This window comes from Chiloscyllium plagiosum, chromosome 42, assembly GCF_004010195.1.
Source record: "Chiloscyllium plagiosum isolate BGI_BamShark_2017 chromosome 42, ASM401019v2, whole genome shotgun sequence".
NCBI classification, from domain to species: Eukaryota; Metazoa; Chordata; class Chondrichthyes; order Orectolobiformes; family Hemiscylliidae; genus Chiloscyllium; species Chiloscyllium plagiosum.
Window position 1 is genome coordinate 7,197,189 of NC_057751.1, and position 62,161 is coordinate 7,259,349.

Genomic DNA, 62,161 nt, shown 5'->3' on the forward strand with positions numbered 1-62,161 from the left:
GGATGTTGCCTGACCTGCTGCGCTTTTCCAGCAACACATTTTTCAGCTCTGATCTCCAGCATCTGCAGTCCTCACCTTCTCCTATTTACAAGCAATGCAAGCCATCAAAGTTGAGGCAGCAGGGGGAGAATAGGGAGAGCAAAAAGGGATTGAATCAACATGGAGTTGGATGGGGAAATAAAGCACAGTGCCCCCTATAGTGTTCACCGCGTTCCAAAGGCATCAAGAGCATAGACAGACACGGTGTGCAATGAACATAACTGTGGAATGGGGGGGGGGCTGTACTTTATTCATGTAATCTGCCATTTGTTACAGACTGCCCAAATTCTATCAGTGTGTTCAGGAATCGTTATTTCTCCTCCCCCTTCCACAATGCAACAAGCATCTCAGGTGCTGTCTTTCTGGTCAGATAATATCTGAGGCGCCAGCCTGTCCTCTCAAGTGAGCACCAAAGAACCTGCGACCTGTTCCACAGATGAGCCCTCAAGTCCTGGCCAATATTTATCTCTCAACTCGCATTCTCGAAACTGGCTATCCAGTCACGGTCACAGTCCTGTTCATGGAAACTTGCCGAGAACACATCGCTTCACACGAGTTGGCCTCAAAACCAAGATATTCAATTGGCTGTAAGGCAGTACTGGACACTCAAAGGTCAGGGGAAAAATAATGCAATTAAAATGCAGCCTTTTTTTTCAAAGGACCAAGTTCAAACAAGGTCCCTCCACCCCTGATTATCAGTCATGCCACTCCAAGTGCAAAGTCACCAGAAATCCAGAGTTAGCAACCCACACATCACATAAGATAATGTGTAATGAAAAAAATATACAGTGACTTCAAAGAGCAACAACATCTTGCAATTATGTACTTCATTTAAAACAGTAGAATATCTCTGGATGCTTCAAAGGAGCGGAATCTGAGTGACACACTTAAGGAGATATATGAGGACAGCTGACCAAAAGCATGGCCAACTTTGTAAATGTTAAGCAAGTCTTAAAGAAGGAGAGACAAAGGGAGGATAAAGGAATGAGAGAGGGAATTCTAAAGCTGAAGGCATCGCCACAGAGAATCACTGACGTAAACTTACTGTCTTGAGAACTCTGTTCCAAGACACATGAAAAAAATCTGCCTTCAAACTGTGGGAGTTGTTTCATCAAATGCATTGTACAGCGCAGTAGGTCATAGGTTCAGTCTTGCCTCCTCCTACGAAGGATTAGTGGTCACTAAAGTTCAGTTGACAAACAATCTCAGTGTCCACCTACTGGAAGCAAGTGGCAGAGTGGGGAATGACAAGACCCCCGTTCGAAATTCTTAACCAATGATCTCGACCATGCCAAGAATTGGGTTCAGTGCCTCGAACCAACGCTCAGCAAATTTGCCTTCTAGCATAAAGCGAGGGATCTTTGGTCAATGCACGGGATATTTAGCTGTCTGCCTCTGTATATCACACAAAGATAGGAGGAAAAGATAACAAAGGCTGCAAGTCAAATTAGGAGCACTGGCAGGTACGAGTCACACACCTCCTGCCCCATTATGAAGCACATTGCCAAAATGTCACTATTTTATTTCCAGCAGATGCTGGAAATCTAAAATAAAAATAAACATTGGAGATACCCAACAGGTCAGGCAGCATCTGTGCAGAGATGAAAAAAGGCATTCCTATTTCAAGACTCAAATACAAGCTGAAAATGACGCTGCCCGTTAAATCCACAAGTTACAATTGAAGCTCTCCTTTTCAAAAGACTTGCAAGGAATTTCAAGTCAAGTGCAAAGAGCAGTTTTATCACTGTAGGAACTTAGGCTTTTCTCAGCGACCCAACTTAAATTTGGAAATGTTGAGTTCTCGCCATTATCCTCCTCTCTGCCTTATTTTCCCTATTAATGAAAGGGTTCCAATGGTGGGGTACAATCCCTTTTGTTAATCATCAATCACCACATCCTCAATTTCATTACATCATCAATGGCATTCGAACTGAAAAAGGACCACACCTCCACTGCTTCTGCAAATGAACTGCAGTTGTACCAGTTCTTTTGCTAATTCAGGCTACTCTTCCACAAGTTGAGCGTGACCTACAATCGAGAAACTGTGTCACCCTCGATTGGTTTCCCGCCATCTCGATTTGACAGATTGATATCTCACTGCAGTTTAATGTCACGGCTTCAGGCCTTCAAAACACCAGATAAATCAATGTCCTGGATTCAGAAATGTGCCAAATGAAATCCTGCAACCCTCTCCTGCAGACAGGAAAATGCAAAGATGCAAATCTGAAAGAAACCCAAAGATACTTGTCAAGCCGTACATGCCTTGCAGAACAAAAATGGTACAGGTTGTGTGTTTTGGAAAGAATTTGGGCTAAATCTGAAGGATAAACATAGCTACCCTCTGCTACTATTGTAAACACCTAGTCAATTGTGTTGATTGATGTGGCCTTGGGTTTTATTTTTGGAAACCATAAAAGCAACAATCTGCATTTGTATGGAAGATATAGAATGTAGGGAAATAGATGGTGACATCTTGAAAGTTTTCCATATTATAGAGGAGGAAGTGTTGAATGTCTTGAAATGCATAAAAATAGCAAAGTCCCCAGGACCTGATCAGGTGTACCCTCGAACTCTGTGGGTAGCTAGGGAAATCATTGCTGGGCCCCCGCTGAGATATTTGTATCATCAATAGTCACAGGTGAGGTGCCAGAAAACTGGAGATTGGCGAACATGGTGCCACTATTTAAGAAAGATGGTAAGGACAAGCCAGGGAATTGTGGACAGATAAGCCTGACGTCGGTGGTGGGCAAGTTGTTGGAGGCAATCCTGAGGGACAGGATGTATTTGGAAAAATGAGGACTGATGAGGGATAGTCAACATGGTTTTGTGCGTGGGAAATGATGTCTCACAAATTTGATTTTTTTTTAAGAAGTAACAAAGAGGATTGATGAAGACAGAGCAGTAGACATGATCTGTATGGACTTCAGTGAGGCGTTCGACAAGGTTCCCCATGGGAGTCTGGTTAGCAAGGTTAGATCTCATGGAGAACTAGCCATTTGGATACAGAACTGGCTCAAAAGGTAAATGACAGAGGGTGATGGTGGGGGGTTGTTTTTCAGATTGGAGGCCTGTGGCCAATGGAGTGCCACAAGGATCGGTGCTGAGTCCACTACTTTTCGTCATTTATGTAAATGATTTGAATGTGAGCATTAGAGGTACAGTTAGTAAGTTTGCAGATGACACCAAATTGGAGGTATAGTGGACAGTGAAGAAGGTTGCCTCAGATTACAACGGGATCTTGATCAGATGGGCCAATGGGCTGAGTGGCGGCAGATGGAGTTTAATTTAGATAAATGCGAGGTGATGCATTTTGGGAAAGCAAATCTTAGCAGGACTTATACACTTAATGGTCAGGTCCTAGGGAGTGTTGCTGAACAAAGAGACCTTGGAGTGCAGGTTCATAGCTCCTTGAAAATAGAATCACAGATAGATAGGACAGTGAAGGATGTTGTGAAACTTGAAAGGGCTCAGAAAAATTTGTAAGATGTTGCCAGGGTTGGAGGATTTGAGCTATAGGGAGAGGCTGAATGGGCTGGGGCTGTTTTCCCTGGAGCATTGGAGGCTGAGGGGTGACCTTATGTAGGTTTATAAAATCATGAGGGACATGGATAAGGTAAACAGACAAAGTGTTTTCCCTGGGGTCGGGTAGTCCAGAACTGGAGATCCTAGGTTTAGGGCGAGAGGGGAACGATATAAAAGATACCAAAGGGGCAACTTTTTCACGCAAAGAGTGGTACGTGTAGGAATGAGCTGCCAGAGGAAGTGGTGGAGGCTAGTACAATTGCAACATTTAAAAGGCATCTGGATGGGAATGTGAATAGGAAGTGTTTGGAGGGATATGATTAGATTAGATTCCCTACAATGTGGCAACAGGCGCTTCGGCCCAACAAGTCCACACCGACCCTCCACCCAGACCCATTCCCCTACATTTACCCCTGACAAATGCACCTAACATAATGGGCAATTTAGCATGGCCAAGTCAACTAACTTGCACATCTTTGGACTGTAGGAGGAAACCAGAGCACCCGGAAGAAACCCACACAGGGAGAATGTGCAAACTCCACACAGACAGTTATCTGAGGCGGGAACTGAATCTGGGTTCCTGGCGCTGTGAGGCAGCAGTGCTAACCACTGAGCCACCATGCTGCCATGCTAGCAGGTGGGACTAGATTTGGTTGGCATATCTGGTCGGCATGGACAAGTTGGATCGAAGGGTCCACTTCCGTGCTGTACATCTATGTGGCAGCTTTCAAATAGGAAAACATTCCCAACTGTCTTTGCAGGAACCCTAAATTATAGAATTGTGAGGGCAGAGTCAGAAATGGAGATATGGGACTAAAAGTTAGGTCAACGAGGTGGATTTTAAGCAATGTCGTGAAGGTGAAGAAAGAGAGACAAAGAGAGAGCAGATGGGAGAGGTATTTCCAGAGATGAAGGCCTTGGATGACGGAAACACGCCACTAATGAAAATCAGGGATGCCCGAGAATTGGATGGGTGGAGGATATTATGGAAGATGGTGGAGCAATAGCATATTAAACTCAGGAGAAGCAATAGAACAAAATATGTGTGTGGATAACTGAAGGAAGATTCGTTGAATGTTTACTGCAGTCCATGCGACAGTCACGTTGTTGCCTTTTCATGCTGAACATAGAACTCATGTGACCCCTGCTCATATTTTCTGTTCCCCAGCTATGCTGCAAACGAGAGATCAAGTTGAAACCCCACATCTGTGCATCCCACACCAAGCACTGCATCTACTCCAGGTGACTGGAGATGATCATTTCTCATGAGGCCTTATGTAAAGATGTGCAGACCTTGGAGAGAATTTTTTTTCTTTATTCATTCACTGAGTGAGGGTGCCACTGGCTAAGCAGCGTTTATTGTCCATCCCTAATTGCCAAAAAGGCTGTGGGTCTCGAGTCACCTGTTGGTCAGGCCTGTCGGTGAGGATGGCAGTTTCCTTCCCAAAAGAACACTAGTAAACCAGATGGGTTTTTCCGACAATCGACAATGGACTCTGGTCATCATGAGACTCTTATATCCAGATTACTTTCTTCAAATTCAGAATCCACCCTCGGCTGTGGTGGGATTCAAACTGGGGCTCCCCAAATATGATCTGGCTCTCTGGATTAACAGTCCATCCATACCACTGTGCCATCACCTCCCCAAATCAATCATAGCTCACTGGACTATTGCTAGGATGATGCTTTGTCCTCCCAAAGAAAATAAGCAAAACTAGCCCGACATTCCATAGGGTTACGGATGTGAACACGAAAATATTTCAGTCATCCAAATGAGACAGGTGGAGGAACAGGTTCAAAGGGCCATATGACCCCCTGTTGCCCCTCTTTCTTGTTATGTTGAAAACAAATCACAGGTACTTGCACCATACTGTTAAATTGACAAACTGTAAAACGTGGCTTACCTGATGGTGGGGCAGCCAGTTGCTGTTGCCATCTGTCCTCAACGGGTTCTCTTCCATCCACGGTTTCGAAGCGAATGCCGGGCGGCCCCTGTTCAGTTTTGGAGGCACCATCATGTGACTGGAATAGGACCTCTTGGAGGAGCAGGAAGGAATGGAGTTTGAGATGCCCATTACTCCAGTTGACCTTCTCAGTCCCCTCCCGCAGTTATTGCTGACACTGCCCCAGCCGCCACTCCCTCCTCCGGTCGGCTGTTGGTGGCTGCCCCAGTTCAGAGCCCTGAAGGTCTGCTGCTGCTGCTGCAGGCTGTAGCTGTTCCTTTGGGAGGCGGAAGAGGTGGTGTTGGTGCCTTGGTGAGGGTGGTGTCCTAGAGGCGATCTCCTGTGCTGCTGCGCCAGCCCCATCTGCTGCACCGAGGGGAAAGTCCCTCCAAAGAGGGGCCCCAGGTGCACCATCTTGGGTAGCAACATGGCAGTTGGCAGGACTCCTTGCTGGAGTAGGCTTTCCTCACCGGCCTGGCTCGTGGACCATCCCAGAGCGTTGAGTGTCGAAGTGCTGCCTCCTTGCTCTTGCAGAACCAAGCCGGCCGGGGCAGGCGGGCAGTCGAGCTGGGAGGAGGAGGAGGTGGACCCATCGCCGCAATTGACCTCAGAACTTTTCAAGGACTCCAGGTTTTGCTCCAGATAGGGGCAGCAAACTGGTTGCCTTTTAGTGTCATTCTGGAGCATGTCTGGATTGGCAAAGGAAGGGTGGTGGGGGGGAGGAGGAAGGGGATGGGAGGGGGAGGTTTTTTTTTTGCCTTTCTCTCAACCCCCCCCCTCTCTGTCTCTCTCTTGCTTCAGGAGGGGGTGCAGAGGAAATAACAGTTGGCAGAAAGTCAGTGCAGTTCGTGGCGTGGGACGTCGATCTCAGCTTTGCCCTGCCCAGCGCAGCGATGTTGTTAACAGCTGAGTCGCCCCAGTCTCCCAACTAGAAAATGCACATCAAAGAGGGAAGGGGGTGGAAAAAGGGATGATAGATAAATAAATAAATAAATATATAAATAAATAAATCGAACGCGTCCGTACCAGCCAATGCAACGAAAACGAAAGCACAGACACACCGCCACAGAAAGGCGATCACCACCAGTTTTGTTTTTGTGTGTGTTACGTGAGTGCTTTTTTCTCTCCCCCCTTCCCACTGCCTCCTCCTCAGTTCCTCATCGATCGCGTCAAAATGGAATAAGCAAGATCACAAGATGATGTTTAATGACCTGCTCATCGCCTCTTTACTCCGGAACTGAAGCTCTGACACTCCGAAGCATTCTGGTTGCTCTGGATTTTTTCTGTCTGTGTGTGTGTGTGTGTTTTTTCCAGTCCTGCACCTGACCTGCGCAGGGCAATTTTGGCCCCAGTTTCCACTTTGCGGCAATAAGAGACACCCAATTCCGTCTTGTTTCTGACCCCACCTCCGAGCCCAGCCTTTCTCCCTCCCCTTTATAATTTCATTGCAATTTCTCCTTCACCCCACCTTTCCTTTCCTAAATGCTTTCCCGATTGGTGCTTTGAACCGAATGTTTTAAGAAACATAAATGGGTCGAGGGCGGATTATTTTTATTTTTTTGGGGGGGGGTGGTTTTGTTCCCCTGTCCAAATCCCACAGTCTCTCATGGGCTGGCAGCTGTCATTATTGTGAGTCGGGGGAGGTCTTTTTTTGCAAGGACGCGTGGAATCTGAAACATCTCGTCTCCCGAGCGTGCAGCGCAGGCCATTCGGCCCACTACACCGATGCTGCCGCGCCTTCCTCCACTCGCTGGAGTTGCTCCCATTTGCTCAGCAAAAGTGCAACTTTTTTGGCCGGTGTTGCGAACGCCAAGTGTAAGCAGAGGGTGCTGGAAATACTCAGCCCCCCCCTCCCCTGCGGTGCAGCCTGACCGGCTGAGCATTCCAAGTGTTTTCTGGCTTGTTCCCTTTCAACGTGACCTTCAGTCGATCTGTTGTTTTTGTTTCCCCCCCCCCCCTTCTTGCCTGCCCTCGCCTCGCCTCTTTGCAAAACTTTCTCCCTCAAATGCGTCATTCATTCACCTTAACCGCTCCCTGTTCCGCATTCTCAGAGCAGTTTGTCTTTATTTTTTGCAAAAAAACGAACAATTTGTGTTTATTTTTAGTTTCCCCCGACCCACTGTGTGACACAAGGCTACGTTCTATCATTTGTTGCAGTCATGCATTCACCTCTGGAAGATGCACAAAGTTGCAGTTTTGTTTTTGACACAAATAGCAACGTAAGGTGCTGGTGAAACGGACCCCCACCACACACACACCCGAACACCCATGCAAATTCTCAAGCAGAGTACAATGCAGGATTGGAGGAAAATGTGCGGAATCGTGCTGTCATGGCCTTCATTATTTCCTATAGATGGATGAATTTGGAAACTTGTAGTTTGCAGGTGGCAGTTGTGGTTAGATTACAATCGAGGTGTGATATGGAGTTGCAAACAATGCGGGTGTTGGGGCGGGGGAGAGGGTAAGAAAGCAAACCAGAGAAGGGAAGAAACGCAAGTGCCCCGATAGAATTTTTTAATGGCATTCACTCAAGGAGTGGCTATTGGGGGGTGGGATGCCAGGGTGATAATGTGCTAAAGGCAGGTCGATGACGTGCTGTCCAAGGTCCAACAGGTTGTCATCAACTAATTTGCGTGACCAGTGCCAGCAGTTTCCTGTCACATTTAAACATTGTCCCTCTGCTGCACCAGTGCAAGATAATGGTTGAATCCTAATGTTCCTGGCCTCGATTTTGATCTCCTCCCACTGTTCCACCTCCTCCTCTGAAACTATCCATGAGCTCCAATTCTTCCTTCGCGTTTGGTCACATTATTTTTACAAAAAAATACCCACAAATGAAGGTGAGCTGCTGAATTTTGAAAAGTGGTTGTCCTGCAGATTCTCTGGAACAAGAACTCCTCACTCCTACAACAGCTTCTGGGAGTTGTAGTGTTTGTGTGCTGACATAAGGGAAGTGACAGAAGCATTTTGCAAACTACAGCTCCCAGAATCCAGCTCTCCAACACCAGGGTTACCATGCAGTTCCCGAAATTAGTGTACGTAATCATTCCCAGCCTCCGCCTTATTTGGCACTCTGCCTTCTGAAGGACCATTGTGTTTTCTGCCTGCTGTTCAATGTGAAACACTGAGTTGAAAATGACAGCAAAGACAGTCTGCACAGAGTGAGACCGCCAATATTTGCAATATATTTGGAATTTTTTCATCCCACATTGGCCATTGTTCCTTGATTGGATGTCTCTCTTGAAGGGACTGACACTTGCTCATTTCTAAAAATCACACAACACCAGGTTATAGTCCAACAGGTTTAATTGGAAGCACAGCTCCGAAAGCTGGTGTTGTGTGATTTTTAACTTTGTACACCCCAGTCCAACACCGGCATTTCCAAATCATTGCTCATTTCTAGTTGCTTAGCCCCTTTTCTTACAATCAGCTGTATCTCTTCATGAAGACATATCCCTGTGTATCTAAGGTTGATAATCAATGTGAAATATTGTAGAAAAATTGCAAGACAAAATTCTACTATTTCATCAATTACAAATGTTGACACCATGCGAATCAAGGGCAAGATGTCTTACAAACCCACCCCCCCCCCAAAGATTCATATCAGTGTGTTTTGGAAGCTATTTCCACGTCGACAAGAAGTCTGGCTGTGACCATCTTTGCAAAAGCCCTGTCTGTGACTCTGCCTTAACTGTTCCGTAACTGCTGAAACCATCATCTTTGCCCTCACTCCTCCAAGACTTGATCATTCCAATGCACTCCTGGCCATGCTGCTATATTCTACACATAAAACCTTGTTGTCATCCAAGTTTCTGAAGGCTAACTCTGACAAAGTCCCATTGATTTTATTGGTCAGAGCATTGAGTATAGCAGTTCGAAAGTCATATTGCAGCTGTACAGGACATTGGTTAGACCCCATTTGGAATACTGCATTCAATTCTGGTCTCCCTGCTATGGGAAGGATGTTATGAAACTTGAAAGGATTCAGAAAATACTTACGAAGATGTTGCAGGGGTTGGAGGGTTTAAGGTATAGGGAGAGCTTGATTAGGCTGGGGTACTTTTCCCTGGAGCGTTGGAGGCCAAGGCTATTGATTTCTATCGATTTATAAAATCATGAGGGACATGGATAAGGTGAATAGCCAAGGTCTTTTTTCCCAGGATAGGGTGTCCAAAACTGGAGGGTATAGGTGAGATGGGAAAGATTTAAAAGAGACCTCAGGGACAACATTTTTGTGCTGAGGCTAGTGTTTGCAGATACATTCTATTTTGTTCTAAAAAGCACACGATCTGCTTGCAGTCAGTCCATGTGGCATTTTATAAATTATTACTTTGGAAATAGAACCAGTTTGACTCAAGTTTGGGATACAGACAGACTGTAACCTCACACCTTTAACACATTGTCTGAGTTGAGATGTCACTTTTTTTAATAGTGATAAAACCTTAAGCGGTCTCAGGAATGTGACTTGAAAGATATTCTGGGATTTACATATTAATCAATCGGAACCTACAAACCCATTCTAAGTGATTAAATACTTAACAGCAATCTAGATTTATTCAATACATTGCATCAGTTGAATGACACTTGGATTTTAAATGATAAATTCTATGTCCTATGATCCTGCCTCATTAGCTACCTGACGAAGGAGCAGTGCTCCAAAAGCTTGTACTTTCAAATAAACCTGTTGTACTGTAAACTGATATGTGATTTTTATCAGTGTATGGAATGAGCTGTCAGAGGAGGTGGTAGAGCTTGGTACAATTACAACATTTAAAAGGTATATGGATGGGCACATGAAGAGGAAGAGTTTAGCGGGGTCTAGATTAGTTTAGGATATCTGGTCGAGTTGGACCGAAGGGTCTTTTCCTGTGCTGTACATCTCTTTGACTCTCAGTGATGTTTGCTGCAAGAAGTAATGTTTACAGAGCAAAAGCGGAGTGGGCAAGTATCAAAGGAGCAGATTAAGAAGCTGACCTGCGCTGAGACCAGCAGCAGAAAGAAATCATGAACTATAATGTGATACAAGTCCAGGAAAGGAACAGTTTCATGAATCAGAATGGTGAATATTTGTTGTCTTTAAATCAAGTAACTCAGTTTGTGTTTAGCTCTCATTTTTTCTTAAAAGCCTTGTCAAATGTCAAGTTGATACAGTTTTTAAGCAGTTATCATAAACTATGAAGTACAGGGAGTATAGCATAATTAATTGAAAAAATATGATAATGCTAATATGTACAGATGTTGTGTTACTGAACATGAAGCGAATGCATCTTTAGGAAGTATTTGTAGCTCGAGCAGTTTCAAATCTAAGTTGAGGAGCCAGAGTGTGAGTTGGACATATCGAACAATATTAGAGAGGAGGAAGGCTACCTGGAACGTTGCAACAGGAGCCAGTCACACCGTTCAGACTTAGTAATTCAAAATTAAATTTCGAGTCTGATCAATGATTGGAGGGTGTGACTGCGGGTGAGGTTGGCATAGGGCCTCCAGGGATCATTTGAGGAGACTTGCCTTGGCAGTGCTACAACAGTTATAATTTTCCTGCATGCTGTGTGAACAAGCGAGAGGACTACAGGGAATATGGATAAACTTACCAGAGCATCATGATACAGGGAGCCATTTGAGCAAGGGGGGAGGGGAAGGAAATAGTAGAGGGACAGTGTAATTAGGGAGATAGATACTGTTCCCTGTTGGGTATGAACTTATGGGATTATGAAATGATCATATAGGATGATGAAGACATGGTTCCAAGATCAACATGGAGTCGCAGAGTCAGAGTCATATGCACAGAAACAGACTCTTTGGTCCAACCAGATTCTGGATCAGTGGTGCTGGAAGAGCACAGCAATTCAGGCAGCATCCAACGAGCAGCAAAATCGACGTTTCGGGCAAAAGCCCTTCATCAGGAATAAAGGCAGAGAGCCTGAAGCGTGGAGAGATAAGCTAGGGGAGGGTGGGGCGAGGGAGGGCGGAAGATGAGGTGTTCTTCCTCCAGGCGTCTGGTGGTGAGGGAGCGGCGGTGAAGGAGGCCCAGGACCTCCATGTCCTCGGCAGAGTGAGAGGGGGAGTTGAAATGTTGGGCCATGGGGCGGTTTGGTTGATTGGTGCGGGTGTCTCGGAGATGTTCCCTAAAGCGCTCTGCTAGGAGGCGCCCCAACCAGTTCATGCCGAACATAATCTGAAACTAAACTAGTCCCACCTGCCTGCTCTTGGCCCACATCCCTTCAAACCATCTCATTCATGTAATTATCCAATAATCTTTAAAATGTTGTAATTATACCCATATGCATCACTTTCTCAGGAAGTTCATTACACACACGAACCACCCTCTGTGTAAAAACATTGCCTCTCATGTCTTTATAAATCTCTCTCCTTTCACCTAAAAATGAGCCCCCGAGTCTTGAAATTCCCCTCCCAGGGAAAAGACAACTACCATAAATCCTATCTATACTCCTTATGATTTTATAAACCTCGATGAGGTGATCTCTCAACCTTATGCTCCAATGAGACAAATCCCAGCTGATCCAGCCTTTCTTTTTAACTCAAACCTACTATACCCAGCAACACGCTGGTAAATCTAATTAAGAGTATGGAACATTCTGAAAGGAGAGGCAAGAAAGGAACAGTGCTGAGGTAGTTTTGTGAGTATGAAAAGGAATAAGGTCAATCGCAAGAGATGATCTTGGATCCAAAGAGCTTCTAGAAAAGACTGGCCATAACCTGGTGAAATTTAGCATTCAGTTTGAGAGGAAGGAATTTGGATTGGAAACAACAGTGCTAACCTTAAATAAGGGTCATTACCAGAGCAGAATGAGGGCAGAGCTGGCTGGAGTAGATTGAGGCAGGAGTTTAGCTGCGAAGACAGTTGACGAATGTCGGCAGACTTTTAATAGTTTATGATAAATAACAAAAAAACATATCCCAGTGAGAAATAAGGATTCTTGGATGGGGATAAACTCACTCAAGATAGCATTTTAAAAAAAAAACAAAAAAAGAGGCAAAGATTACAGAAAAGCCAGAGGATTGTCAACTTTTTTTCTGAAATGACCAACATAAAAAGACAGAGAAAATAAAGTTTGAGGGTAAATTGGCAAGTATTCTCAAAATGGACTGTGTGAGTTTTCTGAAATCTGAAAAAATGGAAGTAAACATAGGCCCCTTCCAGAATGAAGCTGTGAAAAAAATAATGGGGAAGCAAAAAAAATGGCATAATGTCTAAATAACTACTCAGCAATGGTCTTGACAATAGAAGACACTAAAATGATTCCAAAAATATCAAAAAAAAATCAAGGACCAAACGTGGAGAGGAAATAAATATAATAACAATCAAAAAAGAAAAATTACTTGGGAAACTAAACTGATTAAAGGCTGATAAATGCCTTCGACCTGATAGTTTGCATCATGGGATATTAAAGTAATTCCTTATGGATATAGTTGATGCAAAGGCAGTAATCATCCAAGCAACCTTAGATGCTGGAAAAATCCCAGAGAATTGGAAAACTGCCAAGATAGCATCTGTATTCAAATAGGAAAACATGGAAACAATAGGTTATGTTAGTTCAGGTAGCTGAACATGTGTCATTGGTAAAGTATTAGAGTCTATCATAAAGGATGTAATCGCAGAGCATTTTGAAACACGTAATATCATCCAGTCAGGATACCCTTACGAAGGTGAAATCATGACTTACAAATTTACTGTAATTCTTTGAGGAGTTAAAAAGCAGAATAGGTAAAAGGCAACCAGTGCAAATTGAATATAATGTGGGAAAATGCACTTGGGCGTGATAAAAATAGGAGGTGAATAGTAATTAAATTGGGCAAGAATGTAGAAGCCACAGCATAACATTTTGGCCTCCTCATGCATTTCAGAAGGTAATAGACAAAGTCAACGGAATGTTGGCCTTCATTTCAAAGGAAATGGAATATAAAAATATGGATGTCTTGCTTAAAGATATACTAGGCACAACTCAGAGCATACTTAGAGTCATACTTATAATATTATGAACAGATTTGGTTCCTTTTTCTAAAGGAATATATTTGAGGTAATCTAGAGAGGGTTCATAAGACTAATTTTGGGCATGGATGAATTTTCTTTTGAGGCGGTTGACTGTATGCTTTGGCATTTAGAAGATTGCAAATTTTGGAAGAAACCTTACTGAAACATAAAATAGAGAAAGCGAGGACCACAGATGCTGGAGCTTAGAGTCGAGAGTGTGGTGCTCTGCCAGCACTACACTCTCGGCTCTGAAACTTGAAGTATTCTTAGGTAACTGAACAGAGTCAATCTGAAGATATTATTGGACCAGAGGGTATAATCTCAGATTATGGGATCATCCAATTATGATGGAAATGAGAAGGAATCACTTCTCTCAGAAGGGAGTGAATTCTCTCAGAAATTCTTGCCTGTCAAAGGCTGCAGAGGATATATTTTTAAATATGTTCAAGGCTGGCACAAACACCCAAACGCTGTGAGCTGCATTGCAAATATCAAGCTTTTGTTCCCTAGGCTTGCGAAGTGATTACTACACAAAGGTTGGCTTTGAGTGAAGACCGGATCCATCTCAGACAGAATGCCCAATGTATTTCAATGGCTTGCTGATAATTGGAAAGCAGGTACTTGGGCAAGATGCCAGCAGCCATCAAACCCTACCGTCATAGCTTGCATTCAGATGACATCTCCTGGTCTGCTGAAAGGAAAAAATTGGTATGTACGTGTGTGTGACATCTTTATCATGCCAAGGATACCATTCTTGAAAAATACTTAGTTCTGTCTTATTGTCTGTAAATGAACAGGCTGACCCTGAAATGCATAAATTTGAGTGACACTGCACTTCTGAACAGATTCCACCTTTGTCAACAATCTGTATTGCACAATGAGTCATTCAAAAGCAGAGAAGGTTCCAAATCTTACAGCTGGGCATGTGTGGGTGTGTGTTTTATAAGTCCTGAGGCGAAGAAAGCTTCTGTATTGTGTGGAGAGTCTGACATACCTACTGCTATGATGGTCTTACCTTGTAGTTTTAAACAACACACAAAAATTGCCCCACAGAGCCCTTAGAAAAGTGGTAGTTATAGAAAATTGGCAGGCTAATAAAGTGTCTTAGCTGGAAATGTGTTGCTGGAAAAGCACAGCAGGTCAGGCAGCATCCAGGGAACAGGAGAATCGACGTTTCGGGCATAAGCCCTTCTTCAGGAATGGAGAAAGTTTGTCCAGCAGGCTAAGATAAAAGGTAGGGAGGAGGGACTTGGGGGAGGGGCGTCGGAAATGTGATAGGTGGAAAGAGGTCAAGGTGAGGGTGATAGGTCAGACTGGGGTGGGGGCGGAGAGGTCGGGAAGAAGATTGCAGGTTAGGAAGGCGGTGCTGAATTCGATGGATTTGACTGAGACAAGAGGGGGGGAGGGGAAATGAGGAAACTGGTGAAACCCGAGTTCATCCCTTGTGGTTGGAGGATTCCTAGGCGGAAGATGAGGCGCTCTCCCCCCAACCGTCGTGTTGTTGTGGTCTGGCGATGGAGGAGCCCAAAGACCTGCATATCCTTGGTGGAGAGGGAGGGGGAATTGAAATGTTGAGCCACAGGGTGATTGGGTTGGTTGGTCGCAGGGGAAGGTGCGGGGAGTGGAGGTTGGGTTGGTGGGGGGTGTGGATCTGACGAGGGAGTCACGGTGGGAGTGGTCTTTACGGAATGCTGATAGGGGAGGGGAGGGAGATATATCCTTGGTGGTGGGGTCCGTTTGGAGGTAGCGGAAATGACGGCGGATGATACGCTGTACATGGAGATTGGTGGGGTGGTAGGTAAAGTGTCTTACCCCTGTCTTGGTTGGAAAAATTCGGAAATGGTGAGTGCTACTCAGTCAAGAGTCCTCTCTCTTGCCTCTGTCTTTGGTTCCATTGTGCCTCAAAATGAACGAGACAAGTTCATCATCCATCCAAGTGCAAAGCGCAACTTCAAGAACAGCAAAGAGGATTTGAGGAAGGAATGGGTGATGCCAAACACACTCAAGATGTGAAAAACCAAATGTTGTGTTTCTGCAATTGCGAACAGCTCTCTGCTGAACAAAGCAATGGGGAAATATTTGAAGATGAATCGATAAAGATCCACAAAAACAGCTGAAACTAATTTGAGACTGCCTTATTCAACACTTATTGAAAGATGCCCACGCAGAAATGCTAAACATCAACATCCTGACTCAAATTTGGAATAAGAACAGTACAGAATATCATTATAATAACCTCGAATTTGCATTTCAGCAGATTCTTGAGGCAAAGTCAGAGTATCCTGTATATTTAAGTCAGAAATACAAATTATTGAGAGTATGCATAAAAATAGAGCCACAGTAGAATATTAGTCATAGTCTTTTTGAAGGAGAATCCAAGCCGAGGAGTAAAGGTCAAATGGTACAATTTCTCAAAGCCAAGACCCTGCCACCTCTCAGAATAATCCTTTTAATACCTCTCAAAACCCACGTTCACATTCTAGTCAGTGTCTGGTTCTCTTACGGTGGAGTTAGATATGCACAACTTTGGACAGCAAAAGACAATTGGTTCTCTTTAGCCCGTCGTGCGAAGTTGCCTCCCCATCACACTCCAAGTCGTACACTGTTCCAAGGACATTTTCCAGCCTTTGGGGAGAAGTATAAAGAAATAGCTCCTCCTAAGAAATCGAAATTCATCCAGAAGATGCAATCAACATAACTCTGTTTTCTCAGCGGTTATCTCTGCACTAGCCAGAAATCTATCCAGTTCTTGCGTGAAGGAGTTGAGCCCTTTTGGTGCAGCTGCAGAAACCTGTTTCACAATTCCTGTCATTTCTGCAAAAAGAACCATCTCCTGAGCTCAGATCTCAGAAAGACTTATGAAATTCTAACAGGATGAAACAGGGTAGATGCAAGGAGTATGTTCTGATGGCATGTGCGCCCAGAACCAGGGGTCACAGTCTGAGGATTCTGGGTGGACCATTTAGGAAGGAGATGGTGAGCCTGTGGAATTCATGACGACAGGAAGTAGTTGCTGCCAAAACATTGAATGTATTCAGGAAGTGGCTAGATATAGCACTTGGGGCGAATGGGACCAAAGGTTGTGGGGAGAAAGCAGGATTAGGCAATTGATTTGGACAATCAGCCATGATAGTAATGAATAGTGGAGCAGGCTCAAAGGGTTGAATGGCCTCCTCCTGCTCCTATCTTCTGTGTTTCCATAGGACTTGATCCATCCTTCAATCCCTCACTGAAACAAAACTATTGGTCAGAAATGTAAAAGTTGCCACTACATATTGTGAAGATGCAACACTTAATGCACAGTACAAATTATAATCAATCTTACCTTAATCTCAGTTTGTAAGTATACAATTGTCTGCAAAACAAAACCTTCCAATTATGAGAGCTTAATTTAGGAGCCTGTACCTTCAAACGTGTTCAGGGGAGAAAACTGTCCTCTGGAAGAATCAATAAAATAGCAGCTGCTTTAAAATGTATGTCGCAGGTTAACAGCTAATTTCTTCTGATATCTCCCAATTATCAAGCCATGTTCACACACGACAGAAGAGTTGCCAGAGAGGAAGATATCTAAAGAACTAACCCTTAACAGGACACGAAACAGCAAGAATGAGGAAACACATTTCTAACAAATAAATGATAAATATGTCTGGCCAGACCATCTGTATTTGCGTAAAGAGTAAATGAACAGAAAAAAAAGTTGCTTCACAAGCAATTCAGTACTTCTGAAGTCTTGTCCCTGGTATGTTGTAGGAAAATGGCAGTCAATTTGCACACAACAAAGATTCCTCAAACAGCACTGCACTGCGATTAAAGCCAGACAATCTGATTCTTGTGATTTTGTTTGAGCAATAAATATTGGTCAATGGAATAATTCTCCACCCTTTTTCAAAATAGAACCATGGGACCTTTCATGTTCACCTGACATTGCCTGTTTTAACATGTCATTTGGAAGACAGCACCGAGATTTTTATGCTCAAAACTGTGATAGAAAAAGAGGGGTAGCAGAGAATGACTACTCCTTCGTAACTCTCAATCTTCAGCAAACAGTCTGTGCAAGAGGATAAAGGTGAACAAACAGATTTCTGATCACTTTTTATTGATGATCACGATAAGGCCCATTGATTTGCAATGAGTGAATTAGTTACATTAAATTTTGTTTTGTATGAGATTCCAATCCCTTTTTGTCACAATTATTTCGCATGATTCTTAGTTGAAAAACTGGAAAATTGCATTACAAGTTGCTCCTGAAATGCAGCATAACAACATGCAATTCTGACCAATCACTCTCTGCAGCTGTTTTAGGCTCCACCCAAGCCTTCACGTTCCTGAATTCCTTGAACTCCATCAGCATATCATATTCCTTTCTCTTGTGTTTGTCTAGCTCCTATGCAAATGCATCAGCACTATTCATCTCAACTACTCCCTCTGATAGCCTATTCCAGATTTTCGCACTCGGGCCAAACAACTTGCCCCTAAATTCCTATTCGTGATGACCTTACACTTGTGACCTCCACTTTCAGATTCATGTTAGATTTCTCTCCGCCCATCTGCTTCCTGACGTTTCAAAGTTTCTGCCTGTCAATGCAAAGCAAATTAATCATAGAATTTAAGGTTTGAGAGAGAGAGGGATGAAGGAAGAGAAGGGCAAATAGCACAGTCATATCAGGTGCAGATACAGGAATGGAGATGAAAAGAAAGAATGGATTCAGAGACAGAAAAAAAGGCACAAAAGCTAAGTTAAAAAAATCCATCTCAGCTTACCTTTTACTGTCTATGATTAGTGCATGTGTAACACTTACACACTATTCATTTACTCACAACCTCAGGCCGAAATGTGGAGAGCAAGTTAAACCAGCACACTACATTCGCCATCAGGATGAGAATCCCAAGTTTTTGGAAGTATGTTGAATTTTGGCTGAATGGCTGGATAAACAACACTGAATCATTGTGCAAGGCAGATGACCAAAATTTGGAGGTGCTGAATCTCTGCAGGTGCGGCCAAACACTGTTAGAAAATGTAATTTTCTCTCTGCGACATATATCAGTTTTGAAATGAAGTATAACTAAATGCAAAGAGGGTCTCATACCAGTTCGAGACTCCAGACTCAAGATAGAGTCATAGAGATGTCCAGCATGGAAACAGACCCTTTGGTCCAACCTGTCCATGCCGACCAGATATTCCAACCCCATCTAGTCCCACCTGCCAGCACCAACGTGCTGTTCCACTGTGGTTAAGCACTTAAGACTGGAATGTTTGAACTTTCAGCTTCATTTTCCATTTAAGACTAAGATCTGCAACACGTAGCTTTTAACCTTATTTTGTATGTTTTGCACTATACTATAATTACTGCTATGTTTATCTTTTAATTTTGTTCTTTCTTTCGACTTTGTTCTTAAGAGTCTGTACCTAGATACTTAAGCTGAAGATGGCACCATGTTTAGATTAGATTAGATTACTTACAGTGTGGAAACAGGCCCTTCGGCCCAGCAAGTCCACACCGACCCGCCGAAGCGTAACCCACCCAGACCCATTCTCTTACATTTACCTCTTCACCTATCACTACGGGCAATTTAGCATGGCCAATTCACCTAACCTGCACATTTTTTGGATTGTGGGAGGAAACCGGAGCACCCGGAGGAAACCCACGCAGACACGGGGAGAATGTGCAAACTCCACACAGAGAGTCGCCTGAGGCGGGAATTGAACCCGGGTCTCTGGCGCTGTGAAGCAGCAGTGCTAACCACTGTGCTACCGTGCCGCCCACGGTAATGTGTGGCAATCTTACACCCTTCTCATTGCACTCCTGTACTTTTGTATTACAGCACACATGACAAAAAAAACAAAATCAAATCAAATTACACATAATGTACATGATCTTGAAATCTCACTGCTGAAGTGACTTGTAATATGCTTTGTTTTCAGTCATTTACTTGAAGTATGCATTCTACACCCATTCCTTCCTGCTCTGACCCATTTCCTGTTACTCATGTTCTCATGAATCTCAGTCTGTCCCCTCTTCCTTCAGGTTAAAATCCATTGTGAACAGGAATAAGTCGATCTTTAGAATGGGAAGCAACAAATGATACGCCCAACGTTCACAAAGATATACACACGACTCATCATCAGTGAGAAGGGACACTGAACCAAAGAAGGAGCCATTGAAGATTTGGTTGAATAAGTGATTTCCTTTTTAAAAGAAAATGTGGACTTGAGAGGGTACAGAACCAGAAGGAGTATACAAGAAATTCCAGAGCCTGGAGCAAAGCCTATTTGAGGGCCTGACTGCTCATTTTGCAACGAGAGGGGAGAGAATTAAGAGCAAATTTGGAGGAAGACTATGAATCTCAACTACTGCAGATGCTTGAAAGCTGTCATATACACAGACAATGCTGGAGAAACTCAGCAGAGCTGGAGCATCTCTAGAGAGAAACAGAGTTAATTTTCAAGTCTGGTATGAACTCTCTTTCAAAACACAAAATAGAGGGCGTCTGGGGAGGAGAACATTTTTCATGAATTACAGAACTGCAAGAGGCAAGGCAAAGTTGGGGCTGAGCATGCAGTATAACAACAGGTATAAACTGAGGATTTTAAGCGCCAGTGAACAAAAGCAGGTCAAAAACGTGTGCAGTGGAATACATGCAGCAGCGGTTTAAAAGGGTTGAAAGGCTTTGGGGTGAATGGAGGTATTAAAGTCAAGGACAGATTTGTAAAGAGAGATTTCCAGTATGATCAGCTATCGTGCCATAAGGCCTTATCACTGATCGTGGGGCAAGGAGGAACAGATGTGGCAAAGATACAAACTGGGTTATGGAATTGAAGGAGGCTGTTCAGGTCTTGTGCGGTAGGCAATTACTTTTGTAAATCAGCTATTTAAATGCGACACTTTCGAGGAAATTCGAAGATGTGAACATCAGCCACAACATAAATAGGAGTCAGTGGACCATATTGAACAATGTGGTGTAAGTTGGGGATGCCTGAATGAGGTGACGACTCTGCTGAAGAACCCAGACTGAGGCTGGAGAAAATGAATGAGTGTTTGGTCTTAATCTTGTTCATTAGATGTCGTCAGCATATTTGGACAAATTCTGCTCAAATGTGCTTACACACCTTGTAGGAGTAAGGTAACTGGTCGCAGGAAACACCATATTCAAGATCAAGTTTTTCATTGATTAGTATGCAGCTGTGGTCACTTTCCATCAAGACCCCACTGAATAATTGACATTCGATTTCTTTTTTAATACAATAACATGGGGCTGAAGATCCCACAGGAGATTTAGGTAATTCTTTGCACAGGCAATTTTCAGGATGCAATAGAAAATGGTGGGAACTAACCTCAAATAAACTAATGGAATATTTCAGTTCCACCAGCTTTTGGAAATCAATATTCACAAATCAGTAGCTCACTGTCACACATAATCCAGAGGGCAAGTGGAACAATCCAGTCACAGAATAGCTCTGCTCACTTCAGCTTCTGGACTTTAGGATGAAAATGACAAAGCTACAAGGAAGGGATATTGTTTCACTGACATATCAGCAACAACTTGGTTTCATATATCACCTCTAACACTTGACATGGAGTGACAAAAGAAAAAATTAAGGTCCATGAGCATAAGCTTGGTGCAAGATGTAGGTTTTAACAAAATTCTTGAAGGAGAATAGTGAGGTGGAGATGCAGCGGTGGAAACACTATGAAGCTCAGGCAGTGAATTTCACAGTCTAGACCCTGGGCAGCTGAAAGCCCGGTCGCCACTGATGAGGCAATGAAAATCAAAGGGGTGAGAATTGGGAGGAGCTCAGGCAGGTTCAAGTTGCCAGATCTCACCTCTGTGTTATTTTCTCCATTTGCTTCCCCAGAGCAATTGCAACACACCTTCCATGTGCTGCCAAACTACCTGAATGTAGGGACATAAAGTAGGGGGCAGAACAAATAATATATGATGCTTTGTGATTTGCACTCCAGGCAACAAGTACCCCATTGCTCTTGCTTCACTCATCAACTCAGGGTGGCACAACCTCTGTAATATTTCTGTGTACTTGCACAGAAATAGCAACAGGAGAGAGAAAAAAGAAAAGCCTTGATGTCAAGACTTATTCATGTACATCATCAACACCAGAGGAAGAAACAGGCAACAATTCAGAGCTGGCATTTTTTTTTATTAAATTCAACTTACTGAGAATCCTCATTTTATTCCAAGTAGCTTTGCATAAATAGGCAATTTATTAGGGCTGCCACATCAGGGAAAAAAGCAAATTCCATTAAAAATAAATTATTTCCTGTGGGTTTAAAAAAAAAAGTAATCTACACTATCAACTTTTAAATATATATTTATAAAATTAAGTCACTTAATTTGATACACTTGTTTTAGCCACATGCAACGAGCTTAGAAAATTCTCTCTGTGGGACAGAAGCTTGTGATACTTCACTGAATGCCAAACTTAACTTTTCACTACATTTCTCTTCTTTCTTGTGGCCTGAAATATCACAGGATCTGACAGAAGAATTTTTAGATCACTTTAAAAGATGCCAACAATCTGATTTGCTTACAAGGTCGACAGAAATCACTTGAGATCCCATCCACATCTCTGATACTCTACGTCCATCCCTTTTACAATCTGCACAGTCTGGTGTATCATACAGACTTGAGATGGAGTGCTTTCTCCTGTCCAACAAATGCCATGAGAACATTGTTGAGTTTTCAAGTTCTCCCAGCCTTCAGACAGAAACTGTGCATCCTACAATCAGAGGAATCGTGTCCTGCCAAGCCATGGTGTCATACTTGCACAGGAACTTTCAAGCATGGTACTGCTCGGGACTGTGGCCTCTGGCAGAGATTTTCTGAGAGGAGTTTGAAATATCAGATAGACAAGCAGTGAGATTAAAGAACGTAATGCCAGTTAAAAATGAGCGTAGATATTCAGTCCATGTTTAAAAAGAAACCAGTGGGACCAGCTCTATGGGGGCTGGATTCCAGCTCAGCATTTTGCCATCTCTCAGTGTGGTGATGTCCCCAAAACGGATGATATCGAGTGCCAATTCCATGAGGCCTGAAGTGAAAACAGTCCATCTCAGTGCACACCTGCTCGAATCTCTGCAAATCACCATTTTAGTCACTCCCAGAATCCTCATAACCTGCCTGGAGTTCTTCCTGGTCATCGTCTCGCTCAGGATAGTTCAGAATCCGGCGGTTTGCTTGGATCAGATATTGCTGCTGTCTGAAGTAAACTTTTAGGGCCCCTTTGATGGCAATGAAGGCAATCCCGCCCTGATCAGAGGGGGGGGGGGGGAGAGAGAGAGAGAGAGAGACAGAGACAGAAAGTCAATCTTGATGCACAGCAAGATAGTTGCAAAGTGCTATGGATCCACAAAGCTGCTTCTCATAATGTTCAGCCTGACTCTCCTTGTTTCATAAGGCCATTCATCTATACAGCAGCAATTGGAATTTCACAATTCAGCAGAGAGCCATTTGTGCATTGGACGACTCTCTGAATGATCTCTCCGCATCCCATTATGCTGGCTTTCCCCACAGTTTTACTGTTTTCCCTTTTTTGTTGAATATTTTTCCACAGCACCTTAATATTTGGATTCTGCATTCTGTTACTGTCACTGATTCAGCAATTCAAGTCCTGACAATTTTCATCCAATCTCATCTTTCATTGTTGTATCGATAACCTCCCAATTAACAAGCCGCTCTTCAGTGAAAATTGTTCGCGTGCCCCTTTGTGTCCCTCATCAAAAACAACTTCCGGATTCCCTTCACCCCAATTCAAAATTCTTTGGTTGAAACCATCCTTTATCTTTGAGAATGTTTGAGCCCATGCAACATTAGTTTTCTCGCATTTGTTAAGAAAGAAACCCTTGACACAAGGATACAGAAATTCTTGAGAACTATTGATCTGTCTAACAGGTTTCACTTGGAATTATCCTCAAATCAACCTCAGATGAATTTACAGTGGTTCAGACTGAACATAAAATCTTGATTTTTCTGATTTTCTTTTCCCGTCCATGCATTGGCTCTGAATGCAACACAAGCCACTTGACCACAAACCTCTGATCTTGCCCCAAGTAGGCCTTTTGTGAGGAATTAACTATGACCATCAGCAGGATATTTGGCGCTGGGGAAATTACAAGCGATCCTAAGCTATGACATACCTGTTCCCTTTTGAGGAGACAGGAGACTATTGCAATGGGATTACACTCCAAGAGGTATAGAAATCTAACTGCCATTATCCAAAGGCTTAGCTGACAATATACCTGCTGACTTACACAGCCGCCCAAGAGAGATTACAACCAATGCAGAGTAGTTGGAAGGCATAATTTTGAATTGAGAAGAGAAAGATTGAGAAGGGATCCGAGGGGCAACTTTTTCACAAAAAAGGTGTTTCATAAACCAGAGAAAATGGTAGATGCAGGTACAGTTTCAAAATGTAAAAGACATTTGGATAGGGACATGAATGAGGAACATTCAGAAGGATATGGGCCAAATGGGACTAGTTTAGTTTGAGAAACTTGGTCAGCATGTTTCTGTGCTGTATGACTCATTAACAGGCTGATATTAAAATCTGCACAGTATGAAACTATATTCTCTCAACTTGAAAGGATATCACTGAAATGTATGAAGATTGTAAAGAGCTTGACAGGACAGGTTGTGAGAGGTTGGTTCATCCAGGTGGAAAAGGTTGTATAGGCCTTTGAGAAGAGCTTTCCACATTGACTGGGCATGAATTCTTCTATTAGACAACAAAGAAGCTGAGAGGTGAATGATGGCTCATCTACTTTTAGTGGTGCTGGATGAGGAAAGAATGGTAGACAGTAAGTGAAGGAACCAGGTATTCCCCTTCCATCAATACCATGAGGTCACTGGAATGGAAAATCCAGTGTGCTTCGCATTCAGCATCAGCTTAGGCAACATACTCAAGGTGGGCTTGAATGATGCATTCCTACAATAAAAGATACTACCCAAGTGACTTCTGTTTGCACTGAGAAAATGCAAAGCCTTAAAGTCAACCTCACTCAAGCTGACTAGTTAAAGCACTGGACGTTCCAGAACGACCAAAGACCAATGGTGCAAATGAAATCGAGTCCCGGCACAAGTCAGCGCATTTGGGAGAGCAAGGGAGAAAAATCGAGGGACGTGGTACATATACTCACCAAGATGGTTCGCTGGAGGTTGGAGTGAACACCACTGAATATCAGCTTGCCAACCATGCTGGAGATTGTGGGGAACACAAGGGCACCACACAAGATGCGGGAGACAGACATGTGGTCACTCTGATAGCTAGTCTCAGCTGGTACACGAGGAACGGGGCATCCAAAACCTGCACAATGTTCAAACGTCAACACAACCTGAATAACACATGAAATGAAGGAGCTGCACATACATCCAGTCAAACTGCTACTGCAGGGATGACTTCATTGTTCATTTCTCAAAGCAACTTGAAACAACTAAAAAATGACCTCTATCAGGTCCTGGCAGCATCGGTGGAGATAAAAACTGTGTCAAGGTTTGAACTTCAGTGACGCTTATTTCAGACATTAACTTTGTTTTCTCCTTACAGATGCTGTCAGCCCTGCTGAATTTCTCCAGCAATTTCTCTTTTTGCTTCAGATCTCTGGCATCCACAGTTCTTCATTTTATCTATCTATCAGGTCTTCTCCAGCATTTGGCGATCCATCATTTTGAGCAGTGCTGCTCAAACAAGAGAGAAGATGGACAATTTCAGCAAAAACTGGATATACAATGTGATTAGAAAGTGTCAAATGCAATTAAGAAACAGGGGTGATGGTGAGAAAAATGCAATGAGAACAAGAGACTGAAAGATTGAACAGTGTATGAGATCAATCAAAATACCGCGTGGTAAAAAAAACAGACAGTGAAACGAGACGGAGTTGTCTGAAACATCCCAAGGTTCTTCACAGAAGCACTGGCAAACACAATTTGCCCAAGGCCACTTAAGGAGATCAAAAAACGTCTGGAATAAAGAGGTCAATTTTAAGGAGGTTCGCAAAGGAGGAAGGAAAGGTTAGCAAAGCATAAAGAGTACATGAAAGCTGACAGCAGAGGCAGCAGTCGGCACTACCATCAATTGATTAAAATTTGAGGTCAAGCAACCAGGATTAGATCAATGCAGAGATATTGGAGGGGTGCACAACTGAAGGTACAAATATGAACATCTGACATACACCAGCCAAAACATTTTAATGCTAAATACATGATTAGAATGAACATTTTTCCATCCATGAGAAAGGAGTAACTAAAATAACCATGGTTGGAAGTTTGCTCGCTGAGTTGGCAGGTTCGTTTTCAGATGTTTTGTCATCATGCTAGGTAACATCATCAGTGAGCCTCCGGTGAGGTGCTGGTGTTGTGTCCCACTCTCCATTTATGTGTCTTCGTCTCTTAAGGTGGGTGACATCATTTTTGTTTTTTTTGTCAGAGGTTGGTAAATGGGGTCCAATTCGATGTATTTACTGATGATGACAAAACAAACCTGCCAGCTCAGCGAGCAAACTTGCAACCTGAACCTCAACCTGAGCTACAATTCTTCTTAAAAAAAATTAAATAACCATCTCAAATCTCTTGGCTTCCTGTCTATAGTGACAATTCAGTGATTAGTGATTAATGGGACCAGCCTGGAGTCTCACCTGGGAAAATGTTACTTAGAACTTGCAGCTTGCTGGAGTATTTGCGCCACATGCGAAGCACAAAGTCCTCCCACCTGATCATCTTGGCCAGAATAAGCATCACAGGAATGGTAGGAAGCCCCATCAGCAGGAACAGTGGGTCTGCCCGCTCCATTAAGTCCAAACCTTTCTTATGTCCAACAACCTACAGAGAGATCAAGACAGATCAAGTTACAGTGTTCTCCAAAACCCATCTGTTTGCGTCGAATTATATAGGATGTTTGGCGAAGAAACCAGAAATTCAGCCCAGGGACATCAGTCAAGCCTCCACTCATCTTTGCTCACTGAGATTCACCATCTATTCCCTTAAATGCTTACATAACATGCCCCCCCCCCACCCCAACAAATCTGAATTATTTGCTTAAACTATAATGTTGTGCGAGTTATGTTGTGTGAAAAGCACATATTTCTTTTGAACACTAGTCTCCAAAACCCAAAAAACTCATTGGCAAGATCAGTCCCTGGTTTCATGTGGCTGTCCCATGATGTGAGGTTCAGTAAATTGGGCTGATTTTCTTGTGAAATGACAATAACGAGAGGTGATCTACTGAAACAGAAATGATTCTCAAGGGGTTTGACAGGACAGACATCAAGGTCAGCAAAACTGAAGATAAGGGACAGTCTCTGCACAAGGGTCCAATCACTTAGGACTGACATGAGGAGAAATCATTTCATTAAAAACAGCTCTGAACTTCTGAAGTTCCTTAATGCAAAAGGGGTGGATGCTCCATTGTTGAAAACCTCTAAGGGCAGGATGGACACATTTTTGGTTATCAGGGAATCAAAGGGTTTGGGGAGTGAGTGGGAAAGTTGAAGCTGAAGAAGCTTCTCAAAGGCCATATGGTCAATCCTGTACATATTTAGTATGTTCTTGCACAAAGTAAATTGTTATGCTCACTGACATCCACTTAATGAAACCAACAGCCAAAGACAATGGAGTCTGCTGCTCTGCAAGACTCTCAAATACTTTGTTCTGTTTAATGCGATGTAATAACATGATAATCCGTAATTCGCTTTTCTCAATCTAGCAAGGAGTGCCAGCACTGATGAAGGGAATTTTCTGACTTCATCACCGAATGTAAGCACTTAAGAGCTCCCAGGCCACAAGCATCAGGGTTTGAGACATGGCCCAGCTCACCTCATATTGCTCCTTCTTCTCATGACAAATTACCCTGTTATTTAATTGAACTAAATTGACAATTTACTGCCATCTATTTTGTTGTGAGGCCTACCTCACAATTTTGAAATTTCCAAGTTTTGCTCCACTCAGTTACGTGATAGTGGAATTGTTCTCCCCTAAGGGTGAGGGTCAAGTGAAAGTCCCAGAGAATCTTACTGACTTCATTAATGAGTTCTCTATGAATCCAGCAGAATTGTGACCTGAGCAAGTCAATTCCATCGGTGAAATGGAAGTAACTGGCTGCTTCAGGAGTGTAACCAACCTATACAGGCAGGATGGGATATGCAGCTTTCTTGCTTCCAACTATGCTATGCGGTAAACAGCAAAACACACCTGTGAAGCTTGCCCACTGGAATCTGACCATAAACTGCTTGCACACAGTTGACGATGCAACATTCAAACCTTTTTCAAAATACAAGTAGAGCAGAAAACTGATATGCAATTACAAGACATGCAAACTACAATTGCAAACTGAATAGTTATATGATACTTCAACACCTCCAAGTGACAGAACTATCCAACGATAATTGTCACTGACTGTGTTTTTCCACAACTTAGGGTCACAGACTTGATCTGTTGTCCCTGTTGCAATATGGACCAGCTTGCTCACACAAGGGCTACCTTCAGCAAGTCACGGTCTGACTTAACAATTGAGACAAAGTGGCCAGTGAGTTAACAATTCTTGGCTCTGGAGAATAATCCACTTGATATGGGAAGGCCGACCTGCATGACAGTCACTGCTCCGTAAGTCACTGCCGACCAATAGACGGTCCCCACCACAATGCTGGCTGCTGCAAAGGGGCTGGCTTTGGACAGAATGCGGTCAACTTGATGCAAGGAGTAAACGACTGGACCTGAAGAATAAAATTACAAAAAACAACATGAAGACAAGTTATGCATAAAACTGCATCATACTCTGGTTTCTTTTCAGATATTAATCTGGTCATTAGGCTCCCAGTTTGGAAACTTTGCCGAGGCTTGAATAGCTCCTGGTGCTCGGTCAGGATCGAATAACTTTCCCTTCTTGTATTCATCTCTAGCTTATTCATACAACTGTGTTTGTTATCTTGTACTTTCTGGTACCTCCCCAGTCTCATTCTGCAAGCCGAAAGATACTTTCTGCCTTTGCACTTCATCTTGTTAAAGCGAGATTTAAGACTCAGCTTTTTAACCAAGTTTACCCCTATTAACATCTCCTCCTTTGGCTCACTGGCCAATGTCTTTGGACAATTCTTTAGGCATAAAGGATGAAGTAATGGTTAATTACCAAAATAGGAAGAAGAGTTCCTCCATTTCCTATTTTTGCCCGTCACGGTCAACAAATTCAGTGAGTACCAAGACTGACAGTTTCGATCAAACGTTTATGAACACAGTTTAGAGGTCATAGAGATGTACAGTATGGAGTCTTGAATCATTAAAAGATGAGGGCAGTAGACTGAATCACAATGATCCAGATGGAGACCTAATTGCTATCTTGAATTCTGTATGTATCAATTATGAGTGTTGTAATTCTTGTTCTGCAAAGTCGGTGCTAATACCAATGTAACCCTGTAAATTATAGGTAGTATAATTATAGTCGCTTAATGAACAAACTAAAGGGCTGATTAATGTTTAGTCGAAAGGACTTTTTTTGGAGATTGAATTTAAGGCATGGTATTGGACACATTCCAAGTCTTGGGCTCAGCTGGGAAGAATGGTTTCTTATGAAGTAGCTGAACATACATGACGCACTTCGGAAGGGTGAAAACCAGCTGATTAGTACATCGTGGTTGGAAAGTTTTTTTAATAAATTTAGCATTTTTCACGGGGGAGCTGAAGACAGAGAGAGGAGGTCAAAGTCTTGTACGCACCTAACTTTGGGAAGACTATCAGATATTCAGTGTTGCACTGTGGACAGGCCACTCGGCCTGTGCTGTTCCCCTTCTGCTTCTCATCCAGCCATCGTTGTAGGCATGCCTGGTGTATCCATTTTGTGGACCCTTTACATCGACATGGGCTTACCCATTCTGCAGAGCGGTCATCAAGGTCAGTGGCAAAGCATACCCAGCAGTTCCTGCCGAAAGCAATCAAGGACATTGCTATCAAACAAGAGGAAACATTGTATCTCTTTGACAGTAGCTCCATCTATCATCATGTCTTAAAGATAGGCATAAGCAAAGAAAAACAACATTTGGAAGACAAAAAGGATAACTTTGCCAACTCTAGGTGGGCATATCCCTGTAGGTTTCATTTTAAAACAATTGCAAACCCCACCCCCATTGAATCTTTCACCGATAACGTCCAAACACACAAGCTCAGGGTTAACCTGAAAGCTCATTGTCTCAAACCCCAATTCTCTCCTGCAGCATGTTGACCCTCAGGCTAAACTCATGAGATAGCACCCTGTGATGCTCTGGGACTTAAGTGTTAACTGCCCAAGAAATTAATCTTTTGTTCCTGGACACTCGCACATGGGCTGACAAAATAAACATGCAGGAGAGGGTTGGAGAGATGGGACTGCAGCAACAAAGAGTAAAGGTATGGGAATTACAGGAAGGAGTGGAGGGAATCTAAGAGTGACCAGAGATGGTTACAGAAGAGGGGACAGGGTCAAAGGAAGAGAGGGCAAGGAGAGGATGGGGATAAACTGATTAGAGGCGAAATGCTGGTGGAGGTGGTCTGGAAGAGGTGGAGTCATTAGGGTCACATAATGAGTAGTCACATCTGCTGGGTGGGGGGGGGGGGGGGGGGGGTGGAGAATGGGTGGTGAGTGCATGAAAATCAGACGGCGTATGGGTCAGGGAGGCAGGAGCATGAAGTTGGAGAGGATATGGAGCTGAACATCAGATGATAAGGTAATGAGGGTCAGTGGGATTCAAGGCCTGAGAATCAGAAGGAAACGAGGGGCATGGGCATGAGGATTAGAATGGTATGTGTGAAGTTCAGAGGGGTGGGGGGGCAGGAGAGAGAGAGAGATAGAGAGGGAGGTTTGTGCTCATTTGCCTGAGTCGACGCTGATTCCCAGCTGATCCCACCGCTGTGCCTTGGGATTTAAAGTTGCGATGAGACAAACTGTGACAACATGCTATAATTATTGAACAAGTCACAAAGTGAGACAATTGAAAGTATTTGTCCCTCAAACTGTTCGGCCTGTTTTTACACATGGATACCTTTCTTTTTCCAGAGGGACAACTTTAGGTTTTGCTCTTTGGTGAAAGCATAACTAGAAATCTTGGAGCGAAAAAAAAGCACTGCTGCAATAATAATATGACTTGTTTATAAGTGTCTGATCAACCATTTGTGAAAGATTCAGCCTGCTGTGGCAGCAGTGAGTCTTCGTTGGTTTCACAGGGGAGCAATGTTGAAAAGCACTACCTCTGCTCTGACAATAAGCCTGAAACAAGCAGCATTCCGGGCTGTTATGTTTTGTAAGAGGTGATTGGGCCAATAAGACATGCAGGTCAGTTCCTGTCTCTGTTTCGTAGCCTGGTCTCCGATCTTGTCTGTATCTTGGCCAGTAGACAGAGCCTTGTTGCGCCAGCACTATCTTATTGTCAGTATACATCAGCCATTGCACATTAAAGGAACCCACCCACTGTCACTTTCAACCCACTCAAAATTAAAGTGCGAACCTGGAATACATTGACCCTCACAAATTCCTGTCACACCACAAATCTGAAATTCCAATGCTGGAAAGGCAACGTTGATGGCCTGGCTTATACATGGTGGAAAGGAGAAGACCAGTCAAAGGACAAGGAGGTGGACAAATCTCTTCTGGAAAGGCAAGACTGAAGATGCAAAATGATTCCATGGGATTGGTTTCGTCATCAAAAAACAAATGAGTTGACCATCACAGTGAGGCCCCATTTGGGATAAACAAGACTCAGTCAACCATGACAGCTCATCTGAAGCCAGATCAGTGGTCATTGTGTACGGTCCAATGCTAGAAGCATCAGACATGGCCAAAGAGTATTTCTCAACAGGATCCATTATTGCCCTGTAACCCAAAGAAGATGAGGGACTCAAATCTCTGGAAATGTTTGGGTGGCAAGAATGAATGAGGAAAATGAATCTCAACTGAGTACCCCTCGATAACAAGTACCATTTCTTGTCAGAGAGACAAACAGAAGATTGCATGGTTAAGCTTTCACTTGAAACAAATTGACACCAGGTTGACTCTGTCATTGCCCGAGTGAGGGACCTCAACGATATCTGCATGATTCACGCCATGACAGGAGCTGCACTGACCATTGCCTAATATCTCCATCTGGCCCAAAAACATGATGTAGAGATGCTGGTGTTGGACTGGGGTGGACAAAGTTAAAAATCATACAACACTGGGTAGAGGTTCAACAGGTCTATTTGAAAGTGGAAACTTGGCCTAAAAACAGCAATGGCAGCAAAAACAGTGTTACCAGAACATGAATATCAATGGAGTCAATGACTCTACAAAGGCTCTACAAAGATTCCTGAAGAAGGGCTTATGCCCGAAACGTCGATTCTCCTGTTCCTTGGATGCTGCCTGACCTGCTGCGCTTTCCCAGCAACACATTTTCAGCTCTGATCTCCAGCATCTGCAGTCCTCACACTCTCCTCTACAAAACTGCCTATTCAGTGAGCACCTGTCACATGGAGACACTCAGCAAACAGGAATCACGGAATGTTCATAGGATCTGATCTGCCCTTCAACTCATCATGAACAGCACCTTTGAGGAGACACTTGGTTTCTCTCTGAAGAAAGATGAAGGTCCCTTTGAGTCAAATAACCAGGACATCCAGGAACTCCTAAAACTTAAGTGCAAGGGTTTCCTGCATTTGAGGGAACTAAATTAGGTTTACAGATGAATGACAGTTGAAGTCCAACATAAAACCCTTGGTGTAACAAGAGATCACAACTGGAAAATGTTCAGGAAATCTGACAACCTGCTGATAGCCGTGACATGTGTGGATGCTTCAGAAAACTCAAGATCATGTCAGGCCCAAGCACCAATGAACCTGGCCCGCTGGTCAGAAGGCAGTAAGCTCTTTTGGAAGGAACAGTTCGATCCCCTATTAAGTCTCAGTCCTGACCACAAACCATTGCATGCTTTTGCCATTATCTTGGCACAACCACAGAATGACCAAAGTTTGAAAAGATCCAAGAGCTGAGAATTAACAATGATTTTTATGCATTCAGAAACCATATTAAAGTATCAAACAGAAATGCTCTTTGCTCAAATACACAATCTCATCTCCTTCATCTGGAAAAAGTGGCACATCTCCAGGAAGTCACAATTGTAACCATCTTCAAAAAGGGATCAAGACTGGTTATGCTAACTTAATAGGGTCTTCTGTGCTGTTAGAATGGAAGCCAAGTCCAAGAAAAACACAGACAGCAACAGCAGCCTCAGCATCCTCTTGGAGTACACAAGCCCACAGATTCTTCCTGGTTGGCACAGTCTGTGTCAAATTTGGCTGCCTGCATTATTTCATCATTATATCCTGCCTGGTGAATGCCAACAGGAAGTGATTAGAAACGCATGGTGATCCTCATGAATGGATCCAATATGAGGCTTAGCAAGAGAGCTGCAATGAAGCAAAGCTGTGCCATTATAATAATGTTCCCAACACTCCAGACATGATACATGATGCTCCTTGTTGGAGAATAGAATCTCTAGAGGATTAGCAAAACCAGGTAAAAACAATGACTGCAGATGCTGGAAACCAGATTCTCGATCAGTGGTGCTGGAAGAGCACAGCAATTCAGGCAGCATCAGAGGACAGGCAAAATCGACGTTTCAGGGTCTCCGAGACACCCGCACCAATTAACCAAATCGCCCCGTGGCTCAACATTTCAACTCCCCCTCCCACTCTGCCGAGGATATGGAGGTGCTGGGCCTCCTCCACCGCCGCTCCCTCACCACCAGACGCATGGAGGAAGAACGCCTCATCTTCCGCCTCGGAACACTTCAACCCCAGGGCATCAATGTGGATTTCAACAGTTTCCTCATTTCCCCTTCCCCCACTTCATCCTAGTTTCTAACCTCCAGCAACACGATCCCCTGACTTGTCCAGACTTGTCCGACCTGCCCAGCTCCTTTTCCACCTGTCCACTCCACCCTCACCTATCACCTTCATCTCCTTCCCCACTGACCTATTGTACTCTATGCTACTCTATCCCCACCCTCACCCTCCTCTAGCTTATCTCTCCACGCTTCAGGCTCTCTGCCTTTATTCCTGATGAAGGGCTTTTGCCGGAAAGGTCGATTTTGCCTGTCCTCGGTAGCTGCCTGAATTGCTGTGCTCTTCCAGCACCACTGATCCAGATTAGCAAAACCAACCCACTCAAAGGTGGAAATCCAACTGATCATTGTACATTCAGAGAATGAGTCTGACACTAAGTATCCTGAAGACAAAGATTCTCTACAAGTGTGCACGAGCTGACAAACACTATTCCCAAAAATATCAAAATCTTTTATGAGCCAAACAAAAGACTACTCTCAGCGTGGGTAACAAACTGACAATGAAACTGAACATCGTCCCCAGTGTGTCAGTGCAATATCCGACCCTAGGACGGACAGAGGAATTGATAACCCTGCACAAACCCTGCACAAATGTCACATTCAACATGGCTGCACTGTTACCTACCCGCCTATATGTGCAATAGACAACACAAACTCTGGACAGCAAACGTTTCAAATCCCTGGAAAATCATCACTTAGCAATGCCACTGGAAATGAAAACGAAGGCTGGCACTCCAATGTCGATGCTCACTCTCGGGTCAACATACCCAGCTTCGAGTCAATGGTGACTGCCAGCCTGTGCTTTTCAAGGGGCACTTTGTCTGCACGTCTGACACATCACCCCACTGCCCCAAAACAAGCTTTCCCTGCTCTGAGCTTCATCACGGCAAGAGGTTACCGAGTGAAATGAAGGGATGGTGGAGGGAGGAAACCTTTCAAGGACATCCTCAAAGTCTGTTCCAACAAGAAATGCTGTTGGCCGGACAAGTGCCCATCCCCTACCCACAACAAAAGACCCCAGCAGAGTGCGGAGGATGAAAAGCCAGGTGGGAAGAGGGGGAGGAAGCGTGGATGCCCAATGCCTCACAACTACCCCACATGCCACCCCTACATCTGGCCATGAGGATCCTGGCTATCCTGAAAAGCAGCGAATGCTGAGGAAATTCAGGTTGGCGGGGGGGAGGGGGCAAGGGCATAGGACAGTAGTTGCTATCAGAGGGGAAGTTGACCCTCCTTCTGGTCTGTGTACCTGAGGGGGAGTGGATCAATAACCAAAAAAGTCATCCTGACTCATGAACAAGAGTCACACTGGACTGGAAAAGGTGAACTCTTGTCACTCTCTTCTCTCTCCAAGAAAGGGTGCCAGAGCTTTTCCAGCAATTTTACTTTTTTTCCCCCCCCCTTCTCCTCCTTAAATCAGAGTCATCCTCTGAGAGAGGAAGGAAGTAGGCGGGTTGGAGAATGGACCTTCAGAAAGGTTCTGGTTGGGGGGAGTGATGGTGTGGGAAGTGCTGAGGAAACCGCCCTCCTTTTTCCACTCACCGCTCCAGCCCACTGAAACCCTGTCCTGCTGCCATCGCCATCCTAGGACACTGTGCCCAAGGATCCGGGTCCAAATCCAGCCCCAGGCTTCGGGCCTTGGCTCGCTTCTTTCCAGCGCCCCGCCCCTCCAACCTTCCACGCAGCCGCGGCGGCTCGCAATCCGATTGGTCAATCCGACTTACCCCTTCTTTGCCAGCTGTCCAATCGGACGCCCGGCCTCGCACTAGACTCTCTGGTCATTGGTCGAGACGTCCCGACCAATCGGAAACCCACAAGCCGCTTTTTTTTCCCCTTCTCCCATCCCCGAGTGCTCATTGGCTGGGCCCTTCGCCAGTCGCCCCTCCTCCCTCCACCTGCCGAGCTGGCCAGCACCAGCCCTTTCCACTCCCCGCCCCCGCCCGGCGCGGCGGCCAATCGCGACCCGCGGTCGCGAGGCAGGCGCACACTGTGCGGGAAGGCGGAGGCGTGCGTGCCGGCGGGTGTGCGCAGGCGCCGAGATCAGTCATCGGGCGGTTGGCGGCGCCGCAGGAGGGGGAAAAGAGAAAAGAAAAACGGGAGTTTTAAGAAAATATTACGAAAAGGAGGTTTGTTCGTGAGTGAGAGGAGAACCGAATTTAAAAAAAAAAAACCCGTTCCGACGATGGAGTCCTACGATATCATCACGAACCAACCCGTGGTTATTGACAATGTGAGTGGCCGGGCCGGGTCGGGCGGGCCCCGGCTCCTTGTTTTTGAAAAGGTCGCGCGAGCATCAACCGTCGCCCTTTTTAAAGGGATGGTCCCGACCCGAGCCTCCGTGTATTTACATTTCGCCGACGGGATTAATAATAATAAAAAAACCCCGAGTAACGCCCTGTTCAGCTCTTTGTTTCAAGTGGAACCCCATCATCTCCTGCCACCCCCCCCCCCCCCAAAAATATCCGGGACCCCCTCCCACACCACCTCTTAAATGTTGTCTTTGTACCAACCTCCACCACATCCTCTGGCAGCTCATTCCATGCACGTACCACCCTCTTCGTGAAAACGTTGCCCCTTAGATCTCTTTTTACATATTTCCCCCCTCGCCCTAAACCTGTGCCCTCTAATTGTGGACTCCCCCACCCCATGGAGAAGTCATAGAGTTGGACTGAAGCCGACCCTTCAGTCCAACTCATCCATGCCGACCAGATATCCCAACCCAGTCTCGTCCTTGTCTATTTATTCTATCCATGCCCCTCATAATTTTGTAAACCTCTATAAGGTCACCCCTCAGCCTCCGACGCTCCAGGGAAAACCGCCCCAGTCTGTTCAGCCTCTCCCTCAGATCCTCCAACCCTGGCAACATCCTTGTCAATCTCTTCTGAAACGTTTCACGTTTCACAACGTCCTTCCGACAGGAGGGAGAGCAGAACTGCACAAGGTATTCCAAAAGTGGCCCAACCGATGTCGTGTACCTAAGCAAGGACGTGCTGGCACTGGAAGGGGTGCAGCGGAGGTTCACAAGGTTGACTCCAGAGTTGAGGGGATGAGCGAGGACTGCAGATGCTGGACATCGAGTTGGGAGTGTGGTACTGGAAAAGCACAGCAGGTCAGGAAGCATCCGAGGAGCGGGAGAATCAATGCTTGATTCTCCTGCTCCTCTGATGCTGCCTGACCTGCTGTGCTTTTCCAGTACCACAATCTTGACTCCAGATTTTGAGGGGCTTGGCCTAGGAAGAGAGACTAAGTGGACTAGGGTGATATTCATTGGAATTTAGAAGAACAAAGGCAAATCATATGGAAACATAAAATTATGAAGGGAATAAATAAGACAGAAGTAGAAAGGATGTTTTCACTGGTGGGTGAAACTAGGATAAGCGAGACGAGGATAGCCAATTTAGGACCAAATTGAAAAGGAACTTCTTCACTCAAAGGTTTGTGAATCCATGGAATTCGCTGCCCAGTGAAGTGGTTGAGTCTTCCTCAGTTAATGTTTTTAAAGTTAAGGTAATTTTTTGAGCAGTAAAGGAAATAAGGGTTATGGTGAGAGGATGGGTAAGTGGAGTTGAGACTACGAAAAGATCAGTCATGATCTAATTGACTGGCAGAGCAGGTTTTGAAGGGCCAGATGGCCTACTCCTGCTCCCAGTTCTTGTTATCATGTATTACCTCTCCCTCTTGTTTTTTCTCTTTTAAAAGGCACCTCACCCAGATTCCCTGTTGTCATTGATCACTTCAGTTGGCCTGCAGTTTTTCAGAACGTATGAGCATGATGTTCACGTGTGATCGTGATCAAGACAATCACCCAACCTGTGGTGGGTGGGAAGCAGATGTGGCCCCAGGGCTTGGCTCCTGCCAAGCAGGTGTTAAGTCATTTGCACAGATGGGAGGCAGGCGAGCTACAACAGGCCTGTGACTAATGCAAGACGAGGTATCGAACAGACAGGAGCAATGGTTCATATGCGCAGAAGCTATTGTTGACATGAATGGTGAGGAGGTCAGAACTTTGGACCTCTCTCCGAGCATCGTTTGCAGATGTTTCATTGACTCGACAGAGAGTCTAGCGGTCCAAAAAGCTAATTCACCAGATATCATCTTGAGGGCATTTTGCGGCCAGCACCAAATGCTGTCCTTGCCAGCATCACTCACAGCCCAAGAAAAAATTCTAAAGCCATTGTGACGACCTACTGATTTCAAGGGAACATTAGTTCCAATTTTGAGAGGTTGCTAAGTGTTAAGTTGAAAGGAGATGCTGGAAATCACAGCTGGTCACGCAACATCTGTGGAGAGAGGGCAAGCTATGACAACGAAAAGTCTGAAAACGAACCTTCCAACTCAACGAGCAAACCTACATCCAGACAGCAAGCTAATGTTTCAAGCCTAGATGGCTGTCTCCCCATTGTGATTTACTGGCTTTTTGTTTTCAGTACAGACTCCAGCATCTGCAGCAATCTGCTCCAACATTCTCTTAAATTATTGGGAACCGAAGAGCAACTGAAGACAAGAGATGAAAGTGCCTCCTGGTATATTTCCATAGCCACATTATGAAATGCAGATTGGAATGAATAAGACATCACAGGATGCTAGTTTAAAGAAAAATAGCAATAAAATTCATTTGATAGTGAAATATGTTTGAACAGGTACTGTGAAATGACCTACTCTGTTTTCAGCGCAATCATGAATTGGAAATGAATTAATTGTAGCTCCACTTGAAAGCACACACTTGGAAAAAGGTGGTGTGTTGATGTTGAATGCCATTTTGAACCTATATTTCTGGCCTAATGTTTCAATTTATTTGTCCTGTTGGAATTATCAGACAGACAATGGACCAAGTACCATCATGTTTACTGTCGACCAGACCTGCAGCTTAATGCAACAATAAATTTGTTAGGTAATCTGTGTGTTTTTCTGTGATAGAGAGAAGTAATGTCAAGAGGATGCATTACTCAAAAGGTGCTTCTGTTTCTTCAGATCTGAAAGCAGTATTGAAGCCAAAGGTGGATTGTGGTTTTTTGAAATTCATCCATAAAGTTTCTCCAAAGTTTACCTTGTTTTGGTCTTGGTGGGCACCAACAGTATTTTCAGATTTTGCTGGCTCCTAAGGACATAGTTCCATGTTTTGTCCCTAATCCAATACCTCTGGCCTGGGGAAAAGCCGGGGTTAGCAGAGGGGCAAAAGCAGCTGGAATTCCTGATCGCTGTCTGTTCCTCCAGGGTGGAAAGGACCCATGTGAATTCTGTGCAAGAACCACTCTGTAGTTCGATATGATAATGTATAGTGCGATAGCCTGCTGGTAATTTGTTTGCCACTTTACCAATTGATAAATTTTCAGTTGAATTGTGCATTGAGTAACTTTTCCTGTCTTGTCTATTTTTATGCACCCAGGGTTCAGGAGTTGTCAAAGCTGGATTTGCTGGTGATCAGATCCCTAAATACTGTTTTCCAAATTAGTAAGTATGTTCATAAACTGAGCAAATCCAGTTGGTGAAGATTTCCTACTCTACCTGTACACCTTTGTCTATTTGTCTTCTTGAATGTCTTTTTCTTGAAGACAAATGTCGGTGTTTGTTAATGAGAAATGCAAGGACTATATGCTCCAAGTATTCCTCCATATGATGTAACATTATGTGGATATACTGGAAAACTGCAAATATGCTCCTTTGTCCAGATTGCAAAGAACCCAACAATTACACCAGCTTTTTATATTTCCATTTCACATATATTATTTCATGTTTTGATTTTTAATGAGGTATTCTCAGTCTAAAACATGAGTATGCAAAGTTACAGGTTTGGTTTTAACAATGAAAGACAAGTTTTTATTATGCTCATAAATGAAGGTAAAACTGTTCCAACCCAGTTTCGTGGAACCCCAATGTAGAGATTTTGTAGCACACTGTGAAACATAATCCCAGTAATCTCCAAAACATCCAAAAAGAACGATTGCATGGAACTCACACAAGAGAAGTGTCACTTTTTCACCTTGATTGGTTTCATTTAATTCTAATTTTAACTCAAATTGGAGGAAATCTGATCACCTCTACTTGGAGTTTTCATGTGCTCAGTTTAAACTTTCTCTTCTTCAAGCAACATCTTAAGGATTTTAATCAATTAATTCTGCTCTATCACTATTCCTTAAACCTTTTCTCTAAAGCAATCTATTGTTCTCCTTGGTCAGAAATACTGCTTTACATGTAAAGCATCATCCAAGAACTTATGTGGAAGTGCCCCAAATTGAAAGTAAAAACAGCCCTTTATATACAAGCTGTGGGTCTTTCCTATAAGCCTAAGATAAAATGAGAAACTTTCATCAGAAAATTGATGCACAATTGTTTATTTTGCTCAGTCAGAAAGTGCTCTGTCATACACCAAAAGCTATTAGTTCTGAAAGAAACCTCTTGATCAAGTTGTTTTAAAATTAATCACTTTGGCTTCAGAAATTGTTCAGAAAGCCTGGTTGTCACTAATTGAAGCATGCAAACTTAAAAATAAATTATTTTCAAATATTTAAAGATCTCTCAGATGCTAGTGAGCTTGTCGTCTGTCAATTAGTTGAGTACCAAGCAATTGAAGCCAACAGGCACAGGCTCAGTCCCTGACTGTGTTTTCGTTCTTCTCCAATATATTATTAGCTTGTGCAGTAATTGCCCTTTTCTACTGAGCAAGTAATTTGGCTGGACTCCCAACACAGGCTTCTGGACGATATGTTTTGGGCACATATCTCTGGAGTACAGTGATATGTGTCTTATGTGGAGTCTGTGCGAAAAATGCCCATGCAGGGCATTTTAACGCATGTTTTGCTCATGTTATATTACTTGGAAGAAATTGATCATGAAATGATTTGAAATTGAAGTAAATATGCAAACTAAGGCCTCAATTTTTTTTGTCATCAGTGAGCTTAAAAAAAATTGTTCTGATTAAACCTAGTGTGGGACGTCCAAAACATGTTCGAGTGATGGCTGGAGCATTGGAAGGTGATTTGTTCATTGGACCTAAGGCTGAGGTATTGTTTCTTTCGCATGTTCACTTGGTTCATTAAAAGGGTCCACCTTGGAGAACAAGCATCTGTGAGGCTACAGGTCATGAGGCTTCAGATTTTGTCAACCTGAATTTTATTTTTGGCAAGCGAAAGCATTCCTGATCAGTATCAGTGGTGCTTGCTGGAATTAAACTTATGTAGTTTTAATCTTGTATTAAAGTATAATAAAGTTAGGTTGATTTTCTTAACCTCTATGTCCTGAATATTGTCTTTGTGACCCGTTTGTTTAATATCAAAGCCACATGAAGCAATAGTTCTGCTTCAGGTTCAAGAACAGGAAGAAGCTACACAGTCCCAAGAGCCCACGTCACCATTAGCTCAAAGTTGATATGTGTCTATAATGAATCTACCCACTTCAGTTTATTGCCCAGAGTACATGTGCCTAACTAACATCATACCAAACTGAATGTTGAAATTTTTAACTGACCCTATCTTGACTCTGCCTACCATTTTGATAAAAAGTTTTGCGACTTCTTTCGCTCGTACTTGTATGAGTTAGTGTTTGTCCACATCACATGCAAGGGGCCTAGCTTCAGTGTTGAAGGTGGAGTTACTTGTTCTGGACTCCCAAAAATTTCAGCAATAGTTTACTTCATGTCAGCTTGTCAACTCCTTACATTGCATCAATTTGCAAAGGACATCTCGGTGGCCATTTGTGTCTTTACAGTGTTGGTAATTGCACTGCTTTGTTTATGAAGCTTTTAAATTAAATTCTTGCTGATGTCAGTAGTAATGAGAAACAGAAGGGTGCAAGCTAAATCTGTTTAAATCTCCTTTTACTTGGAGTCCTCACTATGTCAGTTTCTTGGCAAAATGGAGAAGATCAATGGCTCACTGTTCACATATTTGCATACACAAATGTTTCTGTGTAAATGTATATTGGTTCCCTACTGTACCATGATTGTGTGCAACTATACTGTTAAGTTATAGTAGTGCTGTTTCTTTCGGCGCTTTGGTCCAAATGCTCTGCTGAAAGATGCACCGGAATGATCTGTGTGTTTTGCTGCTAAGTTTTGTAATTGACCAGAAACTACGAAGAGCATGTTTTTGAATTTCTGGTTTATTGTGCATTTGTCCAGTGTCTGCTTCAAAAAGGGATGTTGTGTCATGCACCATCTCAAGCTCTGCAGTTGACACCTTGTGTGATACAACAATTAAACGTGAATAACGCTTGAGAAAGTTTACCCAAGATAGCCAGCAACACATAAGATTCAGCTCATTGAAAATCACTGGTGTGCTGCAGCAGTAGGGCACACATTTCAGTATTGTTTATTTGTGTATATTAATTTTGTCATCTCTTCCTTTTCATTCTACCCCCTTTCACAACAGGAGCATAGAGGTTTGCTCTCGATCCGTTATCCCATGGAACATGGCATTGTGCAAGATTGGAATGATATGGAAAGAATTTGGCAATATGTTTATGGCAAGGACCAATTGCAGACCTTCTCTGAGGAGGTGAGAATACTCCGATTATTTTGTTTGGGTTGCAACGAATCATGTATTTTAATTTGCCCTCACATATTTCAAATCATCAGAACTTCATTTCTGTCATTGACACATCATTTTCATTTTTCAGGTCTGTGAATGATCTTCACACTTGGCACATTAAATGCATTATTCTAATCTTTGCATTCCTATTTTCCCTTGTGTTCAACTCCTTTCTCTGAAGCTTTCTCTTTTATTGTCTGGCAATACCCATTGCTGGATTACTGAGATAACCTCTCCCTCTCCTCTAATATTTACATTTTTTTTTTACATTTACATTACATTACAGTGTGGAAACAAGCCCTTCGGCCCAACAAGTCCACACCGACCCGCCGAAGCGTAACCCACCCATACCCTTACATTTACCCCTTACCTAACACTACGGGCAATTTAGCATGGCCAATTCACCTGACCTGCACATCTTTGGACTGTGGGAGGAAACCGGAGCACCCGGAGGAAACCCACGCAGACAAGGGGAGAATGTGCAAACTCCACACAGTCAGTCGCCTGAGGTGGGAATTGAACCCGGGTCTCTGGCATTACGAGGCAGCAGTGCTAACCACTGTGCCACCATGCCGCCCAATAAAGACATTGACTAATTTGACAGTAACTAAAGTTTGAACTGGATGTTGTCACACTGATTTCATCTTTCCAAGGTTCTCCATCTGTTCCCTTGTTATTTCAAAACCTGAAAAGCTTCATCTTGAGCTCTCCACTCAGTCGTGTTCTGTCACAACACTCCCCCTCAAGTCAGGTCTGTCACGGTCCCCCACTTTGAGGCACTGCAAAGCTGTTACGATAGTGTGAGCAGATTGCTCCTTTGACTTAGAGGTTTCAGTATGGTCGGTTGCATGGGAATAGGCCTCAGGATTGATTACACTAACTCCATATACCTGCTGTTAGCTCATATCTCACAATATATCTGCTTAACAAATATTTGTCTCAGATTTAAAATTAACGATTGAACAACTGCCATTGGTGCAAGAGCATTACTAACATCTCCCACACTATCTCCCACCCAAGTGTTTCGTAACATCTGTTCTGAATAGTCTGCTCCTGATTCTCAGACAATATTCCCTAGTTCTAGAATCTCTAACCAGTGGAAACAGTTTCGGTTGATCTCCCCAATCTTTTTCTTTGATATCTTGAAGATTTACTCTTGTGAAGTTTGGACAAAACAGGCCTAGTTTGAGTAATCTGTTCTCATAACTCCTGTAGTTTGTAAGTTAGCTTGCTGAGCTTGAAAGTTTGTTTCAGATGTTTCGTCACCATACTTGGTAACATCATCATTGAGAGTCTGACTCTATTTATAGGTCTTGGTATATTAAGGTGGGTAATGTCATTTCCAGTTCTCTCTCTCTTTTCAAGGTGGGAAAGATAGGATCTAAATTGATGTGTTTGTTGATGGTGTTCTAGTTAGAATGCCATGCCACGAAGAATTCTCACGCGTGTCTTTGTTTTGCCTGTCTTCAGACATATGTTGTCCCAGTCAACATGATGTCCTTCCTTGTCTGTATGTATAGAAACTAGTGATAGTGGGTCGTGTCTTTTGGTGGCCAGTTGGTGTTCATGTATCCTGGTGGCAAGTTTCCTGGTAGTTTGTCCAATCTCGTGTTTTTTTTAGCAGTTCTTGCATAGGATTTTGCAGATGGCGTTAGTTTTGCTGGTAGTATCTAATGGATTCTCAATGAGTAGACCTGTGCCTCACCACCCACTTCACATTCAATAACAAAACATACAAACAAGTCAATTGAACACTTATGGGATCGTCAATATCAGGGGTCATAGAGGAAGCAGTAATGCAAAGACTTGAACAAGCTGTCCTCCCATCTATCCAATCCAAACTTTGGGTCTGCTATGTCAACACAAAATGGAACAAATTAGAGGAAACACACAACACCATCAACAATCTCCTGACAGGCATAAAATTCACAAAAGAGGAGGAGAATGACAGCAGACTCGCGTTCCTAGACATAACAGTTGAACATACAGTTAACTGAGAGCTTCAGACCAGCGTCTACAGAAAAACAAAAACAGTCCAAATACGTAAGAAGTAATCATCCCAGCACCAGCAAATTGAGCTACATCAAGACATTGTTTCAATGAGCTACATCACGCTGCAGCACCCAAGTACTACAAAAACCAGAAGAAAAATATCAATACAACATTTTCAAGAAAAACTGATACCCAGTAAACACAATCCACTGAATTCTCAGAAACAAACCCAAACAATCAGACACAAGGCAACCAAAAACTGTAGCTACATTATGTTACATCAAAGACAGATCAGAAATGACTTCCAAACTACTCAGACCCCTTGGCATCATGGTAGCCCACAAATCTACCAACACAGTGATTAATGAACCTAAAGGATCCATTAGGTACTACCAGCAAAACTAATGTCATCTACAAGATACTATACAAGAACTGTAGAAAACACTACATTAGACAAACAAGCAGGAAACTTGCAATCAGGATACACTAATAACAACTTGCCAACAAAATACATGATCCACTATCACTCATTTCTATACATACAGACAAAGAAGGACACCACTTTGACTGGAACAACACACATCCTAATACAGGCAAAACAAAGACACGCACGAGAATTCTAAGAGGCATGGCATTCTAACCAGAACTCCATCGATAAATACGTAGATTTAGATCCTATCTAACTTGCTTTGAAAAAAGAACCGCAAAAGGCATCACACACTTTTCAAAACCAAGACCTCTAAATATAGAGGCGGGACATAGCAACAGCGTTTCACTGGAGGTTTGCACTGATGCTGTTACCTCGTATATTGATGAAACATCTGAAAACAAAACTTTCAAGCTCAGTAAGCTAACTTGCATACTTACCATCAACCTGAGCTATAAATCTTCTCAAAACTTGTTAACCAACCGAAGTGCTCTGATCTGGCTTTTTTTTAGTCCAAAACAGTTAATTTCATTGTTGCCTACTCTGATGCTAGGAATAATCCAAGATGAAACTGCTTTATTTTCATTTCAGCATCCAGTGCTCCTCACGGAAGCACCTTTAAATCCAAGCAAAAACAGAGAGAGGGCAGCAGAGGTGTTTTTTGAATCCTTCAATGTTCCTGCACTTTTCATCTCGATGCAAGCTGTTCTGAGTCTGTAAGTTTCTACAAATGAACAACTAATGTCTTTTATGAATTATTTTCATTGTTTTTTTTGACTTATATAGTTTGTGGCTTTGAATTGTGGAACGACAGAAAAAGCAAGGGGGAGGGAATTGTGTTCAAAATATTTTTTTTTCATGACTATTTTTTATTAAGAACAGGATCCTGCACTGTTGATAAATTGTTTCCTGTCTGAATTGCAGGTATGCCACAGGTCGGACCACAGGTGTTGTGCTTGATGCTGGGGATGGTGTTACCCATGCTGTCCCAATCTATGAGGGCTTTGCCATGCCACATTCCATCATGAGAGTGGATGTTGCTGGCAGGGATGTGTCCCGCTATCTGCGCCTGCTCCTCAGGAAAGAAGGGTATGACTTTCATACAACTGCAGAGTTTGAGGTTGTCAAGACAATTAAAGAGGTGGGTGCATCTTTTTATAAAGTTTGTTCATACAGTATGACATGGGCAATGACAATTTTGGACAAGAAATGCTAAGTATACCCAGGAACGTGTTGGTGAGCTGTGACAATTGACTCTGCATCTGAGTACTGGTTGCCCGTATGTTCCAAGATTTGTGACTTAGTCGTGGAGGAATGGGGATGTTTTGCAAATCCAGGGTGATGTGTGCCTTGCGGTAAAATCGGTGTTCCCAATATTAGAGGGTGGGGTTAGTGCCCCAAGCCCTTGTGTAAATAAGTATTTTTATCTCCAATGTTAAACCCAACACAAGACCTTCAAGTCAGGGGTTTGTGATCAAAAGTAGTTTCCCGTAAGTGATCATCTTGTAATAATGAAGTGATGTGTTGGTATTGAGGCCAATTTTATCACCTGACCTTGCACTAGGTTGATGCCCGTGTCATCATTGATTTCGTTGGCTATGTGTGATAGGCTGTGCTCTGTTCTGAGTTTTCTGGCTGTGCTTTCTTTGACCTGCGATTTTCTGGACTCCCCATTTCAGAAGACAAAGAAAATCATTAAATGGTGCATCCATCTGGCATAAAGCCATGACCAGATGCATGTGGCTCAGCTGCAGAGTGTAGCCAAGCTCATTGCTTTGAATCACGTTTACATTATGTAGTGTGAGATGACACCTTCAGATGCACAGCTTGCAACTGTATGCCTCACACCTGGGATTTATATGATGTTTACAGTTGTTTTACAGCATTCCTTCCTCATCAGTTTGTATGTTTCAGCACTGTTTCCACAAACCCTTGTTCTGAAGTACCAAATGATTGTAGAGAGAACAACCATTCCAAACCTGACACAGACCCCCCCCCCCCACCGCAGATTGTGCAAGGCATTTGCAGCTTTAAGTTGAGTTTCACATATAGTTGATTGTCAAATAGCTATGTAAACAAACTGCAGTCTTACACACAAACATCATGTATTTGTATTTTCGGCAGGAATTTTAGGTGTTGTGCTTTATTTTTAGGTTGACCTATTTCTTGCTTTACAGCGGGCCTGTTACCTTTCCATAAACCCACAGAAAGATGAGACACTGGAGACTGAGAAAGCACAGTACACTCTGCCTGATGGGAGCACTTTAGAGGTATTACTGGAAGAAAGGTACCCCATTTAATCACACAAGAGAACCAGTATGATCCCTTGCAGCATTAATCCTCTTCTGTTGTCTCCAGTAATTTTTCTATGTTGCCTAATATTTGGATTCGATTCCATGAAGCCATGTCAGACTGTCCAGCGTCATAGAATCTCTCCAGTGTGGAACCAGGCCATTCGGGACAGTGAGTCCACGCCAACCCCTCCAAAGAGCATTCTACTCAGAGCCTTCACTGCCCCGCACCCACTCCCCAGCCTATCCCTGTAATCTGCATTTCCCATGGCTTATCCACCTAGCTTGCACAGGGAGAATCCACAGCACCCAGAGGAAAGCCCTCAGACATGAGGAGAATGACCAAATCCGACCCAGGCAGTCACCCAATGATAGAATCAAACCTGGGTCCCTGGCGCTGTGAGGCAGCAGTGCTAAGCACTGAACCACTGTGCCATCTGTGACTTCTTCGTGCCCACAAGGGGATGGTGACTATCAGCAGGCTGTTGGATACTGGGAAGCCTAATTGTTCATTCCCATCCTTTTCCCTCCCTGACTTGCATGTACTCGAATTAACAAAGACCATAAGGCATAGGAGCAGAAGTTAGCTCTTTGAGCCTTTTGAATCCACTCTGTCAATCATTCATATCTGAATGTTTCTCATTCCCATTTTCCTGCCTTCTCCCTGTAACCTTTGATCCCCTTGACAATCAAGAACCTACCTGTCTCCATCTTAAATACACTCAATGAACTGGCCTCCCAAATCTCTGGGATAGTGAATTCTATAGATTCACCACTCTCTGGCTGAAGAAGTTTCTCCTTATCTCTATTCCCTTTATTCTAAGGCTGTTCTCTCAGGTCCTTGTCTCTCCTAGCAATGGAAACATGTTGCCTACATCCATTCTGTCCAGACCATTCAATATTCTGTATGTTTCAATTCGATCACCCTTTCATCCTTCTGAATTTCATAAGTATAGACCTAGAGTTCTCAAATGTTCCTCATATGTTAAGCTTTTCATTCCTGAGTCATTTTCATGAATCTCCTCTGAACACGCTTCAGGACCAGTACATCCTTCCTGAGATATGGGGCCCGAAACTGTGCACAACACTCCAAAAGAGGCCTGACCAAATGCTTAAAGTGCCTCAGACGTACATACCTGCTTTTATATTAATGTCATCTCAAAATGAATGATAACGTTGTGTTTGCCCTCTTAACTACCGATTCAACTTGCAAGTTTAGCTGACGAGAAACCTGGACTTGGACTCCCAAATCTTGTTGCACTTCAGATTTATGTATTTTCTCCCCATTTAGAAAATAGTCTGTGCCTCTATTCTTCCTACCAAAGTGCATGACTTCACACTTTCCCACATTGTGCTCAATCTGGCACTTCTTTGCCTACTTTCCTGACCTGTTTAGGTCTTTCTGCAGCCTCCCTGCCTGCTCAATACTACCTGTCCTTCTACCTATCTTTGTATAATGGGCAAATGTAGACAGAATGCCCTCAGTTCCTTCACCCAGATCATTAATGTATAAAGTGAAAAGTTGTGGCCCCAGTACTGACCCTTGCAAGACAACACTTGTTCTGAGGAAGAGCATTTTATCCCCACTCTGCTTTCTGCCAGACAGCCAAGCTTCTATCCATGCTCGCACCTTGCCTCTGACACTGTGGGCCCTTATCTTACTCAGTAGCCTCCTATGCAGCACCTTGTCAAAGGCCTCCTTGAAGTCCAGGTAGATGACATCCATTAGGTCGCCTTGGTCTAACCTCATTACATCCTCAACAAATTCTAACAGATTTGTCAAGCATAGCCTCCAGTAATCAGCAACACTCAAGTATTTAACTACGGCCATTGACTAACCTTGTTGCGTTGATTAAAGCTATGTGACAAGGTAAAGAGTTGATCCAGGAACTTGGTGTGTTGTGAATGCCTTGGCACCACATGTAATGATGTACCAAAAGGTTCAGTTGATAAAAAGCTTTCCCTGTTGATGTTTGAATTCGGATTGAGAGCTGCTGTTAAAGGTTTTCCAATAAATAATTAGCTGCTCAAGAAAATGCAGGTTGAGCTTAAAATCATCCATTTGCAAGTATATCTGTATGAATGCAGCTTTTAATGATTGTCTGTCTGATGACCTGTTGTTTCTGGTTGCCTGTAGGTGGGACCTGCCCGATTCCGAGCTCCCGAGTTGCTTTTCAAACCAGACCTGATCGGAGACGAGAGTGAAGGGATACATGAAGTGCTGGCCTTTGCTATTCAAAAGTCAGACATGGACCTTCGCAGGACTTTATTCTGCAATATTGTCCTCTCTGGAGGTTCTACCCTGTTCAAAGGTGCCTGGAAGGTGTTTTCTGTTCAACAGCAGATGACCCATTAAGACCAGTTTGTGCTTCAAAATGTTTCTTTGAAGTGGTGAAACTAGCACCTTCAGATGCTGATTTCAAGACTAGCTTTGTAAAGGGGAATTGGATAAATATATGAATCGTGAAACGTGGGGATATGGGGAAAGAGAAATGGAATGGGACAAACTGCATTTTTCTTCAAATGTGAATGGCACACACGCAAGGATCAAATTGTCTCTTGTGAACCACAATTCTGTGAAAAATCTAAGGTGTTTGAAGGTTGTAGTTTGATGAGAGAGCTGAAGAATGTTAAAACATGTTAGTCCTAATTGGAAAATCATGAAGTAAGCATTCTTGGTTCAGTTGCAGTAAGGACAATATGCAGTGTAAAGGTTCTTCTTGGACTGTGTGCTTCAGTTCCGACCTTGACCATCTGAATTCATACAGAACTGTGGACAGTTTCCTGCTGTGAGCTCTTGTCCCAGGGAACCGAGCTTCAAGGAGAATTCTGAAGGGAATATTTTAGAACATGTCACAAAGACTTGAATACAAGTCTGTGTTAATGACATACAAGTCACATGTCATCCCATATCAATTTAGAACCTTCGTCATTTAAACCTAGACAAATTAGATACTTGGCTTGACCCAATCAAATACTCTGATCACATGGGCCTGAGCGTTCTTACTTGATAGCTCTTATGATCACTCGCACGCTCTGCATGTGTTGAAAATACTGGCAAATGGCATTTGCTGTTTGTGATCCAAATGACTCCATGCCTCTGAAAATGGAGAAGAACTCCATGAACTGGAGCATTTGTCTCCAGGGTAAATATGTTCCACCATGATGCTATCTAGGTGGGAGGTGATGTCTACTTTCGCCCTTTTTAATTCACTGTCTCCTCATCCCCAATCCAGCATCCCCCCCCAATAGGAAAAGCTGGGAGTTGATTATAATAGCAGTAAATTGTACAATCATTGCAATAGCAACAGTCTGCTTGCTGCCCATTCTCATAAAGGACAAGCTGCCATCCAGGAACCACTGAGGAGTCAAAGTAATCTTTGAAGAACTTCAGTCTAAGTTTCCTTGCTTTTCAGGTTTTGGTGATCGGTTACTCAGTGAGGTTAAGAAACTGGCACCAAAAGACGTGAAAATAAAGGTATGAGAAAATGTTTTACATTCTTGTTGAAAAGCCCTGTGCTGGAGTTGCATACCAGTTGTTAACAAATTTTGTTCCTTTGCAGATTTCTGCACCACAAGAGAGGCTGTACTCCACGTGGATAGGGTAAGTACATCCATGAGTTGGGATCTAGGCATTTGAGGAGCTAGTCATTTTAATGTGTGTTTTATGGATAAAGAGATCTTGTGCCCTTGGAATGTAAATTTTCCATCCTATTCAGGCTTGAAATCTGGTCGAGCTCCCTCTTGACTATCCAATTATAGCTTCCCAGGATAGACTTAACCTGGGTTAAATACACTGTGAAGCTCCATCAAATGGTCATTGGTCAGCTTTAGCATAGCTTGTGTGTAGATTTCTCTGTCCCTAAAGAGTACATCAAGCTGAACCTCAGAACTCTGACTGTCAAGTTTTTTGTGTGAGCATTCAACACTGTTAATCCGGTGACCTCGGCAGGAGATTGCTGAATTCGGGGCTGTTTCATGCAGTCAAAACTTTTCTCAAATGACCAGAACACACTCCTTTGTGGAATCCTATCAACATTGAAGGGGTATGAGTGCAGCTGATGGGACAATGTGTCTTATTTGGATACATTGTATATCCGGCTCGGGGCAGTGAATGAATTGATTAACTAGGATCAATTTTTCAATTCAAACAGTAATTTCAGTTCTCTTAATTAAAACCTGCCACATGTTTAAAATATAAATTCCTTTAAAGTTCCAATCACTTGCAATTTGTCTCCATTTTTTTTGTTTCTTGAGAAGAAAATGGCACCATCAAAGCCTTATTTGGGAAGAAGCAGACTCCTGTATGGGTGCCAATGCCAGAATAAGATGGGAATAGTAGCCTAGCAGTTTCATTACTGGATTAGGAATCCAGAGGCTACTTGGACATGAGTTTTAATCCCACCATGGAAGATTTGGAGTTTAATTCATAAACAATACTAAAATTGGAAACAGAAGCTCAGATCTGTGTTGCCAAATCAAAAATGACTAGATTGCTGTTCATCTCTAACTGGGAGTTTTTTGTTTCTAGAATTTATTGGAACCTTGGTCCAAACATGGACCTGAAGTGATGAATTCCAGAGTTAGGATGAGAGAGAGATTGCTCTTGGCAGCAAGGTAGCTTTTGACTGAATATGGCTGGGCACCTCTTTAGCAAGTGTTACGAACTGCAGTTCCCTTCATGTTTAAGACAGCTGGAGTCTAAGGTTTGACGTTTTTAAAACAAGGTTTAAATCTTGTCTTCCTGCAGTGGATCTATTCTCGCGTCCTTAGACACATTTAAGAGAATGTGGGTATCAAAGAAAGAGTATGAGGAGGATGGAGCACGTGCAATCCACCGGAAGACCTTTTAACATTACTGGAACTGTGTGAAGTTGGCGTGCTGCTGTGTAAGCTTCGACTCCAGTCTGTACAACATAACCATGCAGAATGAATAATGGACAAGTAATGTGAGAATTTTTGATGTATACAAAGAAAGGGTTTGGACACTACTTAACAAAACAAACTTGCTCTGTCCACCCCCTTCAGGATTTGTGGATATTGAATCGTACATTTTAATTTCAGTAGTTGGGGGAGAATTTTAGGCCAATGTCTGGCTCTGCTTTCAACCCTGCTATTTGCAAAGGATGTTATCTGCACTTGTTCAATGAAGGAAGTTATGGAATTTCATGTGTGTTAAACCCCCCCACCCAGCACCCTCTCCAGCAACACACTCACAGGGGGCATCCATAGTTTACTGTTGGGAAGGTCTTAAGCTGGTCGAGGAGTGTAAGCAGGAAACGGAAAACTACCGAAACGAGACTTCTGTGTCCTTGGGCATTCTTGCCAAGAGTCAAGCCTCTGCTAAATGTTTGCGATTCCTTTCTCTGCTGACTTAACAGCACTGCAAATGTTAATTGCTATGAGCAGGGAATTGTTAACCCATTAAACACAGGAATGAGCACTTTACTTGCAGTGGTTGGGGAGGGAAGAAGATGGCTGTCTGTGGCTATTTGACGATAGTCACCGATTTACTCTCGCACTGAATAAAATTATTGAAGGATTATTTAATAATTGGTAATCATTCTTCCTATCACTGTAAATAACCGTTTGACTTCCTGGCAAAAATAATAATGTTGAATTTTTCCCATCTTCTCACCATCCCCAATTTTTATCCAAGTTGTTGCAGGAAATTATTCCTTATTGTGTCATAACTATTCTTCACAAGGAAGAGCAAACCATTTTGTTTCCAATTGGGAAATTTTAAATTTGAACTAACCTATTCCCCTCAAACCAGGCTGCTTTTGATTATGGTTGGAGGTTAATTCGTCACTGTAAATTCAGAACTTGGTTTCAAAACCTGTGTTTGGTGAAAAGACTAATTGCAGCAAAATGCTTGCTGGAGATGAGTTCTGGAGTTGGAGAGCTTTGGTTTGAGCTGGTTGCTGTGCTGAACGTGTTTGTAAAGCAGTATTGCACTGACATCTCATGGACTTGGACTTAAAACTGCAACATTTGTAATGTGGTCTTATCTCTCCTTCACTGTTGCCCTTGATCAGCTGGTTGCTTCAGGGAACTTCGGATCAAAAGAACAGGAGTAAGCCATTCAACCCCTAAGCCTGTTCCATTGGTGGAGAAGGGATTCAACATATAACAGCACAATGTGGACAAAACAAAGCTCTGTAAGAAAGAGATGCTGGGCTGGGGGCAGTGGGGGAGGAATGTGACAAATATTTTTGCTTCGTCATTGAATCCTTCTGACCAGTAACTCACTGCCTTCAAGTAATGACTGAAGGGTAGAAATGGGGATGATAGAACTATGCCAATAGAAATTCGTTGAGCATGTGAGGGCAAGAAATTGGGAGGGTTACTGCATTGGAACAGGGAAATATGACTGACTGGATTTCTGGTAAGACATGGAACCTTCGGCTGAATGCTCTCCTTTGTGTTGCAGTGACTATGACTCCACGACTTCCATGATGCTGGGAAGGCTGAGTTATCAAACTTTCCATACAAGATGATGGGCCTTGTTTAAAATATTTAGTACAAAGACAAAAGCAAATTACTGCAAATGCTGCAGATAGTTATACAGCATGTAAATAGACCCTTCCGTCCAACCAGTTCATGCCAACCATAATCTGAAACTAAACTAGTCCCACCTGCTTGTGCTTGGCCCGTTCCATCCAAACCTATCCTATTCATGTACTTAGGCTAATGTGTAAAACATTTTAACTGTACCTGCATCCATCACTTTCTCTGACAGTTCATTCCATATACAAACCACTCTTTGGAAGACTTGCCTCTTCTTAAATCTTTCTCCTCTCAACTTAAAAATATGCCCCAATCTTGAAATCCCCCACCCAAGGGAAAAGACATCTGCCATTCACCTTATTTATACCCTTCATGATTTAGTAAACCTCTATAAGGTCACCCCTCCACCTCCTACATTGCATTGAAGAAAGTCTGTGTATCCAGCCTCTCTTTATAACTTAAACTCTTCATTCCCAGCAACATCTTGGTAAATCTCTTCTGAACCCTTTCCAGTTGAATAATAAATAATAAATCTTGATAAAAAGATCTGAAATAGAATAGGCAAGATGAGCTACCATATTGAGAAAGAATCAGTCAACTTTGGGAGTCAGTCTTCTGTGCGAAAAAGCAAATGTTAGATATATGACAGCCTTGAAGCTTATGCAGAGGTAGGATAAACCTGGGGGTGAGGGTGATCGGCAGAGAGCTTAGCAGAAGTTGAAGTTGTAGTAGAAAGCAAGGAGATGAGATAATACAAAGTTCATGAGATGTATGTGAAATATGTCTGGCACTAAGACACAATAAATAAAACATGGGTATTGAGTAGCAACAATACCATCATTCCCACAAGTTAATGTCATGAAAATTGGGAGCAAGAGTTTAAACCTCAATTGTTCAATATGGCAGTGAAGTCCTAAAGCCGTGAGCTGAAGTTGAACTTGACCTGAACCACATAGATGGGACCAGGCCCATGTTGGGTGACCACTCCACAGAACGCTTGTGTTCAATCTGCAAGCGTGACCCCAAGCTTGTGGTTACGTGTCCATTGATTCTCCAAGCCACTCAGCACTTTTTCCTTGGCCATTGGCACAGTTCTCTGAAGATCAATGTGAGCTTGAGGATAACTTGCCATCTTCTAATTAGGCAGGCTTCTAAACTCATTTAAGTCATCAATTTCAGACCATAACCTCTGTCTCCCAGGTTTCTGGTTTCAGGGTATTCATGACAATTTGATTTCTGTTGATTGTCTTTTATTTCTGCAGTTATCCCAATGCTGTCTCCATTTTATCTTGCCTGTCGACTGTCCTATTCTAGTTCTTCCCCTTTGTTCTTTACTTCTCCATCTACCCTTGTTGCGCTTCTGCCATTGCTTCAAACCAATTACTTCTCCAATGTTTATCATTTCTGATGACAGATCCTTGTGCTGAAATCTCTCACTGTTTGTCTCCAACAGCAATGTTGAGTTTTTCCAGCATTTTTTCCTTTCACTATAAAGGATGTCATGGTCCAAGTGTTTTCTTGTTCATGTTAAGGCCTCATATTTCATTACTGCGATAGAACATATTGTGGCACTGTCCAAGGATCATATAATAAAGTGTTTGGAATGTGGGTTTTAAACGAGAATATTAATTAGTCCTGCCTGATGCGTGCAATACAGGAAAGAGTCACAAGCTACTTGGCTCATCCATTGAAGTTTGACCCAAAGGCAATATTGACACTATATAGAAGCCCCATGATTCTCTTGCGGCATTTGTATTGCCCTTCTGCTTCCTATGATAAATGGTGGGTGTATTTATTTGAATGAAAGCTTGCCTTTTAAGGAAAACTTGGGTTGTTACTGGGAGTCTCCCATGTCAATTGCCACTGCTCGGTTGACCATTTGTTATCAGAGGCCACCAGTGGCCTCAGCTGCCCTTTGGAAAGTTTGCTTATAACAAGGTCACCATCTCTCCGTCAACCATATACTGCAGTACTGTGGCTGAGCAGCAGGCTGTAATCACAAATTGTTGCAAGATGGGAGCAGCAGACAATGAGATGGTGTAATCGCAGTCATGGTGTCTGTTGACCACGTTTTCCACCAATCTTATTATAAAGCTGAAGATTAGGTATTGAACAAATCTTGGCAGATAGCCACTTCACTTGAGTCAGTGTGATGGTGCTGATTGAGTTCTTAAATTTTTGATTTTGCTCCCACCTCAAAATAATTATATAAAGGGTGATTGCATTTCCTTCCAGCTCTTGATTCAGGGGCGACTGGAAGCAATACGGTGTTGTTCTGAATCATGACCCTCTTTCGTTCAGCTCTCAACTTCAATCTTTGATTTGTTTCCTTGTCTTACACCTCCGTTTATACTGGCTTATGAGAGCCTGCTGGGTTGAGAGAAAAAGTGAGGTGTCCACACAAAAGTGAGGTGTTCATTGTGATGCAGAGAAACGATTGTCAAATCTGCAAAGCTGATCTCGGCTGGTGTTTCAGGGAGGTAACCTGCTAAGACTCCACCAGTCCTTAGGGTTTGATTAGATTAGATTCCCTACAGTGTGGAAACAGGCCCTTCGGCCCAACCAGTCCACACCGACCCTCCAAGGAGTAACCCACCCAGACCCATTTCCTCTTGACTAATGCACCTAACACTGTGGGCAATTTAGCATGGCCAATTCACCTGACCTGCACATCTTTGGACAGTGGGAGGAAACCGGAGCACCCGGAGGAAACCCATGCAGACACACGGAGAATGTGCAAACTCCATACAGACAGTCACCCGAGGCTGGGATCAAACCTGGGACCCTGGTGCTGTGAGGCTGCAGTGCTAACCACTGAGCCACTGTGCCGTCCCGGTTGATATGGGAAAATTCAGCAAAGGTTATAGTGGTCTACTCAACATGATCGCTATCATCACAACCTTGTGAGCATTGTTAAAAATCACACAACACCAGGTTATAGTCTATCACCTGATGAAGGAGCGTCGCTCCGAAAGCTAGTGTGCTTCTAATTAAACCTATTGGACTATAACCTGGTGTTGTGTGATTTTTAACTTTGTATACCCCAGTCCAACACCGGCATCTCCAAATTATGAACATTGGGTAGAGAACAGCTTTGGCTTTGTGGTTTCTGAAGAAACTGACGATACTTGTTACCAAAATTTGGTGAAGGAGAATGGGCTGTTTGGTTCGGCAGCGCAGGTGCACATTTGAGCATTAATTGTCTTTTGAGCATGAATTTAACAAAAGTCACACTGATAAACTTTTTTTTTATTTTCAAAAGTAAACTGCTTTAGTGAAGAATTCTGGTTCTTGTCATTTTGCCTCCCTCCAAGCATCTCAAAAATTGTCAGTACTGCAGTGCCTTTAATCTTGTTCAAAGAGTTGTGAAAAATCTGGGAATGAAATTGGCACCAGTAAGACTTACCTCACATGTATTTAAAATAATATAAATAAAAAAATAATAATGTGGCTTTTTGCTTTCCTTCAGTAGTGTTGTTGAAATTTTTCAAAACAGAATTTTCTTACAATTTTTTTTACTGTCCTGATCGAGGGCATTGAACAAGACTTTTTGAGAATGGCCTGAGGGTTTGTGTGTGACTGAACCGCATGATGTTGGATTGGCCCCTGCACATCAGAAGCGCAGAGTTCAATTCCTTGTCTCCAGGCAGCTTGTTCTCCGATGGTTGCTGGTTTGCTCTTAAACTTGGGGAAATTCAGCTATGTGGCTGCAGTCCCAGGTTAATCAGGAAATTAATCATACAATTGTGAATACATTTAGGAATTTTGTCCTTGAGGTAGTGATGTTATGTTCATGTCACTGGGCGTGTAATCCAGGCTTGCAGTCTATGATCAAGGGACAAATTCCACTGCAACAGCTGGTGAAATTTAAAGTCATCTAATCCAAAAGTCTGCTATCTGAGCTCATCTCAATAATTGTGACCATGAAATAATCCTTGCCTGGTTTAAAATTCCACCTAATTGACTCATATCTTTCAGACAAGGAAATATGCAATGCTTATGATTCACATCAGTGTGGTTGCCTCGTAACAGATCTTTAAAATGGCCTAATGTGCAAGTCTGCTATATTAAGAAAAACAATTGGGTTGGGGGGGGTGACCTTATGGATAGCAAGTAAGGGATGTGCAACAAATGCGGTGCTTACCAGTGACACATGAATGAATATAAAATAGAAGCTGTTGTTTTGCCCTTCAGTGACATCATGACTGATGTGGAACCTAATTCTTGTGTGTTGGGCAGGTAAAGTTAGTCTTCTCTCGGCCTTCTGAAGAATTTGATTTTCTGATAGACTCTGTCATGACTTGAATGAGAGAGATTCATGGGGATGAGTTGTTCCAGTATGTGCCTCCCAGGCCACACACCACTGACAGGACAGTAACTGTGAGAGTTAGCAGTGGGAGAGCTCTGTGCCAAATCAAGTTGACGGATATGCTGAATCAGATGAGTTTGCAAGATTGGCATCGTGTCGGTCATGTTAACCTCATTGCTACTGCTACAATGCCAAAATTCAATATGACGTGTGAGAGAGTCAGAAACCTGGAAATTACTGGCTAGTCAACATCAAAAATCTCATGGGGAAGATAATAGAAGCTCTTGTTAGAAGTTATAACAGACACTTAAATTTTGAGGTCAAACCAGGAGGTCACTTGTTTGGTCCAGCTCACCAACTTTACCATTTAATACAATAACAGCTGATCAACAGTTCAATGCTATTTCCCAGCATTACTGTAAAAACCCTTTAGACCATGATAATTAAAAAATTATCAGTCTCTATTGTCTGAAACTCCAAGTCTGAGCCTCTACCCTTTCTGTGGGATGGACAATTGCGGAGATTCACCATCCTCTGACAAAAAAAATTTCCTTGATTTTGATTAAAGGGTGTTTCCCTTATCTTTTTGTGTCCCTTGTTGCCAGACTCTCCAAAAATGGAAACATTTTTCTTGGATCTATACTATCCATCCCTTGAAGTATTTATAGGTTTCGATGAGATAACCTCTTTGAAAATCTAGAGAATACAGGCATACATTCCCAAATTTCTCTACAGAGGACTGTCTTGCTTCCTCGTGGAAGTCTGGTGTATTTTCCTTGCATCATCTCTGTGGCAATGATATCTTTCCTGAGGTAAAGAAACCAAACCTGCACACCGTCAACCAGGTACAGACCAACCAAACTCCTTTACAATTGAAGCATGATATTGCGATTCCTGTACTGAAATCCTCTTCTGACAAAGTCTAACATTCTATTACCTCGCCGTTAATGGGCAGTTTGATTAAAAATGAATTGACTGAAGACAAAAGAGGCTTGCATGCAAAATTATGGGGATTCTGCTTCAGATTTTCAGGGCATTGATGAGAAGAGGAAAGGATGGACAGATTACATTTGTATCTGCTGGAGTTGACAAGAGTCAGATGTGAATTGACAGAAAAAAACTTGAGATCCTGCACGTCTTAACAAGCTGTATGTGGAAAAGCAGCTTCCCCTTGAGAGAGAATCTAGAACAAGGGGTCATCCATTTGAGACAGCTGAGAAATGATTTTCTTAAAAGGTCTTCATAACTCATTGTGCAGTAACACACTCTTCAACCATTTTTAAGACAAATAGATTGTTAATGATCAAGGGGGTGAAATGTACTCCAGATAGGTGGCAATGTGCGGTTATCAAATCAGCCATGATCTTACAGAATGGGACAAGAGGCTTTCTGAGCTGAGTGGCCTCCTCCTGCTCTGTGTATTTACGTACTTAAGAAATCAATTTAACAAGTCTCACCATGGAATCACAATACCTAATTTACTTTGAACTTTTTGTGAATTTAAATGCTGAAATACTCGACTGTGTACTTGACTCCATCGAGAAATCTAAATAAGTTTTCCACACCGATAATGGGGAAGGTACATTGATATTTTCAGCAGAGCAAACGAGCTGGAATCAAGGCATAATTTTGTCAGCCTGAGCCATTTGTACCAAATTTAACACCTTTTGCTACCTCAGTGCCCTAAAAGACAGGCCATGTGAAGGTTGGCTTTGGCTCAGTTAAGAGATATGCTAATGTGAGAAAATCTGGAGAAAGTCGATGTGAAACTCTTGTTCTGATCTGTTAGAAAATGTTTTTTCTCACATCTGTTGTGTCACCAATTCTTCAGAAGGTGAATTGCACAATGAACGTGACAAGTTCATAATGTGTACTAACCCAGCTGTAGCTCAATTGCACCCTTTTGAGTCAGCAGCTTTTGGGTTCAAGTTGTACTTGAGTGATAGAGTGCTTAACTGCTCATGACGACAGTGTAGTGCTGAGGATATGCAACATTGTTAAAGGAAGTGTCTTATGGTTGGAAGTAAAACATATTATTTCAAAGAGCAAGAATGTTCTCTGCAATGCTTCTTCCACAACTATCATTGTGAAAAGAGATTGTCTGGTCATTCTTAAGTAGCTACTGTGTGGGTTTACAGTAAATCAATCCAATTATAATGATGTCCACTTGCATTTAAGTATGAAATGCTTTAGTAGATCCTCAGGATCTGGGAAGAGTGATCTAAATGTGTGCTCTTCATATATTATTTCAATCACAAATTAATTTGGAGAGAGGCTGGCAAATGCAAACGGTGACAGTCAGAAAGTAGAGTTGATGCAATGTCAAATTCTGGTGTTGTCTTGTAGGAAGGAGGTAGGACATCCAGTAAAGTGAGAGACTTGCCCACAGTTTTGGAATTCTTGGCAAGACCCAATCTGGAAAGGAGGCATTGAGGTGTGTTTGATTGAGGGACAACAAGGCTGTATTTGCAGTTTGCGAGGAACAGCAAAGATTGGAGGAACCAAGAGCAGAATTCAAAGAAGGGTGCTGGTCACTAAGTTGAAGAAATAGATGCATCGACTGACTTCTAAACGAGTCAATGGAATCTCGTTCTCTCAACTGAATGCAGAAATAGCTACAAATTTGGCAAGGTCAATTTCTTCAGCTCCGACAAATGGGGAAAAAATACTGGTAATAATAGTAAGATAGCCTTTACTGTGTTGAGCAGGTGAGTTTCCTTGTCTTTTCGCCTGCATATTAAGGTGCACAGTGTTCATTACTGCAGTGTGGTAGAAGTGGCTACACAAGTGTGGCTCAGTCCTAATCTCCGTTCACTTAAATCATGGTGTCAGTGTCAATTTAGTTCAGTTTCTAATGTCAAACTTCTTGCTGAATCTGTAAGTTCAGAGATTGAAGATTTTTTTAGTTGTGGCACATTATTAGTTCTCTTGCCTTCATGGTTTGTTTTGGGACTTGAGGGCAAAAAACCACCGTGAAATAAGAAGGGATTCTGCACTTGTGGGAATTTGAGGGCCAACCTACCTTCCAAAATTGGTATAACATTTTTTTGGGACTAAAACAACTGGGAAATTACACCCAATTTGCTTGCTGATATTTAACCATCTTTCAGTGCCAAAATAAATAACTATTTTTGTTGTGTTGCGGTTTTCGATGGGAGCCAGCTATGTGTAATTGGTTCCTATGTTTGCTGCATTGCAACGACGACAGCACTTCAAAAATACATGTGAAATATGTAAACGATTGATCACTACCACCTCCTTGAGGGCAATTAGGAATGATGATGCTGACTGAATTTGAAATAATACATTGTTTATCCAGAATTTTCTTTTGAAGTTCACTTGATTACAACCATCAAACATCAATCTGGGAGCGTAATAGTTTTGACACTTCATTCTGTTCCTCTGGAAATGTTTGAAATTCAAGCTGCTGACAATTGATATCATTTCAGTTTTTCTCGTTATAGAGCTGTTTGTTTATTCTGTACCAGTCTTTCCAGTTTTCTTCATCTGGAGTACTGTGCCTAAGGTACCAGATTCACTATATTATCTGACTGGTCAGTCTCCATTTGTTTCATGACATTCTTCGTTTCCTCCTTTCAACAACTCTTGCACTTCTAAATACTGGATGAGTGCAGGGATGTGGCAGGACCCTGTCTGTTTGTTCTTGTTGTTCGGCCCAGCTCCCCACTTTACTTTATTTCCAAAGCCACTGTCCCAAAAGCCTGGAAATGCACATGAGCAGTGAAGTCACATTGTGAAATCAATCAACATAAACGATCATACGCCAATATTACCCCTTGAACAGGGTTATGTTGTTCTTGTTTTTTTTCAAGAGGGGTCGTAAAGGCAGAGGTGTCGATATATCAGGAAGGGGGTACTTTAAACAATGGCAAGGGAGTGGCCAGTTTTCCCAGTTCAGGTATTATTCTAGTTTGATTTGCTTTAACAGACAGTCATAGCCTGCTGGTTGCAGGGAAGCTACTACCGTGAAACAAGGTTCCATGCTTCAACAGAGGTTTCTTGCCTACTCGTGTCTCTGAAATCTCTCCTGCCTATAAGAACCTGAATTGGCATTAGCTAAGGGGTGCATTTATGGAACATTCCCGGTATTGGAACAGTTCTTTCGTTAAGTAATGATTTTGAGTCGGTTGGCTTTCCAAATAATTGAGTTATTCTGAATTTTGTTTTCCTTTGTTCGTGTTTCAACCGTAGTGTGTAAATAAATTCTGGTTTGCTTAAAGCGGAATAGTTTGACCAGCTGCATTACTTCTGGAATATCCACATTGCATTTGCCTTTAAAATAAGAAAAAGTTAGGGTCTGGGCTACCTCCTTGAAGTGTTTTGAGGGGGTCTGGCCTGATCCATAACAATCCAGAACAACAACATTACAAACAGGAAAAACTATCAGAAGATAATGGGCAACAAACGATTGAGTTTTTTGAAGAAGTAACAAAGAAGATTAATGAGGGCAGAGCAGTAGATATGATCTATATGGACTTCAGTAAGGCATTCGACAAGGTTCCCCATGAGACACTGATTAGCAAGGTTAGATCTCATGGAATATAGGGAGAACTAGCCATTTGGATACAGAACTGGCTCAAAGGGTGGTGGTGGAGGTTGTTTTTCAGACTGGAGGCCTGTGACCAGTGGAGTGCTACAAGGATCGGTGCTGGGTCCTCTACTTTTTGTCATTTACATAAATGATTTGGATGCGAGCATAAGAGGTACAGTTAGTAAGTTTGCAGATGACACCAAAATTGGAGGTG

General features: G+C 42.9%; 3 protein-coding genes across 4 annotated transcripts in view; 1 reads left to right on the plus strand and 2 right to left on the minus strand.

The window, feature by feature from the left end:
- Positions 1 to 6,891, minus strand: part of LOC122543064 (cytoplasmic polyadenylation element-binding protein 2-like) — a 55,074-nt gene extending 48,183 nt beyond the window's left edge. Inside the window, exons 1-2 of one of the 2 annotated variants that reach the window (XM_043681274.1) lie at positions 6,716 to 6,891; positions 5,466 to 6,432 (exon numbers count right to left, since the gene is read on the minus strand). In XM_043681274.1, the coding sequence (XP_043537209.1) occupies positions 5,466 to 6,191 (726 nt within the window). In that variant the 5' untranslated portion in view covers positions 6,192 to 6,432; positions 6,716 to 6,891. The other variant, XM_043681273.1, reaches the window with a different exon arrangement.
- Positions 6,892 to 21,631: 14,740 nt separating this feature from the next.
- On the minus strand, positions 21,632 to 35,113 carry LOC122543066 (E3 ubiquitin-protein ligase MARCHF5-like). Its single transcript, XM_043681277.1, has 6 exons — positions 34,884 to 35,113; positions 29,211 to 29,413; positions 28,084 to 28,214; positions 26,142 to 26,325; positions 24,648 to 24,814; positions 21,632 to 22,761 (listed from the first exon to the last, which is right to left on the minus strand). The coding sequence occupies exons 1-6, from the start codon at positions 34,922 to 34,924 to the stop codon at positions 22,603 to 22,605; spliced, it is 885 nt and encodes a 294-aa protein (XP_043537212.1). The 5' UTR covers positions 34,925 to 35,113; the 3' UTR covers positions 21,632 to 22,602.
- A 182-nt stretch (positions 35,114 to 35,295) lies between these two features.
- On the plus strand, positions 35,296 to 52,121 carry LOC122543065 (beta-centractin). The gene is made up of 11 exons (XM_043681276.1): positions 35,296 to 35,571; positions 38,728 to 38,792; positions 40,267 to 40,342; positions 41,708 to 41,833; positions 44,877 to 45,001; positions 45,210 to 45,426; positions 46,463 to 46,555; positions 48,714 to 48,888; positions 49,993 to 50,054; positions 50,140 to 50,180; positions 51,327 to 52,121. Exons 1-11 carry the CDS (start codon positions 35,524 to 35,526, stop codon positions 51,427 to 51,429), a joined length of 1,131 nt encoding a protein of 376 aa, XP_043537211.1. The 5' UTR covers positions 35,296 to 35,523; the 3' UTR covers positions 51,430 to 52,121.
- Positions 52,122 to 62,161: the final 10,040 nt, after the last annotated feature.

Coding starts and splice junctions, on each gene's coding strand:
- LOC122543066 (XM_043681277.1), bottom strand. CDS start 34,924: ATGGCGATGGCAGCAGGACAGGGTTTCAGTGGGCTGGAGCG. Junction 28,215..29,210: donor GATAGTCTTCCCAAAGTTAG/GTGCGTACAAGA, acceptor TTTATTCTTCAG/GTCCAGTCGTTTACTCCTTG. Junction 26,326..28,083: donor GAGCAGTGACTGTCATGCAG/GTCGGCCTTCCC, acceptor ATCTCTCTGTAG/GTTGTTGGACATAAGAAAGG.
- LOC122543065 (XM_043681276.1), top strand. CDS start 35,524: ATGGAGTCCTACGATATCATCACGAACCAACCCGTGGTTATTGACAAT. Junction 35,572..38,727: donor AACCCGTGGTTATTGACAAT/GTGAGTGGCCGG, acceptor TTATGCACCCAG/GGTTCAGGAGTTGTCAAAGC. Junction 50,181..51,326: donor CTGTACTCCACGTGGATAGG/GTAAGTACATCC, acceptor GTCTTCCTGCAG/TGGATCTATTCTCGCGTCCT.